General features: G+C 41.0%; 2 protein-coding genes and 1 non-coding gene across 14 annotated transcripts; all 3 read right to left on the bottom strand.

The window, feature by feature from the left end:
• Positions 1-13442: 13442 nt before the first annotated feature.
• SNRPE (small nuclear ribonucleoprotein polypeptide E) lies at positions 13443-19038 on the bottom strand. 2 transcript variants are annotated; one of them, XM_042925998.1, is made up of 5 exons: positions 18927-19038; positions 18393-18419; positions 16885-16947; positions 15920-15998; positions 13443-13661 (listed from the first exon to the last, which is right to left on the bottom strand). In XM_042925998.1, exons 1-5 carry the CDS (start codon positions 18978-18980, stop codon positions 13606-13608), a joined length of 279 nt encoding a protein of 92 aa, XP_042781932.1. In that variant the 5' UTR covers positions 18981-19038; the 3' UTR covers positions 13443-13605. The 2 variants fall into 2 exon arrangements, with proteins under 2 accessions (XP_042781932.1, XP_042781933.1); XM_042925999.1 differs by lacking the exon at positions 18393-18419 and having other exon boundaries at positions 18945-19031.
• A 7107-nt stretch (positions 19039-26145) lies between these two features.
• Positions 26146-70568, bottom strand: ZC3H11A (zinc finger CCCH-type containing 11A). Of its 11 annotated transcripts, none has more exons than XM_042924482.1 (21): positions 70477-70567; positions 69393-69754; positions 68837-68898; positions 63477-63541; positions 62013-62072; positions 54849-55047; positions 53607-53726; positions 45495-45618; positions 44323-44526; positions 44089-44205; positions 43737-43817; positions 42817-42927; positions 41405-41467; positions 40200-40298; positions 38166-38234; positions 33259-33762; positions 32839-32918; positions 30385-30715; positions 29005-29171; positions 28573-28640; positions 26146-28132 (listed from the first exon to the last, which is right to left on the bottom strand). In XM_042924482.1, exons 6-21 carry the CDS (start codon positions 54900-54902, stop codon positions 27874-27876), a joined length of 2451 nt encoding a protein of 816 aa, XP_042780416.1. In that variant the 5' UTR covers positions 54903-55047; positions 62013-62072; positions 63477-63541; positions 68837-68898; positions 69393-69754; positions 70477-70567; the 3' UTR covers positions 26146-27873. The 11 variants fall into 11 exon arrangements, with proteins under 11 accessions (XP_042780416.1, XP_042780413.1, XP_042780414.1 ...); XM_042924479.1 differs by having other exon boundaries at positions 63488-63541; XM_042924480.1 differs by lacking the exon at positions 68837-68898.
• Positions 29897-30001, bottom strand: LOC122212495. The gene has a single exon (XR_006199174.1). It is a non-coding gene; the product is annotated as a U6 spliceosomal RNA (small nuclear RNA).
• Positions 70569-71669: the final 1101 nt, after the last annotated feature.

The raw sequence follows: 71669 nt of genomic DNA, 5'->3' as shown, positions 1-71669 counted from the left end.
GGTTCAGGTCTCGATCTCAGGGTCGTGAGTTTAAGTCCTGTGTTGGGCTCTGCACTGGGCACGAAGCCTACTTAAAACAAAACAAACAAACAACAAAAAAAAACAATTACCAAAAAATCAAGATAAGAGACGTTGGTGAGGGCATGGAAAAAGTGGAAATCCTTGTACACTGTTGGTAAGAATGTAAAATGGTACAGCTGCTGTGGAAAACAGTATGGTGGTTCCTCAAAAAATCAAAAATTGAGGGGCACCTGACTGGCTCAGTCAGAAGAGCATGCGATTCTTGATCTTAGGGTTGTGAATTTGAGACCTACACTGGGTGTAGACATTACTAAAAATAAAAAAATAATAATAAACTTAAAAAAATTAAAAATAGAATTACCATGTAACTCAGTAATTCCACTTCTGGGTATATGCTCAAAAGAACTGAAAATAGGGTCTTGAGATATTTGTACATCCATGTTCAGAACATTATTCACAACAGATAAAACACCCAATTGCCTATTGACAGATGAATGAACAAGCAAAATGTGGTATAATACATACAATGGAATATTCAGCCTCAAGAAGGAAGGAAATTTTAACATGGATCAACCTCGAGGACATTACCCTAATCGAAATAAGCCAGTCAGAAAAAGACAAATACAGTATGAATCCACTTATATGAGATACTTAACGTAGTCAAAATCAGAGACAAAAAGTGGAACTATGATTGCCAGGGGCTGGGGGGAATGAATTATTGTTCAATGGGTATAGTTTTACTTTAACATGATGAAAAGTTATGTATGATGATGATGACTGTACAACATTCTAAACATACTTAATATCACCAAATTGTACACTTAAAAAAAAAAATGGTTAGGAGCGCCTGGCTGGCTCAGTTGGAGAGCATGTGACTCTAGATCTCAGGGTGGTGAGCTTGAGCCCCACACTGAGGGTAGAGATTACTTTAAAAAATAAAAATAAAAAAATTTTTAGTAAAAAAATTAAAGGAGGGGTGCCTGGATGGCTCAGTCGGTTGAGTGTCTGATGGGCTCAGGTCATGATCTCGGGGTTCATGGGTTCAAGTCCCATGTTGGGCTTTGCGCTACAGTGTGGAGCCTCTTCGAATTGTCTCTCTCTCTCTCTCTCCTCTCCCCTGCTTGCACTCTCTCTCTCAAAAATAAACATTAAAAAGAAAAATAAATAAATAAATAAATAAATAAATAAAGGGCCTGGGTGGCTCAGTTGAGCATCGACTTTTCATTTAGGCTCAGGTCATGATCCCAGGGTCATGGGATCAAGCCCAAATTCAGGCTTAGTGCTGAGTGTGGAGCCTGCTTGGGATTCTCTCCCTTTGACCCTCTCCCCTGCTCACGCATGCTCACTCTCTCTCTCTCAAATAAAAAAATAGAATAAAAATAGTTAATATGGTAAATTTTATGCTATATGTATTAAACCACAATAAAACTTAAAAAAAAAAATCTGGGGGTGCCTGCCTGGCTCACTCAGGGGAGTGTGAGACTCTTGATCTCGGGGTCATGAGTTTGAGCCCCATGTTGAATGAAATTACTTAAATAAATAATTTTTTTAAAAAATCTAGAGGTTAAACTGAAGCACTAATCTCTGGAGAAAGAGTAAGTATAAATCCATAACCAAAGTTTTGAAAATTTCCTTGCCATAGCCAGTCTCTCAACAAACCTAAAACCAATTTGACTCACCTTCTTTTCTTTAGGCAAAGTTGTAAGATCTTCCCCCACAAAGTATCTATGTTCCAAATGTCCTCCTCTTCCTTACTTTAACAACATATAATAAGAACTACAAAAATGCAGATAGTTTCAAAATACAGAAGCCCACTCATGGAAATATATCCTTATGAGAGACAAAAGAGATAACGATGTTCACTGTGGCATAATTTATTAAGGTGAAAAATATGAAACTACATAAGAAAATACTTCATAAATTATGATTTGTTAAATCAATGGAATATTATGCACAAAGCCTAAAGTAAAGGACAGCAGGAAATGGCTATTATAGGAAGCAAGATTATGGGTGATATTTTAGAACCCCCAAATGTCATAAGAAACTGTTTTTAACAATAGAATCTGGAAAAAAGGAACACTCTAGAGTTGAAGCAAGGTATAAAGACTGTAGCAGAAAGTATTTCTTCTTCTTTAGCTGTCTGAAGGAAATTAACAATAAGAGGGGAAAAGGAAATGCCCTTATTGACCTTTCCTCCAGCCTTTCCTGCTAATTCCCTGACACGAAACCCTCGCCAACACTTTAAAAGGCAGTCTATACAGAAATGGAATCAGCACTCAGGTTTCCTCTAAGAGGACATAGGAAGGTTATGTATGGAAAGATACCAAGTAAAAGCGAAGAAAAGATTTGTTCAGTACAAAGCTCACTACCTCTTTCAGAAAGAATAACCTGGAAAATTATTTCCAATTCAAGTTTACATTATGTTTTTAAAAATTCCTAAAAAAGATGGGACTTCTTGATAGTCACAGAATGAGTCTTGATAACTGACATTAATAATGTGCTATAGGATTTATAACACATCTAAAAGTGTGACAAAAAGAGCACAAAAGAGGGAGGAACTAGAGGTATAAGGTTCTTATGCCATACATGAAGCAATAAGATAGTTCTGATGATAATCTATAAGAAATTAAAGATGTATATTGTAATCAATAGGGAATCATATACATGACACTGATATAAGTAATGGGTTGTGTTATTGCAGAAAAGCCTGGTATCTGAGGAAGTAAACTCTTTTATTTTCTTTATTCTAAAGGGGGATATTATCTATCTTCCAAGGTAGTTTGCTAAATAAACATCTGTGTAAAGGTAGTCAGAAACAAAGGACAGTCAGTACCTTGCTTGTAAGACATAGAGAAATGCAAGAGACTTATGAAGAATTGCCTCCCACCAGATGGCAGATTTAAACAAACCATACGAATAATTGCTATAATGGTAAGTGATTTAAACACCCAAATTAAAAAGCAGAGATTGTCAGATTGGACCTCAACTATATGATATCTATAATAAACCTACTTTGCTCAGTAATGGAGAATGAGTAGACAAATAATGACATAAAAGACTTGAACAACACTAACAAGTCTGACCTGATAATTTATAGAATATTTTCCCCAACAACAGCAATACATTCTTTTTTTTTTTTTTTTTTTAAGTAAGCTCCACACTCAACAAGGGGCTTAAACTCTTGACCGGGAGATCAAGAGTTGCATGCTCTACCAAGTGAGCCAGCCAAGCACCCCAGCAATACACACATTCTTTTTTTTTTTTTTTTAATTTTTTTTTTTTTTAACATTTATTTATTTTTGAGACTGAGAGAGACAGAGCATGAATGGGGGAGGGTCAGAGAGAGGGAGACACAGAATCTGAAACAGGCTCCAGGCTCTGAGCTGTCAGCACAGAGCCCGACGCGGGGCTCGAACTCACGGACCGCGAGATCATGACCTGAGCCAAAGTCGGCCGCTTAACCGACTGAGCCACCCAGGCGCCCCAATACACACATTCTTTAAGTGGATGTGGAATAGTCACCAAGATAGATCATGTTGTGGGCTATCAAAGAAACCTAACAAGTTGAAAATAACTGAAATCATATAAATTATCTGAACCTAGGGGACACGTGGACAATCCCCAAGTATTTGGAAATTAACACACTTCTATTTTTAAAATTTGTTTTAATGTTTTAAAATTTTTTTTAAATGTTTTATTTATTTTTGAGAGAAAGAGCGCAAGCAGGGGAGGGGCACAGAGAGGGAAACACAGAATCTGAAGCACGCTCCAGGCTCTGAGCTTTCAGCACAGACCCAGACATGGGGCTCAAACTCACGAACCCTGAGATCATGACCCGAACTGAAATCGGACACTCAACTGACTGAGCCCGTTTTTATTTATTTCTGAGAGAAAGAGACAGAGTGTGAGTGGGGGGATCGGCAGAGAAAGAGAGGGAGACACAGAATCTGAAGCAGGGTCCAGGCTCTGAACTGTCAGCACAGAGCCTGATGTGGGGTTCAGACTCATGAAACATGAGATCATGACCTGAGCCGAAGCTGGACGCCCAACCAAATGAGCCACCTAGGCGTCCCAGAAATTAATACACTTCTAAGTAACTCATGTATCAAACAGCATTTAAAAAAGGATACTGAAAATATTTTGAGCTTAACAAAAATCAAAACGCAACATTACTGAAATTTCTAACACATGGCAAAACGCTTACATTAAAAAACAGGAAATGTTTTGAATCAATAATCTAAGCTTCAACCTTAAAAACTATATAAAGATCAGGGGTGCCTGCGTGGCTCAGTCGGTTAAGTCGGACTTCGGCTCAGGTCATGATCTCGCGGTTTGTGGGTTCCAGTCCCGCATTGGGCTCTGTGTTGACAGCTCGGAGCCTGGAGCCTGCTTTGGATTCCATGTCTCCCTCTCTCTCTGCCCCTCCCCTGTTCACACTCTGTCTTTCTCTGTCTCTCAAAAATAAATAAATGTAAAAAAAAGTTAAAAAAAAAAAAACTACATAAAGATCAAACTAAACTCAAAGCAAGTCGATGGAAGAAAATAACAGGAGAAATTGAAAATAATAAAACATTAGAGAAAAATTAATGAAATGAAAAGCTGGTTGAGAAGTTCAATAAATGATACATTTCTAACCAGACTGATTAAGGAAAAAAGTAGAGAAGCGACAAATTACCGATATTAGGAATGAGAGAGAAGGCATCTCTACAGATCCTACAGGCATTAGAAGAATAAGGAAATATGTACAACTTTAAGCCAATAAATTTGATAGCTTACAGGAAATGGGAAAATTACTTAAAAAAAAAAAAAAAAAAAAACAAACAGAACTCCCAAAGCTCACTCAATAAATGTAGATAACTTGAATAATCCTAGATCTATTTAAGTAATTGAATTAGGAGTAAAAACAACACAAGCTACCACAACAAGCTACAGAGATAGGTGAACTTGAGGGATAGTAAGTTAACTGTAATACAGAGAAGTATTCTTACAGGGGAATCCTGAGAGATAAGGTTGGTCTAAAAATAAGCACTGAAAGGCTACAATTACCAACTTCTATCATACAATGTCTTTTTCACATTGTGCTCCAGACCATTCTCTGCATTTTTTAAAGTAAACTCTACCCCCAACATGGGCCTTGAACTCATGACCCTAAGATCAAGAGTTGCATGCCCTACCAAACGAACCAGCCAAGTACCCCATACCTTCTGCATTTTTTATGTCACTTGCTCATTAGTATTTATATATGCCTCATAGTATTTTCTCTCTTGGATTTATGTGTAATACAGTGCCCTTAGTAAGTGTGTAAATTCCTTAAGATAAAGATTTCAAAAAAAAAAAAAATTTCCAAACTGGGGGATAAAGTATAGAAACCTTCCAGATCAAAGGGCTTCACAGGTGAAAACATACCAAACATTTAAGAAAGGAAATAGGTCATCAATCCTATAAAACTCTTACAGAAAATAAAAGATGAGGGAACACTTCCTTATATGAAACTACTACACTGATATTAAAACCAGACAAAGGGCATCTGGACGGCTCACTCGGTTAAGTGTCTGACTCTTGATTTCAGCTCAGGTCACCATGATCTTACAGTTTGTGAGATGGAGCCCGGCATTGGGGTTTCACCCCATGTGCTCTCTCTCAAAATCAATAACCTTAAAAAAAAAAAAAAGACAAAAACATTGTCAAGAGAGCTACAGACCAACATCCCTAATGACCATATTAAATAAGTGAATTTAGCAATATATAAAATAGATAACAAACCATGACTAAACAGTGTTTATTTCAGAAATGCAAGGTCAGTTTATCACTGAAAATCAATTAATGCAATTTACCTTATCAGGCTTCAATAGAAAAACCGTATGATCACCTCAGTAGAGAAAAAGTCTAAGCAAATTAGACTTGTACAAAACCTTGTATGTATGTACAAAAACCTTGTAACTATATCACACTTACTAGTATGTTTTTTCCCTAGGATCCCCCTAATATCAGGAACAAGACAAAGATGTCTCCTTTCACCACTCCACTAGAGTGGTCCTGGCCACTGAAATAAGGCAAGAAAAAGAAATAAAAGGCTTCGTCTGGAAAGGAAGAAATAAAACTATTTTTATTTGCATTTTTAAAATTTCTTGCATCTTCATTTTCTGCAGACAAAATGATCATCTATGTAAAAGATGCAATGACCCTGGGATCACAACCTGAGCCGAAATCAAGCACTGGACTCTCAACTGAGCCACCTAGTCACCCCTGGCAAAGAATTCTTAGACACAAAAAGTATGTACCATAAAAGAAAAATTTGATAAATGAAAACTTGAAAATTGAAAAAAAAAAAAAGGAAAATTCTGTGTTGTTTAAAAACACCGTACAGAAATGAAAGACAAGCCACAGACTGGGAGAAAAGTATTCACAAAAGACCTATCTGGTAAGGATTTTTTTTTAAATGCAGAAGACATAAAGAACTCTCCCAACAACAAAGAAAAAAACGACAACCCAATTCTTTTTATTATTTTTTAATGCTTATTTATTTTTGAGAGAGAGAGAGCACAGCAGGGGAGGGGCAGAGACAGAGAGGGAGACACAGAATCTGAAACAGGATCCAGGCTCTGAGCTGTCAGCACACAGCTCAACGCAGGGCTTGAACCCACAAAGTGTGAGATCCAAAGTTGGGACACTTACCAACTGAGGCACCCATGCACCACATCCCAATTTTTAAAATGGGCCTACACATGAACTTTATAGGAATCAATGCAGAAGTGCCAAAAACCGGAAAATAACCCCCAACTCCACTAAGTAGTTTACAGATAAACAAACTGTGGTATATCCCTACAATGGAATACTACTCAGCAATAAAAAGGAACAGAATACTGATTCATGGAACATGAATGAAACTCAAAAGCATATTCCATGAAAAAAACCACACATAAATGGTTACACACTGTAAAATTCCATTTGTAGGACATTCTCAGGGAAACAGAAATCAGACCATTAGTTACCAGGAGCTAGGGTGAGTGAGGTAGATTGACTATGAAGGGGCCCAGGCAACATTTTGGATCATGGAAATACTTTTTGACTGTTGGTGGTTACAGGGCTGTATACATTTATCAAATGTCATCAAAGTATATAGGTGTTAACGTGTGATTTTAGTATCTGTAAATTATACCTCCATAAACTTGACTGAAAAAGCAAAAACAAAAAATTCCCCAAATTTTAATATCTTGGGTTTATGTGGAATGAGTTTACCTCTTATCCACACATATTCCTCAACGAATCTTTTGAACTATAAGGTATCCTCATTTGGAACTAGACAAGTAATAGTTCCTGTGCATTCCTGAGACCTGAAATGGCATATGTATTATCTTATTAAATCATTCCACCACCACCATGAAACTGAGGTTGAGAGGTTTGGGTAATTCTAAAGTTGTGATTGTGGACCCCCAAGATCTTTGGATCTTTTTGAGTGTATTTCACTGCTTCCCTAAATCTCCAAGGTAAGGACACCCTTTTATATCCTTCACTGTTTAGCAAAGAACACCCAAAGAAAGTGGACACTGGTGAAAAATGAGAAACACCTTCCAAACTGAATATCTTACAGTATAGGATCTAAAAAAGGCTGTTTTGGGCAAAACACTCTCCTCACTCTATCTACCTTCTCTCCGGTTTAGCAACAAAGTCCACCAGGAAGAGGCATTCATTTGTTTATTTTCCCCACGTCTCCTCTGCAATTTCCCAGCCCAGCAAAACATCTCTAACTCAGCATGGCCCTAGGGATGAGGCTAATCTGTTAATACTCCAGAGACAGCAGTTTCTATGGACATGGAATGATGATCCAGGATCATCTTTCTCAGGAATTATTTTCATAACTAGGGAAGGAAATAAAGTCTGCTGTTTAACAGAATAAAACCAGTCACATCACTTCATTTGCATTCCCGCATATAGTCCAAGATCATCACTTCAATTGCCAACTCAACTATGGCATTTAAAAATTCTTCACTGAACAACTCATCCCCTTCCAAATACAGGTGGCCCTGTTCTGACATTGTTCTCATTCACAATGCTTCAGTTTTACCTAACAGAAAATCAACCAGGAAATTTATTCTCTCACATAACAAGTTTGGTGTTAGGCAAGTTCCAGAGCTGATTAATTCAGCGGCTCAAAAGTCATCAAAGACCAAGTTTTTTTTCCGTTGTTCTACTCTGACATCCTTAGGATGCTGGCAATTACTATTTCAGTGTCATCTCACAATAAGCCTGTGAATTTCATTCAAACTGTTGCTTGAATTTCAAACTGTTGCTTGATGGTTGTTTAGAATGAAGAAGACAATTTTCTCATTTGTACTGTGGAAGGCAATTTAGAAGTACCTACAGAATTATTTTTAATATGCATATCCTTTGATCTTGTAATTCCACTTCTAAGAATTCAACTCACAGGAATATGTAAATGGACAGAAACTCTTTAACAGCAAAAATCTGGAAGCAGCCTAAAATAGCCACTAATACAGGTGATTACTTAACCTGAGAGACCCATACAATAGAATACAGCTGTTTAACATGGCAATATATCCACGTTTTGTTGATAAGGGTCAAGCTGCAGGGAGTATGCATATATAAGTAAAACTACCTATGACATCAAAAGCACAGGCAACAAAATCTTAAAAAATAAACTAGATTCCATCAAAATTATCTGTGCATCAAAAGACATAAAAGAGTGAAGACAACCCACACAATGGGTGAAAATATATTTTTTTAAATTTTTAATGTTTATTTTTATTTTATTTTATTTTTTTTAATAATTTTTTTTAATTTTTTTAATAATTTTTGAGACAGAGAGAGACAGAGCATGAATGGGGAAGGGTCAGAGAGAGGGAGACACAGAATCGGAAACAGGCTCCAGGCTCTGAGCTGTCAGCACAGAGCCCGACGCGGGGCTCGAACTCACGGACCGCGAGATCATGACCTGAGCTAAAGTCGGCCACTTAACCGACTGAGCCACCCAGGCGCCCCTAATGTTTATTTTTGAGAGAGCGAGCGAGCACGAGAGGGTGAGGGGAAGAGAGGGAGACACAGAATCCAAAACAGGCTCTAGGCTCTGAGCTGTCAGCAGAGTCTGATGTGGGGCTCAAACTCACAGATTGTGAGATCACAACCTGAGCTGAAGTCCAGTGCTTAACTATCATATTTGTGAAGTGTGTATCTGATACGGGGTTAATATCCAGAATATGTAAAGGACTCCTTCAGTTCAACAACAACAAAATAATCTGTTTAAAAATGGGCCCAGGACTTAACAGCAGACATTTCTCTGAAGATATACAAATGACCAATAAACATATGAAGAAATGATCACTAACCATTAAGGAAATGCAAATCAAAACCACAATATCACCTCACAACCATTAAAACATTTACTATCAAAAGTAGAAAATAGCGGGGCGCCTGGGTGGCTCAGTCAGTTGAGCGTCCGACTTCGGCTCAGGTCACGATCTCGCGGTCCGTGAGTTCGAGCCCCGCGTCGGGCTCTGGGCTGATGGCTCGGAGCCTGGAGCCTACTTCCGATTCTGTGTCTCCCTCTCTCTCTGCCCCTCCCCCGTTCATGCTCTGTCTCTCTCTGTCTCAAAAATAAATAAACGTTAAAAAAATAAATAAATAAATAAATAAAAAGTAGAAAATAGGGTTTGCCAAGGATGTAAAGAAACAGGAGCCCTTGTGCCCTACTGATCAGAATGTAAAACGGTGTAGCTGCTGTGGAAAACAATATGATGATGATTCCTCAAAAAGACCTTGGGTACATACTCTCAAAAAAATTGAAAGCAGGGTCTTAAAGAGATCTTTGTACACCCATGTTTACTGCAATAGTAAGATGGTTCCTCGAAAACTTTCTAGGTATATCTCAACAGAATTGAAAACAGGACGTTGGAGAACAGTATTATTCACAATAGCGAAAAGGTGAAAGTAACTTAAATGTCTACTGACAGTTCAACGCATAAACAGAACATGGTGTGTAAACATACAGTATTATTCGGCCTTAAAGAGAAGAAATTAGGGCACATTCTGTAACATGGGTGAACCATGAGAACATTATGCTAAATGAAATAAATAAGTCAGTTGTAAAACAAGTATTATTATGACTCCATATATATGAGGTATCTAGGAGTCAAACTCCTGGAAACTCCTGCCAGGGGCTAGGAGGGCCAAGGGATGGGAAGTTGTTGACAGGGTAGTTTCACTCTTGCAAGATAAAGTTCTAGGGAATGTTTGCACAATGTAATGTACTTAACGTTACTGAGCTGCACAATTTTACCAAAATTAAAAAAACTTTTAGTGGTGCCTGGGTGGCTCAGTTAGTTGGATGTCTGGCTCTTGATTTCAGCTCAGGGCACGATCTCACAGTTCTTGGGACCTGAGCCCCATGTTGGACACCATGTTGTCAGCAGAACCTGCTTGGGATTTTTCTTTTTCCCTTTCTGTCCATCCCCCCAAATAAATAAACTTAAAAAAAAAAAAAAAAAAAAAAAGCTTTTAAATACAAATACCAAATTGAGAAAAAACCCAAATTGTACATATTTGCAGAGTTTAGAAGGATAAACCCCTAACTCCTAATAGTAGTTATGTATCGAGAATACTGATGGGAAAAGGAAGGACTTTTGTTATTTACTTCCTATCTTCCTATTCTACTGGCATTTTAATTATAAACATGCACTATGCTAGGATTTTTAAATTCAATTTTTTAAAAAGGTGTTTTGGATATAACTTAAAATTAAACTCTAGGTACAATAGACTTAAGTTCTAACGCCACTTTAAAAGTTTTACCAAGCACATCTCCTCACAAAAAGCATGGCCTGAGTAGGTTATTATGGTTAGCTCTAAAAGGAATAATTAAGGAAAACCTCCTGTGTCATCCAGTTAATAGGCGATGTGCCTATTAGGCTTACCCCAGGAATTGTCCATGGCACTTCCTAGCCAATAATGCCTAAAACCAGATTAGACAAAGATCCACTCTCTCATCTTGAAACTGACAAATCTGATACAATAGCTGGTGCCTGCAAATACAAAATCCCAGGGTTTTCAAACTATTCTTATCGCGTTCTCTCCCTACCTACTTAGACTAATAAAACACCAGGCCTGCACCAGCACTTAACTTTTTCAGAGCCTTATTTTCCTCCCACCCCCACTTCAAGAATGTTACAAGAGAGTTAGTGGGTGGTTAGCAAGACCCCCTCAGAAACCAACAGCCATTCCAGAAAAATAATTGCTCACATACCAAGGGCTGCCAACAAGAGCAGCTTCCCAGCAGCATGTTTTAATAACCTTAATGAAGCAGAGAGCAACGCCTCCTATAATACAAATTCTGGTTGGAAAAAAGATCTACAGATTGTGGAAAAGTACAACTTAAAAAGCAAACACCACAGGCTCCAGTAAGGCAGGAAAGCAAGCAGAGATTTCTAAATACAGAGCTCAATTGTAAGAGTTCACTGTACCTTATTTCTATCATCGTTTGCTCTGTCAAAAATAGAACTTTCCAGGTCTTGATCCATTCAGAATAAGCCACAGCAGGCACAGCTTTGCTTACACAGGGCAGCCAGGTCAGAAAGGCCACACAGGGAAATGGAAAAGCAGCCAGCAGGTTTTCTTAGGGATTATACTGCTCCGGCTTTTATCCTTCTTCCTAGCTATTTTGGTGCCAAGAAAGCTGCAGGGAGGTCTTTGCTCTGCTCTGAAAAAGCTTTTACTAGAAAGGCTGAAGCAGTCCCAGGGCTGCAACTCCCTCTGCTGCCCAAGGATTTCTTTGCACGCTGTAGCAGGTTCAATGCATTTCAAACTCAACTATGTTAAAAGAGCTAAAGTAAAGTGGCCCTTTACTTCAAAACGTGACCAAAAAGGCACAGGTTCAAATAGGAGAGGAACAGCTAGAATGCCAACTTCTAAGCTGGACAAATTTCTACACTTGCCTACAAACCTCCTCTATCTCGAAAGATTTCTTTTGCTCAGTTTAAAGCAAAGTTCGCCATCTCCCTCACAGGCACTTGGAAAAGCAGGAACTAGTCTTGCTCCTTCGTCACTAACCTTTAATAATGCCCACTACAAGAACTTAAGGTAGGCCTTATTCAAGATCCAATTTAAATAGCACTTAGCGTGTGGCACTGAAGCTATTTGTTTGCCAGTCTGTTTCACTGCATTTATTCAACCTTGTGCCCGTGTAACAGCAGATGCTCAATAATCACTGAACGGAATTCTAACTAGAACCACCCTGGGGTCATCTTTCACTTATTTAAGTAATCCCTATACCCAGTGTGGGGGTAGAACTCATGACCCTGAGATCTAGAGTCACATGTTCTACCGACTAAGCCAGCCTGGTGCCCCTAACTACAACCGCCCTGAGAAATTGGGGGAGGAAAGATCTATCCACATAATTCAGTTGGGAACTAAGAAATTACTGAGGGAGGCACCAAAATCTTTAGAGAGAAGGGTAAGAGATACGTGTTGCTCCAACGAACATACTATTATTATGCCTACCAACTTACCAGCACTGCTTGTGGTCTTTTTCAGGTTACCAATCTCACAAAGTGTCCCTCCTGTTAACTTTTTTTTTTTAAGTTTATTTATTTATTTTGAGGAAGAAAGAGAGAATCTCAAGCAGGCTCATGCTGTCAGCACTGAGTCCGACGTGGAGCTTGATGCCATGAACCAGGAGATCATGGCCTGAGCAAAAGCCCTGAAACCAAGAGTAGGATGCTTAATCAACTGAGCCACCCAGGCACCCCTCCCTCCTGTTAACTCTTAACAGAGCTCATTTTATTTATTTATTAAGTTTATTTATTTTGAGAGAGAAAGAGAGCACAAGTGGGGCAGAGACAGAGAATCCCAAGCAAGCTCCACACTGCCAGCGCAGAGCCCAACACAGGGCTGAAACCCACGAGCTGCGAGATCATGACCTGAGCTCAAGTCGGAAACCTACCCGACTGAACCACCCAGGTGGTGCCCCAACAGATCTCATTTTAAATGTACGTTTAGGGCACTTTACTCTTTGCTTATACCCAGATACTTCTCACATTCTGATCTTAGTAATACAAAATTCACAAAGACCTCAGAGAGTGATCGGAGAGTGCTAATAAGCAAATACTGAAACTATTACAGCACCTCCAACCTACTGTGGTTAGAAATTCTAGTGTTCCAGCATCTACTACTAGAACTGATAATGAAGACATGTATTAGTTTAAAAACCTTTGTTTCTGCAAACCCTCCTCTTCTCCATGACCCACTATCAGAAGCTTACCTGTCAGGTAGAATTCCTACTCTTTGCCTTAAGAATCTACAGATCCAGGCCCTATAAAAGACAAATGCCCAGGGGCAACTGCCGCCCTTCAGAAAACTTAGGGGCCACCGTGTAAAAGGTCTCTAACACTGGATAGAAAGAAACAATGTAAATGTTTAAATAAAAACAATCCCACAGCATTTATTGTCATCTGGTAATAACATAAAGGTAATCAGAACAATAGGAACAAATGTTTTAGAACTAGACTCCCAACAAAGGACCTCTAAAAAAACAAACTACATGGCCTTCTCAAGCATTTCTCACTTCATTGATCATTTCTAGTTGGAGACACTTTGGAGCAGGGTAATATTATCTCCTTTTAGCATGATCCGACCTGCAACAGAAAATTAAAAAAAAAAAAAAAAAAAAGCTATTAATAGCCACTCAGACAAGTGTGCAACACCTTTTAGCCTCAGAATTTCAGATCACACTTGAGCAATTTTGAAATGCTTTCTTCCTTGAGAAGGTATGTGAAAAATTTGAAATATCCACATATTGAAAAGCTCTGCATATTAGAGTGTATGAGCTTTTTCAACAATAAACTAATGAATGTAGAGAAATATTATTTTATGAAACCTACAATTTCTACAGACTAAGTCAACTGACTAGGTCTACCCCAACATTTCCCACTGCTCTGAGTTTGTAGAAGTTGAAGAACGAGTTGTGTTCCAAGTTTAAAACATTTGACAGCATCCCATATCATTCTTGTTTTCAATAAATTAAAGAGTCTACCCTACAATAAATAAAATTCTTCAAATTTTATCCACCATTTCCTAAACTTATTTGAGCAGGGAATACTTTTTTCCTGAGAAATAGCTACAAATATCTTCAGTGTTGAGTAAAATCATTTTGAGAAATACTAATCAACCCCAATTGTGATTGATTTTTAAGTTTCTCAGACTTCTACAACAGGTAATATTAATCTATTCTATAGGATAAATACTATTATAGGAATTCAACACCCTCCAAATAATTCATATATACTGATGTCAATAAAGCTAGCTTACCCTTCCTGGCAAGACATGTTTAAATTCGAAAATCCAGACTTTCACAAAAATAGCCTCAACAGAAAGAAGCATAGCAAAACACCATACCACTTCTCAGATTCTACCTTCCACATATCTCCTACAGGCTCAAGAGAATCCTCAGGGTCCGGAAAAAAGAGACACCTGAAGGCCACCACTGATTAAGGTACTAGTGAGCTGTGAACTAGGCATTAAACAATTAAAAACCAAGTACCTAAATAACTTCAAATGAACAGGATTTTGAAAGAAATGACTGCTTGTCTTGAAGTCATGATTCCTAAAGACCCTTCATTAACTGGGTTCAGGAACTGCATTCATTATTCAAATATTTTTTTGTTTCTATTGTATGACAGGCACTGAATTAGGCGCTAGGCCTATTAGGGAGCAAAAAAGAGAGGACTTATGGAGCACGAGGCCCAGTGAGAGAGACATTAATCGAACAATCCCACTAATGAGTGTTTTACTATAAACTCAGCACAGCCTGTCTCCCCCCGCCCCCATCCTCACCCCTGTAAGACAAAAAGAAAACCTGATATCTGACATTTGATTGGAGTCCTAAACACATAGGAAACCACATATACAAAGATTTATGGTGGAGCAAGTGTGCAGGTTCAAACAGCTGAAAGAGCACACGTGTGGATGAAGCTCAGAAAATGAAGCAGTGATACAAAACGAGCAGAGAGAGAAAAGATCACGAAGAACTTTGCAGAATACATTAAAGATTTTCTTATCCCACTAGCAACAGGAAGTCACGGAAGGTTTCACGCAGAGGGATGACAAGGTCAAATTGGTGCTTTTCAAAGATAACTGCAGCCTGCAGAGCAAAGTGGAGGGGGCTGAGGCAGTTGCAAAGAAATCAACCAGTAAACTGAATGGGGGTTGGTGCCATTCAGTAAGGCAGGAACACTAAAATAGGTCTAAAAGAGTGTACAGGGAGTGGGAAGCGATTTGATTTCTGACATGCTCACTTTGAAGAGCCTTTGACACATCCAGGTAGACATGGTGAATAGGCTCAGAGAGGCCTACCGCCACAGAGGTGAATCTGAGGTCAATATAGAGATGGCAACTGAAGGTATAGTCTAGAGGGCCTGGGTAAATAACACCAAATGACAGGAGGGCCTAGAACCCAGCCTTGAGCAACTCAAAACATTTAATGGCGGGGTCTGAAAGGATGAATATACAAAAGTCTGAAAAGGAGTAACTAGAAATGAAAAATAAAACCGAGTACAGTATCACGGAGCCAAAGGAACAAAGCGTTTTAAGGTGGGAGTGGCCCGCAGCGCCAAACGCTGTTCGGAGTTCTATAAAATGAGAACTAGGATTGACGATTCGATTTGACACCGTTAGTCTTTGGTGACCTTCATGAGAGGGGTCTGAGTGGAGAAACAAAAGCAGAAATGGAGCGGGGTAAGCAGCAAGTGGCTGAGGAGGATTTCAAAAGCATATACTCCTCCACACAGTGAATTCTCAACTGCACACTAAATTTAAACATGAATAGAGTTACAACTCGTTCAATTCTGCAAGCGAATAAATATTTCTCCAAGTCCAAGAGGCCAGCTATTCTTACCCAGTTGTTTTCTTGACTTTGTTTTAGAATGAATCTCTTCTGCATCATCTAATACGAGGTTCATGTACTCATCAAAACCCTAGAAAGATAAGCCAACCGAATGTCATCTTCAAGCAAAATCGCACGCACGCCATTTCAGATGACTACACCAACCTCAATATAGAAATGCCAACTAACTTCAGAAATTCACCTTTCTACTGATCTTTCAGCTGAAACACCATCTCCCTCCTAAGCCTTTTTTTAAATAACAAAAGAAAGGCAGAACGTACTCCAAATTACCTTTAGAGCCTTTTGGACTTAAGATCTGATTAGCTGCGCCTAAGAGCCACTGTCCCTGTCTTTTACAACCTGTCCCATACAGAATTGTGTGTGACTTGCGCTGGCACCACTCCTCCCGTGTTCCTCACAAAACGCTATCACCACTACCCAGAACGTTTGTTTTTCTACTAGTAATCACAGAAGGGGAGATTACTGACGGAATCTACAATGTCTAAAGGGAATACCAAAGTGTCCTAACATACAACTTTTCAGCCACGTTTTATCTTTCTTTACGATTTTAGTGTATGTGCTGCTGAAGCGAGCACTGTTTTGTCTTTCTTTAAAACATTATTTAGCGTACTCTGCCATCCTTAAAGTCCTACTGAACTAACCCCACCCAGCTATATTCAGGTTATCACCTAAGACAGAACTAATGCACCACTGACTTTCACCCCATTGTAATTTCATTTCTTTCGCCCCGTCCTTCAAATACTAACACTGTTGTTCAAATAATTTTTAAAGATTAATTGTCCCTCTCTTATGAATGACCCAAGCCCTATTAAGTACAACAGTGAGACAAGAACAGTGGTCCTGAAGAACCTTCCTTGGGTTGGGTCACTGTCTTTTTGTACACTGTCCTGGCTGGGCATTTTTGCAAAATCGTTTTCTATGAACACCGACTGAGAGAAAACATCCTGGTTACTCACAATGATACAGCCCTCTATCCGCATGTTCACTTGCTCATAAAGCCACACCTGAATCCGAGATCTCTGAAATAATCGTAAAAATAGGTATGTTAAAAAAATAAGCAAAACACAATCACTCTGGTCAAACAATACAGAAATCTGGCTCCTAAAGAAAACCTTCAAAAATAAAAGCCAAGAATTTAACTACTCAAATCATATGTAAGAATTAGTAACCAAGAGTAGTTACTTGCCAAGCAACAGTCTCAATAAATGCTATATTGGGACCAAGTTAATTTTCCTGTGATGCTGGGACTCAATTGTATTTCTTACAGCTTCTCGTCTCGATACATATTGAGTGCTAATTGACAGTATAGCATAAAGCAGCAATTCCCAAATCATCAGGGCTTCTTTCTTATCTGCAATAGCAAAATCCAGCTTCAAAACGGCTTTCTCTAGGTTCCCAGTTTTCCACATCTCACATTTAACAACCAGGGGAAGGACCCTCAAGCCTGGTGATTAAAAATTACAATAGCTTGGGGGCACCTGGGTGGCTTACTGGCTTAAGCACCCCCGCTTTTGACCTCAGCTCAGGTCTCGATCTCAGGGTCAGGAGTTTAAGCCCCACTTTGGGCTCTGCGCTGGGCATGAAGCCTGCTTAGAAAAAAAAAAAAGTTACAATGGCTTGGGGTGCCTGGCTGGCTCAGTTGGGTGAAGCATGTGACTCTTGATCGTGGGGTCATGGGTTTGAGCCCCACGTTGGGTGGAGATTACTTAAAAAAAAATTATCATGGCTTGAAATTAGTCTGTCTGCAACTGTGTTACACATGCTACAACTGTCAGAGCAACAGAAAATGCATTTTCTTTCCAAAATAACTTAAATACTCGGCCCTACTACCTCACAATGTGAATTGCTAAAAATTCCCCTAAAGGAAAGCTGCCTGCCACTATATCCTCTGAAGGTATCCCTCCTCTCTTCCTTTTCGGGCATCTTTTTTATATCTCAGTTTTCTCCCAAGTGCTAAACACACCACCTTATTATGTGGCTTAAAGTCGACAGGATTTCTTTCCTTCAATGTTTCACCCCAGACGAAAGGAAAGGGGAAACGTTCCAATAATGAGTACCAACAAAAGTACCCAAATACCAGTCATGCCTGCCAAGAACTGCTTTTTGAAGTACTTTTGGTCTTGCAAAAGTAATGACACTATTCTTTCACTGCTTGGAGTGGGCATTTCATTACATCCCGGAGCCCCTTCCCCGCAAATACTCCTCCAATCTCCGGTTTCACCTACTTTTTTTTTTTTTCCTTAAGGAAACTCTAGCCCCACGGTGGGGCTGGAACACTCCACTCCAAGATCAAGAGTCGCACATTCGACCGACCGAGCCAGCCAGGCGCCCGTTTCACCTATTTTTAACTCTAGAACACGCTGATTAGGCAGGATGATGCAAACAAGCCAAATAAATTCACCTTTTACTTAAAAAAAAAAAAAAAAAAAATGACACAACAACAAAGCGCAAACAACTTACGTACATTTTGCAAGTATCTGAAGATGAGGTTCTGCACCAGGGGTTAAGGAAAAAAAAAATACAGGCAGAGGGTAGACCGTGCTCCCCGAAACGGGTCAATCCCACCCCCATCTCGCCTTTGTTTTCTGAACACGAGGTCTGGTGTCCAGGCAACGGCCGGAGCCCAGCCAGGCACTCTTTAGGGGCTCCCGAACGCTCCGAAGGAATCCCTCCCACTCCTTTGCTCTCCAGGGGCTTCTTGGCGCCGACATCTTCCTCCTCCCTGAGCCTGAGGACTCCCACCTCCACTCGGTACCTAACTAAAGCCGTCTTCCTTCGCTCATCCGCGCCACTCCTGCACTGCTCACTGCAGGGGGCTGCCCAAGCCCACCTCTCACCGGGTCTTCAACTACCCCGCGCTTTCTCCCGGCCTCGGTCGCCCCGGGTGCTCATGGGATGTGGGTCCACACTCCGCTCCCTCAGGCCTGCTCTCGGTCTGCGCTTTCGCCCCCCGTTTTCTGGCCCGAACCTCCCAGTCCTGACATCCTACGTAGGATACGATGGGCTGCACCATCACCTTCTGCACTTTTTGGCCCTGGCCGCGGTACGCCATGGTGGAAGCTGACAAAGACCGCACGCTAGTTCTGAGAGCAACTTCCGGCAAAAGAGGCGGAAGCGGAAGTGTGTGGCGCGCGCGAGGCGACCGGGGCGGCTCCTGGGAAATGCCTCTCTAGCCGTGGAGGTTGCTTTTCTCGGTGCTCCATAGCCCCTGCGGGGAGGCCCTCCGGAGGCGACCGCACCTTGGACCGTGAGTCGGTCCTACAGCGCCTCCTGGAGGGAGCCGGGAGGAGGCGCCGAGCGGCCTCGCCTGTAAGGCGGCCGCGGCGGAAAGCGGTGCAGACGCTGGCGCCTGGCGCCGGAGCGGCTCCATTTTCTATGTGGGCTTTAGGAGCCGAGTGGTTACCCTGCGTACCTCTAGGGTCTAGGGCTTTTTCTGAGGCCTATTTCCTTGAAATTTAGGCATGAGGGGCCGCATCGTGATACAGAGGGTAGGGCGGCAGGAAGCCCAACTCGGAGGACCACCCCCCCTGACACTAGCCAGGCCCCGCCCCGCCTGACACTAGCAGCCACAGATGATCTGAAACCCGGAGAGCCCCCTCCACCCACACCCACACCCACACCCACCCACACACACACACACACACGCACACACACCTGCCACTAGCAGCCACAGATGATCTGAATGCAAAAATCAGGCCCTGTGGTTCGCTCTGATCCCACTCTCGTCCCCTTTGTTTTCTGAACACTGTGAGTAAGGGGTTACTGCAAGGTGGCCGCAGGGCCCGGCTGGCGGGGAAGCCCTGAAACCTGAGGACTAGGCCCAAATAAGGGTCAGTTCCTCAGCCTTGCCCTGTCTCGGCGGTGGCATCACCAGGATGGAGATGAAAACGTCCTTCCTCGCCGGGTTGAAGATGCAGTGAAGCGGTGCCTTGTGTGTGTGCTCAGCAAGGCCTCCGTGTTGAAACACACTGTCGCCCGGGGGACAGAGCTGGAAGGAGAGGAGCTGGAATTTGTAAAGTTTTGTCTGGGGCTTGTGGCCTGGCAGAAATGTTATTTGATCGGGATACCCATTTCACAGATGAAGAAACTGAAGCTCAGAGTTGCGGGGACTCCTCTAAGGGGACACCCCTTAGGCAAGTGGCAGAATCATAACTTGCCTGAGATCTTCTGCTGAGTAGAATATCGATGCTTGTCCTTATAAAATGTTGTGATTAAAGGATGTGAAAATGAGCTTTACACTATAAAGAGCTGGAAAACGCACAAGATAATTATTTGTTTAAAAAAAAAAAAGGTGTCCCACCCAATCCCAGTAGAGGGTTAGATTGTCCGGAGAGTAAACAGGAGATTTGTTGAATTCAAAGATAGCATGGGTGGAATAGACTATCATACCTATCTCATCTCAGAAAACAAAGATGCTTAACTACTTTTGCAACTTCCCGGCTCTGACGTCATGATGCCTAGGCTTTTGGAGATCGATCCCTATAACCTATTATCACACAGTTCGTGAGAAGCGATTTAAAAAAAAAATGAGTTTGCTTGGACACCTGGTGGCTCAGTTTGTTGAGAGTCCCACTTCAGCTCAGGTCACATCAGGGTCACTGCTGTCAGTGGGGAGCCAGCTTTGGAGCCTCTGCCCCTCCCCTGCTTGCGCTTCCTCACTGTCTCTCTCGCTCTCTCTCTCTCACAAAAATAAACATTAAAAAAAAGTAAAAATGATTTTGCTTTTTTACATTTAAATTTTCGAACCATCTAGAATGTATCCCAGTATATCCTGGAACGGATACAACTTTATAATATCTAGATGGCTACCCAGTTTTCCATTACTATTACAAAAAAATAACCCATTGTTCCCCATTTAATTTAAAATGCCACATTTAGGGGCACCTCGGTGGCTCAGTTGGTTGAGCGTCGGACTCTTGATTTCTGCTCAGGTCATGATCCCACCAGGGGCCTGTGATCAAAGCCCAAGTCAGGCTCTGCACTTGGGATTCTTTTTCTCCCTCTGCCCCTCTCCCCCACTTGCACTCTGTCAACCTCTCAAAATAAATAAGCATTAGAAATAAAATGCCACATTTATAATATACCGTGTGTGTGTGTGTGTGTGTGTGTGCGCGCGCGTGTGTGTAGTTTATATTTTGCTCAATTGATCTTTGTGTCTATTTATGGGCCAGTGTCACTGTTGCAAGTATTGTATGATGTTTATTTGCTAGGACTAAAAGTCAGTAGAACTTTGTTACCTATTCTTGTTTGTTTCTTATAAACTTTAGAATTAGCTTATCTGATTAAAAGAATCCTTTTACAATAAACTTGAGAACAACTTAGAATCAGTTTTTTAAAACTAAGTACCTGATGGCTATTCGTTTAAATTTTCCTTTTGAGTTTTTGAGAATTTTCCAGTAAACTTTTTAGTTCCTTCTTGCTAGCTTGTCTGGTGTAATCATAGATATTTCCTCTTTCTTGTACTTAACAATTGCCTTTTCCTTGCTTGTATGCTCTAGCAGGGTTTTAGAAGAAAAAGTGATAGATTCAATTACATAAAAATTACATAAAGTTTTGGGTGACTAAAAAGCCACCGTAATAAGCAAAGTCAAAAGATCTGGGAAAAGTATGTTTGCACCACATCAAACTAATGGCTAGTTTTATTAGTATATAAAGAACTTTTTAAAAATGCTCTTCTGGTTCTCTATTGCTGTGAAAGAAATATTTCAAATAGTACCTTAAAACAACAAGTATTGTTACAATTCATGATTTTGTGAGTTAAGAATTTGGGCATTGCTCAGCTGGGCAACTTTTTTGCTTCAGAAGACAGACATATTCAAGGGCTTGGCGTGTGTATTTGGAAAGCTGGCCTCACTTGGGTCCCCCTCCATGTCTGTGTAGCCTCGGGGCCTCATCCATGGTCTCTCTAGCAGACTAGATGCTTTCTTTTCTTTTCTTTTTCTTTCCTTTTCTTTTTTTAAATAAAATTTAATTCCCGGGTTTCGGCACAAAAAAAAAAAAAAAAAAAAAAAATTTATTTGGGGCGCCTGGGTGGCTCAGTCGGTTAAGCGTCTGACTTTGGCTCAGGTCATGATCTCACAGTCCATGAGTTTGAGCCCCACGTCGGGCTCTGTGCTGACAGCTCAGAGCCTGGAGCCTGCTTCGGAATCTGTGTCTCCCTCTCTCTCTGCCCCTTCCCTGCTCATGCTCTGTCTCTCTTGGTCTCAAAAGTAAACATACATTAAAAAAAATTTAAATAAAGTTTATTTATTGATTTTGAGAGAGGGAGAGAGAGAAAGCATGAGTGGGGGAGGGACAGAGGGAGAGAGAGAGAACCCCAAGCAGGCTTCATGCTCAGTGCAGAGCCTGACAAGGGCTCACAGTCTCAAAAACTGTGAGATCACGAACTAAGCCAAAATCAAGTCAGATGCCTAACCAACTAAGCCAGGCACCCCTAGCAGAGTAGGATGCTTGCTCACATGAGGATTCAGGCCTCTAAAAAAAGCAAGGCTGAAGCCAACAGTATCTTTTAAAGGTCAGACTCGGAACGAGTTTATGGTCCACACCCCCGGTCAGGTTCAAGGGCTGGAAAAATAGAACCCACTTCTGTTAAAGGCTAAAGACTTTGCAGCCCCAATCTGACCCAAAGATCCAAAATACAAATTGGCAGAAGTGAACAATTAGTTTATAGTAAAGGAAATACAGATGATCTTCCCACATATGAAAAGATGCCCAACTTCACTCATTATGAGATATGCACACTAATTTCCCCTGAGAAGCATAGACAAAGATCAAAGAGTGGTGGTAATGGCAATCATTAAGCTGCACTATTAGGTATTTAATCCTATAGATAAACTTACATGTGTGATATAATGTAATCACAGCAGCATCATGTCTATCAACAGGGAGTATCTCAATCACTGCATATTCATATAGTATGATACTGTGCAACTGTAATTAAGATCAAAGAAGCTCCTTGTGTCCTGATATGAAATGGTACCCCATATACAGTAAAGAGAAAAATCAGGCTATGGTATATCTGAGATTTATTTCAAAATGATTCCATGGGGGCTCCTGGGTGGCTCAGTTGGTTCGGCGTCTGCCTCTTGGTTTCGGCTCAGGTCACGATCTTGCGGTTCGTGGGTTTGAGCCCTGCGTCCGGCTCTGGGTTGACAGGACAGAGCCTGCTTGGGATTCTCTCGCTCCCTCTCTCTCTGCCCCTTCTGCACTCGCTCTCTCACTCCCTCTCAAAAATAAACATTAAAGAAAAATGATAATCCCATGGAGCGAGCAGAGCTGAATCTCAGATGGGGTAAGCCTAAGGAGCAAAAGTAATCAATTTATTATTATTTTGTAAACACTGCCCTCAATGTGGGGCTCAAACAACCCCAAGATCAAGAGTCACATGCTCTACCAACCGAGGGAGCCAGGTGCCCCTAAGGAGAAACATTTAAGGATTCACACTCACACGTGCAAATATAACCCTGGGAGCGAGCACCTCCTTAAATTGCGCCCAGGCACCTTACCTGCCTCATCTTAGTCTCAGCCCTGGGGCCCAGAATAAGGGGTGGATAGTGGGTATGGGCGTAGATGAAACAGGATTTGTCACGAATTTGTAATTCATAATTTAAAACTTCATAGGAAAAAATATAAGCAAGGTGCAGATCATGGATTTAAACATGATACTGTATGTAAATGTATTTGCATATATATTTGCATATATGCATATACATGCATATATGTATATATATGCATATATATATATATATATATATATATATATATATATATATATATATACCTAAGATCTCTCTGGAAGAATACCAACTGATAACATTGGTTTTGGAGGAGAACTGGGTAGCTGGGGCAGGAGTAGGAAGGAGAATTTTTTTTTTTTTTTTCAACATTTTTTTTTTTTTTTTTAATTTATTTTTGGGACAGAGAGAGACAGAGCATGAACGGGGGAGGGGCAGAGAGAGAGGGAGACACAGAATCGGAAACAGGCTCCAGGCTCCGAGCCATCAGCCCAGAGCCTGACGCGGGGCTCGAACTCACGGACCGCGAGATCGTGACCTGGCTGAAGTCGGACGCTTAACCGACTGCGCCACCCAGGCGCCCCGGAAGGAGAATTTTTTATTGTATACCCTTAATACGTTTTCAATTTTGGTAATTGTAAATGAATATACAGTTGATCCTTGAACAATGTCAGAGTTAGAGGTGCCAACACCTCAGCCCCACCGTGCAGTGAAAACTCTGTGTATAACTTTTTACTCCCCTGAAGCTTAACTACTAATAGCCTGCTGTCGACGGGAAGCTTTGCTAATAACGTGAATAGTCTATTTATGTATTATATACTGAATTCTTAAAATAAGCTGGAGAAAAGGAGATGTTAAGCAAGTTGTAAGAAAGAAAAAAAAAGAAGAAAGTCACCAGAAAGAGAAAATACACTTACAGTACTGTGCATACATTCACTGAAAACACCCAGAGTATAGGCTGGCTAGGCTAGGAGGGGATAGGGTGGTGGCAGGCTGGCCCCGGCATAGTGATATTCTGCAGCCTGGTGGCCTTGGTTTAGCAGGGGTAGCCACCGGTGGTGGTGGTTGCGGGGGGCGGGGGCCTGTGGGTGGCCACAAGGGCCTGAGTGCACAATACATCTGCCCCAACCACCTGGAGGTGTACCACGGGCCCGTGGCCACCAGCAGCTGCCTCCCCGAGCCCAGTGCACAGAGGACTCTGTGGCCAGGGCTCCCTCTGCAGTAACGTCCTTGCCCTTTGGGCCTCTGCCTCAGCCCAGCCTCCTGCCTGCTAGCGGCCCCCTGCTCAACCTGACTACCTTGTAGGGACACAGGGCGACCAGCCACCCTGCCCAGTCCTGGGGCTCCCCGAGGCCACGGAGGGCCCCGGAGGCCTCCCCAGGAAGGGCAGCAGGTTCAATCTCTGCATCAGTGGCCTTCTCATGGGTCCATTGAAGACTGGGGTGGGCATCTGTAAATAAATGCCACGTAGCTTTCGCTGTCAACTCAAAAAAAAAAAAAAAAAAAAAAAAATGCACGTGTAAGTGGGCCTGTGCAGTTCAAACCAGTGTTGTCCAAGGGTCAGCTGTATCACCAACTCCATCAATTCATTAAATAGTGGAAAGTACTATGAAACCTGTTTCCCTTTTTAAATTACAACTAATGTTTTCAATTACAGCTAATCGTAATGTTGTTGGAAAACGCTGAGATTTTCACAACGCTCCCCAAGTGTCTGCAAAGTGGGCTTGAGAAACACTGGTCCAGAGAAACACACCCTGAGTGAAGAGTCAGCTCCAGGCCTCAATAGTCAACAGCATCCTTCCTCTCAGCTCAACTTCCCTGCGTCTCCACCAGAAGCCTCACAGCTTGCTGAATGACTAGGACGAATGAGCATTCCTAAGAGTGGGGTTGCAAAGCCAGGGGCAGTCTAGCAAAGATCAGCAGCCCCTGATACGGCTCAAGAGCTTTTTCATTCATCTGGCCACTTATTTTATGCCTTTTGTCATGGGCTGAAGTGTGTCCCCTGAAACTCCTATGTTGAAACTCTACCCATTCCCCAACGGCAGCTCAGAATGTGACCGTAGTTGGAGACAGGCCCTTAACAGGGTAATTAAGATTAAATGAAGTCAGATGGCTAGGGCCTATCTTGAAATTTCTGGCTGTGGCCAAACTCTGCAACATTTGGGCCCTCTTCTGTTAAAACTGCAAACCATCATCACTCGAACCTCAACACACAATCTGTTTGCTATTTGTGAAAAGTTGATTGGACTTGTTGGAACTACTTTTAGACTATTAGAAAAAATCTATGTTCTCTGGTAACAAACTTATGTGTATTCCCTTGACCAAAAAATTGGCATATTACATGAAAAAACTTGTCTGAAATTTTTAGGACCTCATGCTTGAAAAAAAAATTTTTTTCATGCTCGAAAATTCTTAATGGAACCCATTTAAGATCATTTCTAAACCCTCTCTAAAAAAAACAAACGGCATTATTTGAGTTACAATGATAATGGAACTCAATTCAATTAATGTTGGGCAACCCTATGCAGCTAAAACTGAGCATACTTGTAAGTTTGGCAATACGTCCTTGTGAGAGTTTTCTAAAGCAACACAGTCATCTGTGAAATTGGAGCATTTAAACAAGAGGCCAACGACGTTCTGACTGGGGCCCCTATCGAGACAGACCCTAGGCCGAAGTGACGTATGACCGCTTGACTCACAAGGTCCAGACTTTCCTACACCGGCTTTATTTAAAACACAAATAAGTATTTCTCTTTCTTGTAATGGCAAATGGTTCAAATAATGCTGAACATGAATCATTGACTAATACAAGGACTTTAAATATGAAACAAAATTATTTTTAAAAAAGCAAAAGAATAAAGGTTATATACAAAAGGGACCTGGAATCTTTAAGCTGATTCCAAAAATGAAATGAGTAGAAAATCTGTGGTGAAACCAGAACATTCCACCCCTGCTTTGGAGAAGGGCTATTATACAACATTCAGTCAGCTGAAGAAGGATTGGTAGAGAGGTGTCTATACATAAGTTTCAAGTCATTTTTGCTTGTGCAGAATCATCCAGATCTTCCCAAGACTGAATGGGCAGTCCTGTGGCTTTCTTCCTTTTCCATATTCCCAACAAGGCTACATGAAGTTCAACTCTTGATGAGCCGCTTACAACAGCAGTTCCTTAGGAGCCAACACGACAGGTGGGTCAGATTTCCCTATGAGAAACAAACTGGCCACCCACAGCAAAGTATCAAAATGGACAAGTCCTCCTTTCCTCTTCCTTCCGATTATGTACAACATGTCTCCTTTTAAGACTCTTCTCCCCATCACGCTTGTTCCTTCACACGTCTAAACCTTGAGGTGATACGAAGGAGACCGACATCAAGAAAAGAAAATTCAATTCCGAAATGAAGAGAACTGGAAGGTATACAATACACCCCCAGAGCATCTCAATAATCCCTGCTACAGTACGGTTCGGCGTACTGCTACAGTTCGTAGATAAATATTGGCAGCTTGGAGGAGATCCATTTTTTTTCCCCCTGGCGGTTAACGAGTACCAAATAAATACTGGGCGAGACGAGTTTGCTGGGAGAGTTAGAAATAAAAAATTAACCAATTTTTATCCCTGTGATAATTCAATGCCAGTAGGAGGCAAGTACTGAAGAAGAGAAGGGACAACTTTCATGCTAAAAAAAGAATTTCTCTAATCATTCTGTCACCATCTCTTGTTAAGAATCCAGGGAATCCCAGAAATAGAAAATTAGTTTCAGAGGACCCCTGAGGCACTTTAAAGCCTTAAAAAATTACAGTAATAATAAATTAGCTATTGCTCTTTAGAGGCTTACAGAGCAGCAGAAGCATGAAAATCAGGTTGAAAAAGTTATGTCCAGATTACAAGCTTTCTGAGCTGCTCAGCCCTCTCTAAAGCTTAGTTGGATCTCCAAATACCTTTAAAAAGACATACGATTTAACACAGACTGAGTGGATTTTTTGTTTAGTGGTAGTGTGAAATTTGGTCCTTAATGGCAGCAGCTGTCTTCATCCTTTTCAAACTCAGGTAACATTAAGTACATTAAGACAAGACATAAAAGAAATATACAGCAAAGGGGAAAAAAGCCCAAACTGACAAACACCTCAAGGAGTCACTAAGTTCTCTCGCACCCTTCGACTTGGATCTCCCTCTCAGTTTTTTTTGTGGAGAGGTGTAAGACAAGACATTTTTCTTATAGATGCTAGACAATGGCATCGAATGGACAATGGTTATCAAGGGACTTTAAAAATCTGACCCCAAGGAATCCAGGACAGGTAATTCGGAGGTATACTTCTGATACGGGGCAAATTCTAGACTAAAGAAATGATCATCTTGGGTAAATGTTATAATAGATGAAACTAAGTCCAGTTTTTTGTTTTTCGTGTTTTTTTTTTTTTAAGTGTTCTACCGCCTTCAGCTATCAATCATCTCTGACAGCTCAAGCAGAAGGTCATCTTCATCTTTCCCAGGATCCAAGTCGATCTCAGCTTCTAATTTGCCTCCTGAAATCTCCCATATTAGTTTCTCAAAATCATCCTCCACTGAAAGCGGGGGCTTTCCTGTTGAGGCAGAGCTGAGTCGGCGAGTTTTGGTAGCCACCTGGGATGAAGAAGGGCCAGATACTTCCGGTGGGGAGGGATCAGAAGAGGACTGGACCGGAGGCAGCGCAAGACTGTAAGAAAAAACCCCAAAAGATTATTAGAAAACTGCCTTGTCAGTGGTTGGCTGAATGGTCCCACCATTCAATGGTCCCGCCCACTGAATGTCTCAGGAACACGAAGAGTTAGCAAAGAGCTGTTTCTGATAAAAAACGTAACACAGAACTGTTTTACTGATTAGGGACAAAGCATTTTCATCCTTTAAAGAAGCGGAATTCAAACAGATATTTAAAACATCAAAAAAAAAAAATAATATAGTCAATATATGAACAATGGCACCAAAGGAGAACAGCAACCCTGAGTATCATGTTTTCTTGCGATTAACTGGAAGCTTACATTTACTTAGACGTGGCTAAATCGGCAATGTTCAAATGTTTATTAAGCAGTGTTATTCTCCAGAGCATAAATAAGAAGAGTGGCCTAAAGTCTGCTTAGGAAGAATCGCAAGCATTACCTGTCTCTGGGTTTTTCTGTCTCAGGCAGAGCGACTGACTTGTCCTCAGAGAGGAGTGGGACGACAGCCTACAAAAGGAAAAGTAAGGCGATTCAGTGGGAGGCAGGCTTTTTTTATTTGAACATACTCATGTTCTTTTGCCACTTTCTCAGAATCTTGGTTATTATTCTGGAAATCCAAGAATAAATAGTCCCAAGGTTGAGTGCCGAAACAGGCAAAATATCTTGCTGCCCAAGAATTCGCTTTAAAAAAAAAATCCCATTCGGCCACCCCACAAAGGTGTGCTTATAGATGGGAGACTACGGTCACAACCTAAACTACCAAGATGCGGAGGCAACGGCAGAAGCGGCAGAGGCAGGGAGCTGGCAGAGCTCCTCTCCCGGCTTTCCTCCCACACCGCTCACAGCAGCATCTAGTTGGATCCACGCTTACCACAGCTGCTTTCCTGGTGGGGCTTTCCTGTAGGACGCTGCTGGAGCCGAGTGGCTTCACAGCTGCAATGACAGCAGGGTGCACCTCCGCCGCCTTGCGCTTGGGGGCCAACTTGGGGGATGAGACCACTTTAACGACAGATGGCTTCACGTTGACTTTGGGTTTAGCTACAAGGGACAGAAAATATGTGATTAAGAACTAGAATAATTCCTCTTTTACGTGGAGAATAATTTAGAATATCGACCTTCCTTCACAATACTGGAAATAACACACACACCCCAAAATGAAAATAATCCATGAACGATCTGCACTATACATGTGGGCATAATGTAGATGTATACTCAAATAATCCCTTCCAGTGGCTCTTGAATTTGCTGTTCTTCCATTCCCTGGTGTTTTCCTTCTTCGAAACCAGAGGAAAGATACACCACAGAAAGCTTTTTCCCCCACGGAGATGTAACTGACATATTAACATTATATTAGCTTAAGGCATACAACATAATGATTCAATATACTGTGATCCTATGACGGCCACGGTAAGTCTACTTAGCACATACACAGTTACAATTTTTTGTGTGTGAGAACTTTTAGGATCTACTCTCCTGGCAACTTTCAAATATGCAATACGGTTTTTTTTTTTTTTTTAATTTTGTTTTCTAACGTTTATTCATTTTTTAAGAGAGAGAGTAAAAGTGGGGGAGGGGCGGAGAGAGACGGAGACACAGAACCTGAAGCGGGCTCCAGGCTGTCAGCAGGGAGCCCTTTGCGGGGCTCGAACCCATGAATCGTGAGATCATGACCTGAGCTGAAGTTGGACGCTTAACCACCTGAGCCACCCAGGTGCCCCTGCAACACAGTAGTAGTTAACTATGGTACGTCCCATGACTTGTTTAAAAATATGCAATCCTTCACGAATCTGCATGCCAGCCTTGCCTGGGGGCCATGCTAGTCTTCTCTGCAGCGTCCCAATTTTAGTTACGTGCTGCCGAAGTGAGCTTTAGATAAAGCTCTTTCTCTCCTTTTTTTTTTTTTTCCAGTTTATTAACTGATTTTGAGAGAGAGAGAATCTCAAGCAGACTCTGCGCTGTCAGCACGGAGCCCAATGTGGGGCTCGAACCCACAGCCCGTGAGATCACGGCCTGAGTCGAAGTCGACGGCTCAACCGACGGAGTCAGGCACCTCTAACAGCAACTTTAAATTCTGAGAAAGGAACTCCTCTAGTTTTGTCTTTATTTTAAATAGAATTATCAAAAATCCTACTCTCCACCTGTGTGACCAGCATACAACACAACCGGAATCTGATTCAACTGTTGCCAGGAGTTACTAGAAACTCGGTAATTGTGAAATCCTAAAGCAACACACTTTAGCAAAACCACTCACCTTTACCCCTTTTTTCCAAGGTCTGTGCTGCACATTTCACATTCAATATTGAGTCCCCAATTCCTGAGGTTTCTACCTCTGCTTTTTGGGACGACTTTGTGGGCAGCCGCTTTGTCAGGTGCCGTGTGATGCCTGGCGCAGCCGCGAGCAGGGCCTTCTCTGCTATCTGAGTGTTGCAGGAGTCTACATCTCCCCGAAGGGGTGTCAAAACTGATTTTTCCTTCTGCGTCGTTCCCCTCTCCAATTGTTTCTGCATGTGCTTCTCTCTCATGGTCTCACATCTCTTGGCTTGAATTTTAGGGATGCCAACTCCTGTGGTCTCTTCTGAAGCCTGTGGATAAATTTAAATGACAGATTTGAAAACTTAGTACCCCCAACAATCTGCATGATAATTATTATTTGTAAGTTACCAGGCTTTCTTTAGATCTCAAAAACAAAAACCAAAACCAAAAAACAAAAAACAAAAAACTTAGGGCACCTGGCTGGCTCAGCTAGTAGAACATGCAACTCTTGATCTCAGGGCTGTGAGTTTGAGCCCCACATTGGTATACACGTTACTTAAAAATAAAATCTTTATCTATCTATCTATCTATGTATCTAAAAGTAGGCTTCACACCCAGCACAGAGCCCAACGTGGGGCTTGAACTCATGCCCAAGAGTCAGATCCAACTGAGCCACCCAGGCACCCCAAAATTTAAATCTTTAAAAAAAACAAAACAAAAAACTTGTTTCAAAGAAAAAAAACTAAAGCTGAAACTAATATAATACTATGCCAATTTTATTTCAATTAAGAAAATCTTATTTATAAGTTACTAGGCTGACCTCTAAGTCTAGCAGAGTTTGACGTGATCTAGAACACAAGAGCTGATATTAAATGGAAAATGCCAAGCTGAAGATGAACGTTAAAGATACATCGAACAAGGGGCACCTGGGTGGCTCAGTCAGTTAAGCGACCGACTCTTGATTTCCACTCAGGTCATGATTTCCTGATTGGTGGGACTAGGCCCTGCATCGGACTCTGCTGACAGCACGGAACCTGATTGGGATTCTCTCTCTCCCCCCTCTCTGTCCCTCCCCCGTGCATGTGTCTGCATGCTCTTTCTCAAAATAAACAAACATTAAAAAAAAAAAATGTGTGGAACAACAAAAACCCCAATGTTATAGGATAGATGATCTTGACCCTAAGTCAACTACAAACGCCTCCTAATCAGACACTGGCACAAAGATTTATGTTCAATGATATTCATCCTCTTAACTGTATAAAACTACATCTACATGTCCAGAAACAGACTATATTGACATAATAGAACATTATGTGGCCAGCTAATGTCTTGAAGAATTATGAATACAGCATAATTAAAGCAGGCTGCAAAATGATACACTGTAGAGTTCTCAATTACTTTATTTTTTTAATGTTTATTTTTGAGAAATAGAGAGAGTGGGGGAGGGGCAAGAGAGACAGAGAGAGACAGAGACAGAGACAGAGAGAGAGACAGAGAATTCCAAGCAAGTTCTGTGCTGTCAGTCCAATGCGGGGCTCAAACCCATAAACTGTGAGATCATGTGACATGAGCCAAAATCTTAACCAACTGAGCCACCCAGGAGCCCCCTCAACCATTTTCTAAACATGAGTTAAACACTGAACAAGTTCACATATACATGTGTATATAAACAAAAGGCTTGCAAGAAATCCATGAAGACACCTAATGGTTACTACATCTGAGTTGTGGAATTATAAGCATCATTCTTTATTAAAAAAATAAAAGTTCCCAAGTTTTGTACAATGGGTGACATTATGCTTAATTTAAAAAATATTAAATGGGTGGCTCAGTCAGTTAGGCGCCCGACTTCGGTTCAGGTCATGATCTCATGGTTTGTGGGTTCGAGCCCTGCACCGGGCTCTGTGCTGACAGCTCAGAGCTGGAGTCTGCTTCAGATTCTGTTTCTCTCTCTCTCTGCCCCTCCCCGGATCACACTCTCTCTCTCTCAAAAATAAACATTAAAAACAATTTTTTTTAAATATTAAATGGGGGTGCCTGTGGCTCGGTTGGTCAAGCATCCGACTTTGGCTCAGGTCGTGATCTTGCAGTTCATGAGTGAGAGCCCCTCATTAGGCTCTCTGCTGTCAACATGGAGCCAGCGTCAGATCCTCTACCGGCCCCACCTCCCCCGCTTGTGTGAGCTCTCCCACACTCTCTCTCTCAAAATAAACATTAAAAAAATATTAAGCGGCCAATTAAAAACAACTTTAAAGGGGTAGAGAACACGGATATACACAGAAGTACAGAAAACTCTCACAGAAAATTATAAGCACAGTGAAAGCTTGTTTCCCTAACTTATCAGTGAAACGTTACATAGAAATTTATTATGCTAAAACTAAAAGGCACATTTTACCATTCATTTGGCCTTTGCTTGCCATGAACAAAACTATACAATGATCTAAAATAAACTCACCTCTTTAGCCTCTGTTCTAGTACCAGTGCTCTGAGAAACCACTTCACTTCCTTCTTGAAGTTTCTTCTCTTCTTTTATACCTATATTCACATTAAACACATCATCAATTCTCTCAGGCTGCAACTTCAGTAACAGATTAAAGCAAAACTTTTCTTCATAAAAATAAAGATAAGATAGGACGACTAAAATTGTAGATAAAGCCCATCTTCCTCATAAAGCTTAGAAATGCGTTAAAATATCAAAGGTCTACAGAGCGCTCCTGTAAAGGAACAGCTTAACTTCATGGGATCCAGTGGTCTTCGGTTATCGGAGTACAGTTCTGGCAGAACTCCTACGAACACGGCGCGCACCACCGCCCTCGGACACACGACTTGGGGAAATGGGGAAATGGCACCACAGACCGAACTGCGCAGTTCTTACCTGGTTTCTTTGTGATTCGGAGAAGCCGCCTTGCCCCGGGGGCGGCCTCGGGTTGCTGCTGGGAAGCGATGCTGCTCTCTGAGCTCTGCTGCCCCCGCAGCGCCTTCTCCTGCTTAATCTCCTCCAGCGTCTTGATGTGCACTTCCTGCATAGACTTGCTTCTCCCCAAGGGCTCCTCCGAGGGCACTTTGCTGAGGACTAGAGGCGGCAAAACCACCGTTTTTTTCATTTCGCTGTCGGCCTTCAGCTTGATGCAAGTTACATCCTTTTTGTTCTTTTGTCTCTCTGCTTCCTGCTGCCGATGTTTCTTTTCTGCCAAGACCTCAGAGAAGGTTTTGATTCGGATAGTGGAGGGGCTTCTTGTTCCTAAAGTAGAATCATCGGCTTTTGAGGGTCCGTCTGTCTTGAGTTTAGGTTGTAATTCTCCACGTTTCTGACTAGCTTTTTCAAGAAGAATTTCTTCTAATGTCTTCACGTGAATCTCACCAACTTTAGTAACTCTCTCTGTTTTCATGGGGGAAAAACAAGTCACTGTATTTGGAGTTTATCTCTTAACAACTTACGATCTTTCTGTTCTTGGATCAGGACAGAGTCCTAATAGAGTAGTTATCATTTAGGCAGGTAATTAAAATGATCAAAGTATTATTAGTCTCATTTTCATTTTCAGAATACTCCAAGTTTCAGGAAGTGGCCCTCAAGGAAAACTCTTAGGTGGCAAAAATTACTGATTTGTTAGAGTTCTATTCAGAAGCTTATTCCCGAAGAACCTCAAAGCCACTTACTAGCTGGAGAAATCTGTCATTGTAAATCTCACCAAACTAGTAATGAACTAATTCTTCCATTCATTTATAGATCTAAACATGTGCTGGACACCGTGCCAGAAAAAGAACGGTAAGCAAAACACAGTATCTACCCACATGTAATTTAAAGTCTGAGAGACCAAACAGGCAACAACAAAGTGTGATAATAACGTTGTGGTATGTTGTTGTTTTTTAAGTAATAAGCTCTACACCTAACACGGGGGCTTGAACTCATGACCCTGAGATCAAGAGTCACACTCCCTCCCCTAAGGACTTAGCCAGCCAGGCGCCCCTACAATGACAATCTGATACAGGAAGTGTGATGCTAATACATAGGAGCAGACAGCAAGAACCCCAACCTCTGCCCAGGAACTGGTGAAGGGAAGCTTTTCAGAGGAAGTAATATTTAAGTGATATGTGAAGGATGAAAAGGAGGTGAGACGGGTCCAAGACAGAAGAGAAATGGGAAAGGCTCAGAGAGTGGCATGCTCCCAAAGAGCTATTTTTAATGACACATTCATCATTCTACATCCGTTTGAAGAGCAAATTCACACTGACAGATACGCCTGTCCTCACTACTGAAGGGCTAAAATAAAGAAAGAATGATGTAATGTGGGAAAATTTGGAGGCTGTACACACACATTTGATAAGTGAATGACAGCTCTTCATGCAAGATCAAAACCCAAAAATATCCTTTAACAACCTTAAACATATCACACTTGGTTTCACCTTTTGAACCTTTGAATGTGCCGTCCCTTCTACACAGAATATTCCCTACTGGTCTCATTCTCCTGCTGCCTAGTTAGTTTTAACTGAGTTCAGTTTAGAACCTGACACCCTCCAATCTAGCTGATTTCTCTGATCACAGCACTGCTCACACAGTACTTCAAGTGTGTGTATTTCCAACCACACCAGATAGATACTTCATGAAAAGGGGCTATAGTTATCTGAAATATGTCAGTACAGTAGCTGTACACAGACAGCACTCAAACAGATACTGAATCATTTCCTTAGGTTTCTCGAATACAAATTCTTCCATTTGAAGACAGTGGGCTGATCTCAGAATTACCACTCCAAGGGAGCGTGTAAACGGGGACACGAAGACCTTGTTTCCCCACTCTACCAACATTTTATCAAAACAACAGAGAAGATAATAAAAGTAGAAGAAATCCACAGTGCTGGAAAACAAGGCTACCACTGGCAGAGCATAAATCTTGAGGGATTTCTGAGATAAGACAGCAGCTGTCTGAATTTACAGAAAAACAGAAAAAGAACAAAAAAAAAAACTGTAGGAGTGAGATCTGTTCTTCCCAGCAGAGCCAAAGAAAACCCGCCAAACTAGCAGGAAAAGCAACAGTGGGTAGAAACGTAAGGATGGGAGGCACCTGGATGGCTTAGTCAGTTAAGCATCCGACTCTTGGTTTCAGCTCAGGTCATCATCTCAAGGCTTGTGAGATTGAGCCCCACATTGGGCTCTGTGCTGACAGTGTGAAGTCTACTTGGGATTCTGTCTCTCCCTCTCTCTCTAACCCTCCTGCTTTCACGCTCACACGCTCTCTCTCTCAAAATAAATAAACTTAAAAAAAAAAAAAGGCACTTTCATGATGAAACTTAAAAAAAAAAAAGGAAAAAAGAAATTTAAGGATGACTTATAGAACAGCTGGACCAGTCATGACCTTCTCCTGAGAACTGCTCCCTAAAACGAGGAGAATCCGCTGGGGCGGGGAGCATATTAGGAGGTCGGGGCTGAAGGGAGAAGATGAAACAAATGACAAGCAGAAAAAGAACAGGGGACAAGAAGAAAAAGTACAGCTAGGGAAGGAAAGAAAGTGGCTGTGCTCTGAAAGTAAAGAAACTTCTTCCTGCGGCAATGGTATGAGCCCCCAGTCTTCTAGCCTGCAACCCACACAACTGCCTTTCAGTACACCTTCCCCACTTAGGCGGACCTTACTTGTGTCTCCCAGTCAGGAGGGAGGATCACCTGAGGACAAGTTGGTTAGAACCCACACAGGAAACCCAGGCTAGGAACTTACAGCTATGAAAAAGCAGTAACATTAAAAGTGAACCAGAGACGCCTGGGTGGATGGCTCAGTTGGTTGAGTGTCTGACTCTTGATTTGGGCTTAGGTCATGATCCCAGCGTTGGGGGACAGAGCCCTATGTCTGGCTCTGCACTGAGCGTGGAGCCTGCTTAAGATTCTCTCTTCCTCTCCCCTCTCTCTGCTTGTACACTCTCTAAAATTAAAAGAATAAATTAAAAAAAACAGTGAACCAAAATAGAGAGAAGCGACGAAGATGACCAAATAATATACTCACACATTTTTTAAAAGGTTCAAATTAGAAACTCCAGAGCAGCCTGAAATCAGGCTGTAAAGGACGGAGAAATCAGAGAACCAAAAAAGGGTGTTGGAAAACAAAAACCCAAGTGCAAAAATAAATCCAACAGAAGGAACTAATAAAAAAAAAACCTATCAACCTGGTCAAAAATCAGCCATCTAGAACAGGTTTAACAAACTATAGTTGCTGGGCCCAATGTGGCCATGATCTCAATTTTATAAATACAACTTTATTAGAACATAGCTGCACGGACGCATTTACATATTGTACAAGGCTGCTTTCACACCACAACGGCAGGGTGGAGTAGTTGCAATGGAGACCACAAACCTTTGCAAAGCCTAAAATATTTACTATATTCCTGACCTAGAAAATAAAGCCAAGCAAAGACCATAGAAGGTGAGGCAAAACCCCAAAACCCAAAGGAATGGAGAATATGAAGACAAGATTAAAAGACATGAGAGGCCTATGTCCAAAAGTTCCAACCTCTGTCTAGTAAGAATTCCACAAAGAGAAAACTAAAAAGAAGGGTGGGAAAGGCATACTCAAAGAAACTGGAAGAATGTTTTCTAGAACTAAAAAAAGGTAAGTCCTTAGATTTGAAGGGCCCACCTGAATACTGGTCTGAATGAACAAAAAGTTCCACGTTTAGAGCCACCGTACTAAAGTCACAGCATAGTAGGGAAGGGTAAAGAAAATCCCAACTAAAAGTTTCTGAAGAACAAATTCAGGTTCTTTACGAGGGTAATAATGTTTGACATCAGACTCCCTTTTTATGATGCTGGCAAAATCTTAACACACAAACCAGATGAAGACAGTATGAAAAAAGAGCACAGGCCAACACGATTCATAAACAGATATAAAAACTAAAAAGCATCAAAGTGAGGAGCGCCTGGCTGACTCAATCAGTAGAGTGTGCAACTCCTGCTCTCTGGGTTGAGAGTTTGAGCCCGACTTTGGGTACAGAGAGTACTTAAAAAACAAAACAAAACAAAAACAACCAAACATCAAACTGAATCTAGCAATGTATAAAAAAGCTGAAGGGCTAGAGTACATATTCATTTTACTATTCATTAAACTGTATACATGTATATGCTAAGTAGTTAGACTTTCAAATTTAAAAGGTTTAAAAATTATGGGTGGCTCAGCTAGTGAAGCATGTGTCTCTTGATCTCAGGGTTGTGGGTTTGAGTCCCATGTTGGGTGTAGAGATTACTTAAAAATTAAAATCTCAATATAAGGAAGAAAATTAAAATACTTAAAACCTCAACACCCAAATAAAACAAATGTTAATATTTTGGTGTATTTTTTGCAGTGTTCTTTGTAGGCATATACTTTTATCTTTACAAAACTGGAGTCATCTCATATATATGGATGCTACTCCCGAGAATAAGTTTCTAGAATAAGAAAATAAATTTCATCACTCCCATAAAATAAGGTTCCTACCCTACATCAAAAAGTCAAAAGCACTATGTGTTCTTTTGTAACCTTTCTTCATTCAATATAATGTGAGAAATTTTCCACATCATTATTGTTAAAGCATGACTTATGACAATAATTACGTTAGTACATAACTAACTACCTTAATTGAACTGGATTTCTTTTTGTTGGCTATTTAGGTGGTTTCCAGTTTCCTACTACTAATGCTATGGTGAACTAATGATTTTGCCATCTTTTAAGAAGAGGATTCATACCAGTGAGTAATTAATTACTTAGATTTGTTACGGCAAGGAAAAAAAAAAAACAACAGAAGCTGGTTTTAGAGTTCACTTACCTGCTGCCTCCTCACTGTTTGGACCAGCTGACATGCCTAATCGCTCCTTCAGAGACTTGGAAACGTGAACTGTAAAGAAAAGAGAAAAAAAAAAAGTTGAACCCAGACTTTTTTCTTCATTATTATTATTACTATTATTTTTTAATTTAGAGAGAGAGCATGTGCACGTGAGTGGGCAAGAGGGAGAGAGAATCTTAAGCAGGCTCCATTCTCCATGCAGAGCCTGACACAGGGCTTGATCCCATGATGTTGGGATCATTACCAGAGCTGAAATCAAGAGTTGGACACTTGACTGAGCCACCCAGGCGCCCCAGAACTTTTCCCCCCAAAGTTTACAAATTGGGCTTATGCTTCTCTTTTAATGCAAATTCTTAAAAAACAAACAAACAAAAAACCCTCTTAAGATCTTAAAATTTTTCTTTTCCACAAAACAGACCTATGTGAATCACGAATTCCCTAGAGTATTCCAGAAAGCTTAAAAAATTTTTTTTCTTAGATCTGAAAAGCAAAAACTACTGAATTCAGGGAAATAATTTTGTTATTGTACAGCCTTCTAAAGTCTTAGTGGCATCAAAAGGCTCCCATCCCTCAAATCTATTTTACTTATTTAAAAAAAAAAAGTTTTTTTTAATGTTTATTTATTTCTGACAGAGGGTGGGGGAGGGGGAGAGAGGGAGAGAGAGAGAGAGAGAGAGAGAGAGAGAGAGAGAGAGAGAGAGAGGGCATGAGTGGGGGAGGGGCAGAGAGAGAGGGAGACACAGAATCCGAAGCAGGCTCCAGGCTCTGAGCTGTCAGCACAGAGCCCGGCGGGGGTCTCGAACTCATGGATAGTGAGATTATGACCTGAGCTGAAGTTGGATACTCAAATGACTGAGCCACCCAGGTGCCCCTCAAATCTATTTTAAAATAGGCTTCTTAGTTATGAAAATTTTCAATATGATCAATAGGCCAGGAGAAAAAGGGTATAGCTGCATAGAAAAAGAATAACTTCTACTCGCTCTGAGAATGCAAGGAAGACTCTAAATAAGAACAGCTACCCATCAAAGCCTCTTGGAGGGTGCCTCAGTTGGTTAAGCGTCCAACTTTGGCTCAGCTCATGGTCTTGCGGTTCGTTGAGTTCAAGCCCCGCATCAGGCTCTGTGCTGTCATTGCAGAGCCCACTACAGATTTCCTGTCCCTTTTTCTCTCTGCCCCTCCCTGCTCATGCTCTCTCTCTCTCAAAAATAAACATTAAAAAAAGAGAGAGAAGTTAAAACTAAACACAATAAAAAAAAGATTTTTTTCTTTAGTAATTAACACCAATGTTTCATTGCTAAGTCATAAAAGGAAAAAAAAATTCCAACCTTGATTTCTTTCCATAAACAGAACTTCAACTAGGTAATCACTCTAACTCCCAAACATCCTCAAGTTAGTCCATATCTCTCCATACCAACTTCCAGGACCACTACATCTATGCCACTAACTCCTCTCCTCCAGATTATTTTAACATCCTGCTAACTAATATTCTGGACAGCATTCTTGTCTCCTTCTAATCTTACTCCGTATTTTAGGCAGGGTGATGGTTCTAAAATGCGTATCTGAGCTTTTGATTCTCCTTCATAACCTTCCCATGGATTGCTACTAAGCCCAAAGGCTCTACAATGGCTTAAAAAGCTTTATATGGGGGTGTGTGGGAGGCAGGAGTCGGACACATAACCGATTGAGGCACCCAGGTGCCCAACACCGTGTGCTTTTTCTGTCACAGAATTTATCACAATATATAGAAATATTCCCATCTGCCATTATACTATAAACTTCTGAGGACTGTGATGGTATTTATTTTATCCAGTGGCATCTACCTAGAATCTAGCAGAGTAAACACTCAAATGTTTGTTGTTGAATACAGACACAAGATAATCTGATTTACCTGAACAACCACCACAAAAAATACAAACCATCCTTGATAACATTACAAGAGAGAAGTGTCATGATTACACACACATGCACACACACACACGCACGCACACACGCACACGTGTATTAGAATGAAGGTACCTTTCTTTGGTGCTTTGTCAGTGTTTGTTTCTGTAGCTTCAACTTTCTTCCCTAACCTCTGTGCAAGGCTACGCTTTAATGGAGGATCGCTGTCACCACCTACAAACAGACAGAACTTAGTTTAAGAGTTTAAATCCATCTTCAACAAGGTAAAGAACTATAAGCAAACAGACAAAACAGAATAATTGTTAAGTTTTCTGCGTTTATATGGTGTGTTCATTCACTAGCTTCCTTAGAATTCAGTGTTAGAGAATACAAAGGTAGCAGAAAGAAAAAATAAGGAACAAAAAATTAGAACACACAAATCAACACCTACCAAATAATAGACTAAAACTACAAATGGCCCTGAATGATAAGCCCTGATTAAGGCCAAAATTCAGAATTAGGAATATGTGGGAAAAAAAACAAAAACAAAAACACGTACAAACAAAAATCTTATTTGGCCAACTGCTGAATTCTAGGCCTATCTGGGGTTAAATGCACCTGTGATGATTAGGTGACGAGCAAAGCAATCATTACATTTTCCTGTGACATGAAGACTCTGAAGACTAAATAGCCCTCTCTTCTAGATAAGAAATCTAAGGTTATGGAAGATTCTGTAGGTTACTGAAGTCGCCAGTTAGTGATGGAGCCAAGACCTGAACCAGGTTTCCCGCCCCCTGGTTTGCTGTCTTGTACTGCTCTACACAAGGTGTCTACGTGTCACCAGCTGAAAGTTGTTTTTCAGGTTGCCCGACTGAAGGTATCATCTTTGCAGGGTCCCATTAGAAACTGGAGAGACGAGACACAAGGTAGGATTTTTCTCTCCATTCTCATTTGTAATTTAAATGTGAAACCATAAAATCACAAAGTTTACATGTACGCTGACATTTAAATAAAAAGTCGTATTTTTTAGCTAAAAAACCCAAGTTCCAATCTGTCCATAGAAACAAAGAGATATCTTCTTTACTGTTTTTTCAACACAGTACCTTCTAAAAAGCTGGTTATAGTCTAAATTGTAACACTACAGATTTCTGTAATCAATAAAAGGTATTAACGCATACGTGAAAAACATCAAGAAATTCTGTAAGTTCTTGCAGCCAAGAATTCAGAAGCACCAGCAAATCAGTATCGACAGGACATTCATGCAAAGGGAGATCTGGAGGACATATCATGTTAATGCACAAACAGAAAACCACAAAGGATCTGCCCCAAATTTATCTCACCTACTGAAAATTTTCGTTTTCCCAGTCTCTCGGTTAGACTCAATCTTACCAAGGGTTCTTCTCCTGAAATGGCAAAAACAGGATTTCTCTACCATTAGTCAATTTTTCTGTATTCAGTAACTAATAATGGGTTACAACGTATGCTCTGATAAGTCCACCCAGGAAGTCTCTTGAAAGTCAGGTCTCAGTATTAAGACTATATCTCACCGGAATTAAAAAATAAATTAATTATTTTTTAAAAAAAAGACTATATCTCATTGGGAAAAAAAGATTTAACCTGTTAAATTTTTTTTTTTTTTTTAAACGTTTTATTTATTTTTGAGACAGGGAGAGACAGAGCATGAACAGGGAAGGGTCAGAGAGAGGGAGACACAGAATCTGAAACAGGCTCCAGGCTCTGAGCTGTCAGCACAGAGCCCGACGCGGGGCTCGAACTCACAGAGTGGGAGATCATGACCTGAGCTGAAGTCGGCCGCTTAACCGACTGAGCCACCCAGGCGCCCCTATTAAATAATTTTTTAAAAAGTTTATTTATTTGAGAGTGAGAGCAGGGGAAGGGCAGAGAGAGAGGGAGAGAGAGAGGATCCCAAGCAGACTGTGCTGTCAACATAGCGCCTGACGAGGGGCTCGAACTCATGCATCATGGGATCATGACCTCTAAGTCAAAACAAAGAGTCGGGTGCTTAGCTGACTGAGCCATCCAGGTGCCCTATTAAATAATAATTTAAATAGCCAAATGCGCAGCCCAAAGGGAATTAATAACACAGTCCTAATTCTAACAGTAGCCAAGCATATGAACACAGGCTGTGTTCTGACCAACTGATTATAAAACCCAAGCTCTTCTTTTTGCTTGCGCACCTCGATACGCTCAATGAAACCACAGTCTACTCCATTGCTAACCGTTGTCCAGAACTTTGATTACCAGCAAGAAGTGAGCTCTCTTTCTTCTAATTCTTTGTTGTTTCAACAGCACATTTAAATGTATCTACGCTACACTTACTTAGGTCATTATTTCTTACCACATTTAAAACTATTAAGAGAAAAGACTTCCATTTTTCTACAGCTTAAAGACTTTATTATAGTTCTTTACTCACAATGGGCAGTCAATAAATTTGTTGAATGGATACAGATAAATGGTAAATGTAAAAATGAAACATACATAAATGTGAGAGCTGCTTGAATAAGAATTTTAACCTTTAAAAAAAAAAAAAAAAAAAAAAAAAAAAGAATTTTAACCTTTTATAAGTAAGAGTCAAAGGCACTGATTTTTCTTCTCATCCTTATATGTGACCAACATACTAAAGTCTTCCTGCAAATCCATCGAAGGTACACTACACCCTAGGACTTAGCTCTTTCAGTTATACGGTAGTAGTAGCCTGACAACTCTCAACCCAGACCGACCTATATCTCACCTTGTTTGCTGGAAAGAGTTACTGTCCTCACTACTGTCCGGACATTCTCTTTTTCAGGACCAGGAATGGGCTGAGGTTCGAGTAAAAGACTGGAAACTCCGGAAGAACCTTCTGAATAAAGCAAGTCAGAGAGCAGCAAATAATTTAGGAAAAAATAAAGCCATTACAAGCCAAGAAATTTTGTTTTTGTGACCAGTTAAGTTCAACACAGACCACTGGAGGACTATGGGCCAGTCTTGTATAGGCAAACCCAGTTGCCTTTGGTGAATTAGGGTGGGGCAAGAGAGGGGAGAGAATCCCTATTTCTTCTCTGCCTTGGTCACAATGTAAAAATAAAATATAAAATTGTTTCCAGCGACTCAGGCACTGAATCTACTTTTATTTACCAAGAAGGCTAGCTCCTAAAGTTAACCTCAGAAGCACGCCAGCCACCAAGTGTGTCAACTCAACCTTTTAAAATCTGTCTTTTAATCATCTGCAAAACACAACTCCAAGAACAAGCCTTAGCAACGGAGTACTTAGAACCAACCATTTGATCCTCTCTAAATACTACTTTTCACACTGGATCTGTAGTTTTTAGGGTTGGAAATATAGGCCAACCAGGCTGAGGCAAGCTCTAGAAGACAACAGCTCCTGAGAAGAATTCAAACAACTCAAAATAAAGTTTTTCCTCGCCTTAGTGTGATTTATATGCCATTCTTTGGAGTTGTCTTTCTCAAGACAGAGCAGTTCTTCCCAGTACACTGTTGTCCACGTCTAGCTCTGAGTTAAAAAAGCCGCCCTGATTTCAAGAAGTCTGTGCTTAACTTCAAACAGACCACATGTGCTCATTCTGGCTGCTGCCAAGTGTCCTCATCAGAAGGTTCTTGTTATTCTCCTGTAGTAAAATCCGACCACCCGTGTCAAAACTGATGACTTACCACCTTGCTTCTTGGATTTTTCCTTCATTTTCTTTGATTTAATTTCCTCAAGGGTTTTTATTCCAAAATTCAAACATTCACCTGAGAAACCCAAACAGAAACCACATGAGGAAAGAACACCTCACGCCCTCTGTGTTTTATTTGAGCACAGCAAGCAGGCAAATGTTTTCTGGACAAATAAGAGAAAGTATGTGTAAATCCGCTTGTGCGTACAGTGGGGGTGGAGGAGAGAGAGGTGGCGGTGATCGTGATCCATTCCCAAGTTATTTAAAAGAGTTCGGGCATATTCAACAGCGCTGCAAGACTCAGCGCTGCAAGAGCAGGCACCAGCAACAAGACGGCCTCTTCTTACCTTGCTTCAAACTGACCCCAGGTTTGCGGGCAGAAGCTGCTCGTAATCCATTGTGAACTTCGGGAGTTGGTTGCAGGATGGGCGTTTTGCTTTCATCGCCTTCCTCCGAAAACTGATCTATGTATCAACATGTAAGGCAAATGTACAATTAACAACAGGCTCTAATTCTGACTTCTAACTCACTAAATGACCCCCAGTCACTTATTTGCCTTAAAGGAAGAGCTGAAAACTCACCATCATCATCTTCATCATCATCTGCAGCATTGATTACAACTGGTGGATGGGTGGGGCTGGGAACATTTTCCGAACTTTCTACTTTCATGACACTTCGAAGCTGGGGGGAGGGATTAGACTGGACAGACAGTTTGTTCTGTTGAACTGTGAGCTGGTTAGCCTTCACTTCCTCTTCTGGTGACTCAGGCACACTGGGGAGCACAGCTAGATACACAACATCAGTCAGAAGTTAAAAATAGAAGATAAAGTCCCACTTCATCAAAAAATCTCCAACCGCATAGAAGTTTGGTGCACTTTCCTTATGAGCACTTATGTCCTTTTATACCCGATTTCCCCATTTTCACACTTAAGTTGCACACTCCCAGGGAGGGAAAACAGGGCTTTTAGCTAGTAACTCCTCACTGTACATAAACACACTCAAAGTAGGTGTTCAAAACACAGATTAATCTGGAGGCTAGACGTATAAAACTGGTTGCAAATTCTAGACATTTAATACTGAAATTTGAGGCTTTTTGCTCAGCAAATAAGAGACAGTAGATATAACACTTCTGAACCAAACCAGAGAGGAGCAAAGCCACTTTTTTCTCTTAAACGGGGGCCAAAATGTGTAGCCATCAAATTTTAATCACCTAAGCAGGGTTGGCAAACCCTTTCTGTAAACAGTTGGACAGTAAGTATTTCAGGCTTTGCAGACGGCTGTGTCTCAACTATTCAACTCTGCAGCAGGAGCATAAAATCTGGCCATAGAAAATATGTGAATGAATGGGCATGGCTTCCTTCCAATAGAAGGTTATTTTATAAAACAGGTGGGGGGCCAGTTCTGTCGAACCCTGGCCTGGAGAATCAAGTTTCTTTTGGAAAACTCATTGGGTCTGATAAGAAAATGGGAAATGAAGCTATCGTAATCTAAACTGTCATGCCGAGAAACATTTGTGAGGCAGCATGGCTTTTGGCGACAAAAGCTTATGATACTTACTGGTTTATGAGCAGGGCTATCTAGGTATAAGTCATTTAACCTTAAAGAAGAGTTCAGCTCCCTCATCTATAAGGTGGAAATAAAACTGTTCTCTTGCAGGACTAAAAGGCCACGTATGTAAAATACTCTATATACTGCACACAGCAGGTGTTCATTAAATAGTAACTATTCTTTTAAAACTAAAAACACATCTCACTTTTGCTTGGAGGTAGGAAAAGGCCATCAACGTAACGTCCTCTGTTGTGATGGAAAGCGCAGTTCAGCTTCTGACATCCCATTGGCTGATTTTCCCAGTAACACGGAATCTCACTACGTTTTTTCTAGAGGAAAAAACACAGTGTTTTCAAATAAAAAATGTTGTGACCTGTGTTACTTTGGTCATTTGTTTTCTGAATAATAAAGTTCATCACAGGCTTCAAAACTCTGAGGTATGTGAGCTGACTGTGAGCATGAGGGTTGCTGAAAGTGACGCTCTTCATGCTTGATGGGGAGAGGAAGTGGGTAGGGAAGTAGTTCCTTTGCTGTTGTCTCATCCTAGAACCTCTAATGCCTACACTTAACTTACAGATGCAGGATAATATATTAGTTAAGATTATGGAATCAAAGACACTATTATGCTACATACTGGCCATGTGATGGTGGACAGGTAATTTAATGCCTCTAAGTCTTAGTATCCTCAGCTGTAAAATGGCAAGAAGAGTAGCTATTTAAGTTTCGTGTAAGGATTAAATGAAATAATGTATACGAAACACTTAGCACATAGAAAGGACTCACTAAACTGCAGTTATTATTTGAAGCTGCGAGTTCATAGCTTTGAGATCGATTTTCCCTTTTGTGACTTCTCCAAGGAAGGCACATGTAACACACTAAGGATCGGTATTTTCCTTCGCAAGCTACCGCACCCTTTTGAAGGGGAATGAGAAAAGAAATACCCTCACATCAAGAATAAACTGCTGGGTCACAGGATATATGCTCGGCAGAAATACATACGTTACTGCTAATGCATACACTAGATGTGTACATGTACACGTGTGTACGTGTGTTCAAAACAATACTGTTTGTTAATAGCTCCAAAATGGAAAACCAAATGTACACAAACACCAGAATGGATAAATACACTGTAGTTTTTTCATACAAGAGCACTCTACCCAGTACACAGAAGGAATAAACCAGTGCTACACTTAACATGACAGTGCAAAAGGAAAGAAGCCAGACACAAGAAGAGTACACACTGTGTGGTCGCACTGATGTAGAGATCAAAACAGGTAAAATTTCTCCGTGGTAGATCAGTCAGGTTAGTGAGAAGTTTCGAGGGCACAGTTGGCGACAGTCAAGAGATAAAGGGGGAACACAGAACTGCATCTGTTGGTTTATGCTGGATCACTCATCATAATAAGCAACCTAAGGTTTAAAACTGTAGGAAGAGTGGGGCTCCTGGATGGCTCAGCTGGGTCAGCATCTGACTCTTGATTTCGGCTCAGGTCATGATCTCACGGTTGTGAGGTGGAGCCTTGCATCGGGCTCTGTGCTGGGCAGGGAGGCTACTTAAGACTCTTTCTCTCTCTCCCTCCACCCCTCTCCCCCTCGAGCATGCACACAGGTGCGCTCACTCTCTCTCAAAAATAAATTTAAAAAAATTCTAGGAAAGAATAGCAGCATTGCTTCAGAAAGCTAAAAATATGGGAGAGAGAAACAAAAACAATTACCATTATAAAAAGATCCTTAAATGTAGCAAAAAGGGCAAAGATAAAAATTGACGATTTTGAGAAATTATTTGATAATACACTGTGTCAGTGGGAATGTGGAAGAATCATACAGCCCTGTGTACTGATAATGGAAATGAAAATTAGCTCAACATCTCTCAAAGGCAGTTCGGTTAGAAAAAAAAAAGTACTTACAAAACTTATGTCCTGAGTTTACTGCCACATGTATAATTACCTATTTTTGTTTTATTTATTTATTTATTTATTATTTTTACATTTATTTTTTGAGAGGGAGAGACGGAGCTCAAGGGCAGGGAGGGGCGGAGAGCGAATGACACACAGAATCTGAAGTGGGCTCCAAGCTCTGAGCTGTCAGCACAGAGCCCCATGCAGGGCTCAAACTCACGAACCATGAGATCATGACCTGAGGCGAAGTTGGACACCCAACTGACTGAGCCACCCAGACGCCCCTATAATTACCTATTTTTAAACAGTACAGCAAAGGGGCGCCTGGGTGGCTCAGTCGGTTAAGCGTCCGACTTCCAGCTCAGGTCACGATCTCACGGTCCGTGAGTTCGAGCCCCGCGTCGGGCTCTGGGCTGATGGCTCAGAGCCTGGAGCCTGCTTCCGATTCTGTGTCTCCCTCTCTCTTTCTGCCCCTCCCCCATTCATGCTCTGTGTCTGTCTCAAAAATAAATAAAAACATTAAAAAAAATTAAAAAAAATAAACAGTACAGCAAAAACCTTTACCTTTCAAAGAAATGGACAGAATTTATTAGTCTCCTGGCACACGCAAAAGGGAAGCATAATAGTACTGTTCTCTTTTAGACAGCAGTAACAATTACTCAATTACTCCTTCCTTAAGGCAGAACCTCATGCTCCTGGGTCTGTCTTTGCTTAAGTTTTTACTTCTTTCCTGGAAGCAGTTTTCAAATTACTGGATGACTTCTGTAATGATATCCTCTATACACATGACACATGTATATAGTCACATGACATTTACTTGCTCTGTTTAACACACTTACTGGATTTTGTTTCTTTTTTAAAAAATGTTTATTTATGGGGCGCCTGGGTGGCTCAGTCGGTTAAATGTCTGACTTTGGCTCAGGTCATGATCTCGCAGTTCATGAGTTCAAGCCCCGCGGCGGGCTCCCTGCTGACAGCTCAGAGCCTGGAGCCTGTTTCCGATGCTGTGTCTCTCTCTCTCTGTCCCTCCCCTGCTCGTGCTCTGTCCTTCTCTGTCTCTTAAAAAATAAAATAACACGTTAAAAAAAATTTTTTTTTTTTAAAGTTTATTTATCTTTGAGAGAGAGAGAGAGAGAACACACAAGCGGGAGAGGGATAGAGAGAAAGGGAGACACAGAATGTGAAGAAGGCTCCAGGCTCTGAGCTGTCAGCACAGAGCCCAATGTGGGGATCGAACACATGAATCTTGAGATCAAGAACGGAGCTGAAACCAAGAGTTGGATGTTTAACCAACTAAGCCACCCAAGCACCCCATTGGATTTTGTTTCTAAATGAAAAGTAATACACAATGAAAACCACTTGGAAAATGGTAATAAATGCTTGCTATGCTATTACCCAAAAAGAAATACAGAATTCTCTCTCCAAATATGTATCTATATCTGTATCTATAACTAAAGGTGTGCCTGGCTGACTTAGTTGGTAGAGCAACTCTGGATTCTGGGGTCATGAGTTCAAGCCCCATGTTGGGTCTAGAGTTTATTATTTAAAAATAAAAAAGAAGAAGAAAAATTATAAATGTCTACATGTATACTTAAAAACTTAAAAGTATTCCATAAGTGTACCCACTTTTCACTTAGCAACAGATCCTCCCTAGTAACATTCTCCTACAGAATTTTTTAATATTTAAAAGGTAATACAGCACATCGTCCAAAGACATACAGCTGATTCTCATTATTTGCAGTAGTTATAATCTATGAAGTCACTACGAATACTAAATTAGCTAATAGTGAACCAGACTGCTCCTAAGGGAAATACAGAGTTTAAGTTAGTCAGGTTCCTGCAAGTTTCTGGTCACATTTTTATCAAATAATCAATATAGCACGGTTGAACGGGTGTTTGTGGTTAAAGACACCTTTTTTAGTGTATTCATTAACACAGAACTCAAGGCCAAGGGCACTATACCTCACAACTGAATGAAGCTTATCTAATACAGGTATTTTCTACATAAGGCACTTTAAGAACTTTGTTGCACTTAGTAACACTACACAGCACTTCAGCACCACACTTGGGAACCATTTTAATCAGCAATATCACCAAGAAAAAGGACAAAAATGCAAAACACGTGGCTTTAAACAGACCACAAAAAGGACACTTGCTAATGGTATGAGAACTAAAACAAGCCAGCAGAGTGTCACCTTGTTCCATCTCAGCTGGGAGTGTGTAGGTCACGTGACTCAAGTTTTTCAATGCTTTGCACATGTCTGCAGATGGCCCATGAAACACCACAAGTATTGATTTGGGGGTTACAAATAAATTTTAGCAAGGAGATGAATTTGCAAACATGGAACCCATGAATAATGAAAATCAACTGCATGTAGAGGGGGTTACAGTAAAAACGCTCCTTTCCATTCCTGTCCCCACTCCCTGACGACCCATGTTTTAAGTTTCTCTTTTATACCCCCCGAGATTTTAAAAATACATATGCAAATGAAAAATATAAATTCTTCTCCCTTTTTTTTTTTTTTTTACCAAATGGTAGCATATTATGCACCTTATTCTACCCCCTTGCTTTTTCACTGACAATATATCCCAATCTTTCCTTATCAATAAAGTTTCCTTTTAAAAAATTTTAACAGCTGTCCAGTACTCCACTGTATGAATGTAGCAATTTACTTTATTAACAAAATTTTTTTCATGTTTTATTTATTTTTGAGAGAGAGACAGACAGAGTGCAAATGGGGCAAAAGCAGACAGAGAGGGAGACACGGAATCCGAAGCAGGCTCAGGTTCCGAGCTGTGAGCACAGAGCCTGACGCAGGGCTCAAACCCACAAAACCATGAGACTCATGACCTGAGCCGAAGCCAGACGTTTGACCGACCGAGCCACCCAGACGCTCCTAATTGTAGCAAATTTATTTTAAATGAGGGTTAGATTATTTCACATATCTTATCATTACAAATTATGAGTAATTCTGCATCTATCTCCTTTTGCACATATGAGCACAGATGACACAAAGCTAAAAACACAAAAACAAAACAAAACAAAACCCCAGCATACAGTATTTTTGAAGATACAGCCCAAAGACTGCTATCCTTAGGTAGCCTGCTTGCTAAGTTGGCCCTTGGTTGGCATGTGGGAACTTGGCTCTTGGAATGTTCCTAGTCAGTTAATTGATCACGGTGCCTAGACTGTGCAAATAACATGTCTTAGGCTGCCATCCTTCTGGGAGTCTAGAGTTCTGGAATGTGATAGGTAGAGGGTGCTTACATGATTAGCCCCATTAAAAATCTTGGATGCTGAGTTTCTAATGGGTTTCCCTGGGCAGGAACATCCCACACGTAGTGCTGCACTTTCATTGCCAGGGAAGTGTGTGCTCTGTGTGACCCGTCATGAGAGGGAGATCATAAAAGAAAACCGCACATGGATTCCTCCAGACTCTGCCTGTGTCTTTTTTCATTTATAATCAGTGTACCTCCCCATCACTGTAATAAATCTTAGCCATGAAATACAACTATATGCTGAGTCTCCTGACGAGTTCTAGAGTATATCTAAATGTAAATTCTTTTTTCAGGTTTATTTATTTATTTTGAGAGAGACAGAGAGAGCATGAGCAGGGGACGGGAGAGAGAGAGGCAGAGAGAATCCCAAACAGGCTCCGTGCTGTCAGCATGGATGACAAGTGGGGCTTGAACCCACAAACTGTAAGATCACGACCTGAGCCAAAACCAAGAGTCTGACGCTTAACCAACTGAGCCACCCAGGTTTCCCTCTAAATGTAGATGTTCTTAGAGACTCTGACACACCACGCCTTTTAGGGAGTTGTGCCAATTTATACTTTGCCAGTACTACATTAATTTTCAAAAGCTGCAGAGTATTTCTCTGAATTTATTTAGTGAATTCCCTGCTCTTTGGAAGATAGGCAGCACAGAATGCAGTTAAGAGGCCATAAATCTAGAACCTACCTGGAGTAGCTCTGTAACCCCAGGCATATAAAGTGCATGGTCAGTCTTCCTTCCTTCCCCACCTCCCCTCAAACAATGTAGTCCAAGGGCATTAGGTGAGGCTGAGGGATGAGAGGTAGGCATTCACGTTGGGCATGTGGCCCAGAGCAGGGTGTTGGAGCCTGACTGAATGAGGAAGGCATCACGTGACAAGGTGGAACTGGCCTAAGGTGTCAGAACCCAGAAGGAGTTGGGAGGGTGGCCAGCACAGTGATGGAGCCCAAGCAGGGTGAGCAAGGCTTCCGTGCAGAAGGGATCCCAGGGAAGGATGGGGAATGTATATTTATGGAGGGCCAGCGTAGAATGGGCAATGACCAAGCAGGGTAAGGAAGGTAGGTTCTTCCTAAGTGGGGACCTGCTACAGAGTCCGAATACACGCAGGGTGAGAAAGTAGGCATCTCACATAGGAGGGCTCTCCAACACAGATATCAGAGACCAAAGGTGTGAAAAGGGCATCCGTGGGGAGAGGAGCAGTATGTTGGGGTCCAAGCATGGTGAAGATGAGGTCCTCACAGTGGAGCAAGGAACAAGGCCTGTTACAGGGTTGTCGGAACCAACACAAGGTGAGCAAGATGTCCCTGTGGAAGAGCAGCAGCCTCATGTGTGATGTCAGAGCCTGAGAGGGAGGAGGAGGCTGTGATACGACACTGGCTTACGGAACCAGGGGACTGATAAAATCAGCTGATGTTAAGGACAGTGGGAAGCGACTTTCTTACTTTTGGAAAAGAGAGTTACAAGTATGGAAAAGGAGAGCCTAGACTAAATAAACTCTGCAGTGCTGGTGAACTGAAGGCATCTTTGTGAACTCTTGATTCAATACACAGACATAAAAAATAAATAATGAGGTAAATGTGTCTATGTGAATACACTTATATACTCCCCTGTTCTGACCACTGCAGGCCTGGAAGCAGTGAGACTCCAGGAGCTACCCAAATCTTATTTCTATATACATATAGCATTCTTCACTAATAGGATCCAGGGCTCCTTAGAGAAATGGTTGATTCCAGGGCTGGAGGAGGAAAAATACAGGATGAGCCTAATAAAAAATCTTGTTAGGCTAGAAAGCAAAAAGGTGTTCAAAGAATGATGTAAACATCAAAAGGACACAAAAGTCAGCTTGAAGGGCAAATCTGGGTCAACTTGATAAAAAAAAAAATGATACTAATGGAGTGTAACACATTGAATAAAAGAGAAAACCTTGAGTTCACACAAATATAGGTAACTAAGTGGGAAAAAACGGGTAGTTTGGTAGGAAATGGGGCAATGACAGGGTCTCAAAGTACCTCTCCACAAAATACATATTAGGTACAAAAAGAAAAACTTTATAGTGAAGCAATCCGGTACCACCTTAATGAAGGGATCAGGGTTAATTTAACATCACCAGTAATGGGATAATTAAAGACTATAGGACTGTGTCACTAATGACATGCAATGAGAAGAACTAATACTCCCGTCAAAGATACATAACTCGAAGTTAGTAATGAGGAAATACCAGACAAACCCAAACTGCAGGACATTCTAGAAAATACCTGGCCTATACTTACCAAAATGTCAAGGCAAATGAAAAGTAAAGAAGACTGAACAACTGTTTTAGACTGAGGGAGAGTGAGAGCGAGGACAACTACATACAACACTAGATTCTGGACTTGCTCCTTCTGCGTTAATGGATGTAACTGATACAATGGCGAAACGTGAATGGGGTTTCTGGATTAAATGAAGGTAATATACCAATGTTAATTTTCTCATTTTTAAAAAACATGTATCTACTTATTTTGAGAGAGAGTGAGAGAGCGCATGTGCATGTGTACGTGAGAGCAGGTGAGGGGCAGAGACAGAGAAGGAGAGAGAGAGAATCCCAAGCAGGCTCCACGCTGTCAGCACAGAGCCTGATGCGGGGCTCAGTCTCATGAACCACGAGATCATGACCTGAGCTGAAATCGAGTCAGATGCTTAACTGACTGAGCCACCCAGGTGCCCCAATTTTCTCATTTTGACCGCTGTATTATGGTTATGTAGGAGAACGTCCTTCTTGTTTGTAGGAAATACTCATGAACGTATTTGGAGGTGACAGTTTACTCCCAAGTGGCTCAGAAAAACGTTTTATACTGTACTTGCAGCTTTCCTCTAAGTTTGAGATGGTTTTAAAATAAACATAGAAACAAAAATACTCCCCAGTGACACATACAAAATTTTTACACTTTCGACAGATTACCAAACTGCCTCCTAGAAAATGATACCAATACTCCAAAATATCAAATTAGGTGAGCATTATGACAGAAATTTCACTATCTCATCAAAAAAAAAAAAAAAAAAAAAATGTAACCTGCGTATTACATAAAATGTCATTTCCCCCCTGTATTTTGCATTGGCCCATCACAACACCAGACTACATATTACAGTACAAACTGAAACCTTACATCAATCTCCATGTGCCGAAACCTGCACACCTGTCGAAAACAGCGCCCCTCTTGCCACAGTGTGCAAACAGTTTCATTTCCTAGTGCCGCTTCACAGTGACGGAATGGACAGCTGTCACCCTGTAAACAAAGAGAATACAGAAAAGAACTGTGGTACCAAAACAGAGCCTACGTGAAATGTTCATTGTAACAGTTTCCTGGCATCTAGACAAACACAAAGGAGTAAGGAGACAGGCAAGGTAGAACACAGTGCAGGGGGAAGACAAGAACAATCTGAGGTCAACAAATTTATAATTTCCTTGACAGTATCCTTCATCTGATTTTATAACATAAGTGACATAAGCTGAGAGATGGGGTTCAAAAAGATAAGTGGGAGTATTTAAAGTGGTACACTTTAAAAATACATTTTACAGTTCTTCAAAACTGTTTCAATACATCTTGACTTGTGTAACTAGCTTTTTTGATGGAAAATCAGAAAGTTAATAGATTAGGATTTCAGTTTAAGTCTATGCTTCATTATATACTTTATACAATGGTAATATCTTAAACAGAACACTACTGCTGTGCAACCTGCGATGTGATCAGGGCTTTGCTCAAAACTGATCATTTTAAACACAGCACCAAGATGATTTTAAAAAAGGTTTTTTTTAACAACATACACAATTATAGAATTAGTCATAAAGGCGCAGAAAAGTGGATAGATCTGAATGAAGCCGCAGAAGAATCAAGCAGAAAAACAGGAAGTCTGGACACAGAAAAAGCAAAAAATGCTGCAAAAGCGTATTTAGAAGAATGGCCTGATGACTCAGCAGGAAATCTGAAGAAAAAAAGTCAAATTCAACCCACGATAGTTTCTAGAAGTATAATACAACCCATACATTCATTTAATGCAAAGTAAATAAAATCAAAGTTTGCAAGCTGGGCCAAAGCGCTCCTCATTCCGAAATCGCCCCGAACAGATTAATTATCAATAAGAGAACAGTGAGTGATGCCTATGCGCTGTAAACCTTTCCACTTTTGTAGAACGTGAAGGGCAGTGAAGAGCATACGAGAGGAGAAAAAACAAGGATGAACGATGAAGTCTCCCAGGACTGCTATTCTCTTTTTAAACAATGGTAGCAGGTAGCAGACAATGAACAGTTGAGGAAAACAAAACATAAAAACTTAGTATACCGAGTAAATCTTATCAAATTTTATTAGAGAAACTGTAGAAAGAACTGATTTAGAGATGCCAATTCTTACTTTGGTACATGTAGAATAGAAAAAAAAATAGCAGTCTTCTCCTTGATTAGGCATGCTGGGTAGATCCTCAGATTAGAAGTGGCTTCTTGAAAACAAGCCACTGCTTCCTCAAGGCGAGGACCAGCTCCAAGTCCTCTTGAAATGGGTTTAATCTTCCAAAAGACCACTCAATCACAGAAATCGTCTTTAAAATGCAATCCTAAAATGAGGAGACAATGAATTAAAGTACTTCAGATAAATTCTGCCAACTTCTTCCTCCAAATCACCTTGACTGAGATCACGTTGTTAAAACCAAATTTTAATTGCATGAATATGTCCTTACCTGTGCAGGGCTTAGTGAGCACTGGTTAGTATTTTATTCTTATGTGAATATTATACTTTCTCATTTATAATGTAAAATTTTTGTTAAGGATAGCCATGCCCTTCTTTTGTATTCTCTACGGTGCTCATTACATGACTTCAGCATAAAATAAGCATTGCTAACTCAATAAATAATCTACATTTTATTATTTTATTTTTAATGTTTATTTATTTTGGGGGGGGGGGGAACAGAGCACAAGAGAGGAGGGACAGAGAGAGAGGGAGACATAGAATCCGAAGCAGGCTCCAGGCTCTGAGCTGTCAGCACAGAGCCCGATGAGGGACTCGAACTCACAGACTGCAAGATCATGACCTAAGCCAAAGTTGGACGCTTAACCAACTGAGCCACCCGGGTGGCCCAATAATCTAATTTTAGATTATTGATCGGATTTACGTTATTTTACACAAGATATTTGCTAAATCTACGTATCTGACAAACTAGGTTTTTTTCATCTGACAAAAGTCCCAATATTTTCACAAGCATTTTTAATTCAAAAGTATACAAGTAGGTGGGAAAAGCTGTCTCACTAGAATAACTGATGAAACAATTACCCCTGAATACATCTGTAGAGCTAGCTTATGGAATTAAGATGGCTAAAGAGTTGCACACCAGGGCGCCTGGGTGGCTCAGCAGGTTAAGCATCCAACTTTTGATTTCAACTCAGGTCATGATCTCAGTTTGTGGGATCCAGCACCACATCAGGCTCCACGCTGACGGCGTGGAGCCTGCTTGGGAGTCTCTCTCTTCCCCTTCCCCACTCACACACATGGCCTCTCCCTGTCTCAAAAATACACTTAAAAAAATTAGGCAAAATTAAAAAAAAAAAAGAAATCATGGTTGACAAAAACAGAGTTGCACACCAATTATAACAAGGTGCAAGTCGTCCTTGGGATTCCTTCCATAAAATACACAAAACTACCAACACCCCACCCTCTGCTCTTGCCATACCCTGGCCCTCACAGTGAAGTACTCAAGAAAGCTTCTACAGAAATAAAAACACACGGTAAGAGCACCTGCCAGAATTTGGAAAGGGTTTCTATAAATTCATATATACCAGAAGACCAGGTTTCAGAAACACTGATCTACAACTTGAAATGAAATCAAACTCAATCATATCTCCCACTAATAATCCTAATCCAAGAATAGCAGACCACAATAAAAACCAGCCTTGAAGTCAGCAACCTAGGTTAGGAATTAAGAGTGCCACTAAACATATACTAAAACCTTTAAATGTGCATATGCTGTGATGCACAATTTCATTTCTAGAATTTATCCCGAGGTAAATATTCAATCAAGTTCATCATCACTTTGCTTCTAACAATGGAAAAAACACCCACATGTTCAAAAACTGGAGTCGTTTTAAAAAGTTATAGTACTTCCATGTGACGTGATAATATGTAGCATTATACAGATTTGAGTACTGGGAAATGGGGTGTGGCTGAAAAACCACCTACAAACGTGGAAGAAGCTTTGAAACTGGGTCATGAATAGAGACTAGAAGAGTTTGGAGGCACGCCATAGAAAAGCCTAGAAGAAACTGCTGCTGGAAATATGAATGTTAAAGGTGCTTCTGGTGAGGCTTCTGTGGAAACACTGTTAAGAAAACGGGACACAAGGGGGTGCCTGGGTGGCTCAGTCGGTTAAGTATCTGACTTCGGCTCAAGTCATGATCTTGCAATCCATGGGTTCGAGCCCCTCATCAGGCTCTGTGCTGACAGCTTGAAGCCTGGAGCCTCCTTCAGATTCTGTGTCTCCCTCTCTCTCCCCCTCCCCCACTTGTGTTCTGTCTCTCTCACTCTCAGAAATAAACATAAAAGAAAAGAAAACGGAAGACAAGTGACTGGCAGAAAATCTTTGCAAAACATGTAACTAACTGAGGGGCGCCTGGGTGGCTCAGCTGGTTAGGCGGCCGACTTTTGCCTCAAGTCATGATCTCATTATGAGTTCGAGCCCCACACTGGGCTCTGTGTTGACAGCTCGGAGCCTGGAGTCTGCTTTGGATTCTGTGTCTCCCTCTCTCTCTGCTCCCTAGCCCCTGCTCACACTGTCTCTCTCTCTCAAAAAAAATAAACATTAAAAACAGCAACAATACATAACTCACAATGGACTGGTATCCAAAATATAAAAAGAACACTTAAAACTCACCAATAAGAAAATGAACAAACCAATTATAAACGGGCACAAAGGCGTGCCTGGGTGGCTCAGTCAGTTAAGTGTCAAAGGGGTGCCTGGGTGGCTCAGTCAGTTAAGTGTCAGACTTCTGACTTCGGCTCATGTCATGATCTCACAGCTGGTGGGATTGAGCCCCGTGTCAGGCTCTGTGCTGACAGTGCAGAGCCTGCTTGGGATCCTCTCTCCCTCTCTCTCTGCCCCTCCCCTACTCAAGTACACAGGCTCTGTCTCTCAAAAAAAATACGTTTTTTTAAATGGGCAAAAGATCTAGAAAGACAGTTCACCAAAGATACACAGATGGCAAATAAACACACAAAAAAATGGTCAACATCATCCATCATTAGGGAATTGCAAATTCCTTTTAGAATGGTGAAAATCCAGAACACTGACAGCACTAAATGTCGGTGAAGATGAAGCAACAGGAAGTTTGGAAGAACAGAGACCAAACTATTAACAGTAGTTACCACCAGGGTGATTGGCAGGATTACAGGTGGCTATTTATTATATTTTATGCTCATAAGAACATTAAATTTTCTAATACAATGCAACACAGACATAATAAAAAATTTAAGTCTGTCCTAACCGGCCTGCCCATCACAGATCCACTACAGAATTGGACAAGGATTGGACCCTTCATAGCACCTCACTGATCCACTAGTAGGATTCCCCTGACCCTAAACACGGGGAGTGCATTCTGTAACAGCAGGTACACCAAAAGGTAATTTAAAACACTACCTCAAATGGGATCAAGTCTCTAAGGGATATCCAAATAATTACAATGATACATATACAAAAAGAGAAAGTATTAATGAGACAAGAATAAAAACGTTTTACAAAAGAAAAAAATGTTAGAAAGGAAAATAAAAGGTTCAGGGGTCAACTACATTCCTGAAAACATCCCAAACAAAATGGCACTTAAGAAATAATAGCAAAACAGCATGAATTGTTGCAAATTAGAGTGGTTTTTTGTTTGTTTTAGTTAGGCTCTGCAAAACTCCCTCACAGGGGCACAGAGCACGGAGACTGAACGTTGAGTAGATGGGCACTGCCTTACTAATGTTTCAACAGAACAGTTCCTTCATATATCTGTTTTACACACTGAACTTCTGTAACTTTCACTAGGGGGAAAAAAAAAGAATATAACCGCTATTCAAGAAAACAGCCCAAAACAAAACAAAAGCCATCTCCAGAGATTAAAAAAATAAAACTTGACAGTAATCAGCACTACCCCAACTTTGCAAGGACCTAAAACCAAGATGCACACTGATAAATTTCTTAAGTTTTAAAAGAAAAAAACTTTTCATGATGCCAAGAAAAACCGGATTACTTTTCAATAGTGAAAGGAAGCCAAGAGGAGTAACTCTCCTATCCCACTCCTGAATTAATGTAGGAAAAAGAAATTCTTTTAAAATCTTCATGCTAAGGACACAGCTTGATACAAATGAATATATTGCTATGAAACAGAGGAGATGCAAAAGAAAGTGCAAAAAATAAGAAAACGCAAATTTCTAGCTTCTTCCGCCGAGATTTCAAAAGAAGAACAGGAAGCAGAATAAACATTGATGAAAAACACAACTCAATTGTACAGTATCACCGTCAGGATATCTTCCAGAATGAGGAAAGACATCAACACAAGAAAATGTATATAACATGGAAATAATTCCAGGAGATTCAATTTCTATACAATGGAAAATCTTAAAAAAAAAAAAAAAAAAAAAAAAAAAAAAAAAGAATGGAATTGGTAGAGATAATAAAATACAGTAAAATTTCCCTACACTGAATAAACTTGAGGTTTTTTTTTTTATTTTTTGAACCTGAGTCTGTAAATTAAAAGGTGTTCATCAAATGCCAGGCAGAAAATTCCTTTAAAGACATCTCTACTGGGGCTCCCGGCTAGCTCAGTCAGTGAAGTGTGCGACTCTTGATCTCAGGGTTGTGAGTTCAAGCTCCACGCTGGGTGTACAGATTGCTTAAAAAAAACCTTAAAAGATATCTCTACTGTACCAGAGATAAGCTGAAAATGTCAAATTCCAAGGAGTGAAGATAGAATCACACAGATTTCTAGGAAAAAGCAGACTGACAACAAAGAAAATCAGACTTGACATGACATCATCTGAATCTCTAAATGACGAAAGACAAAATGCTATGCACCAGAATTTAAAAGGAAGATTATGACCTTAGATATGTCCTTTCAAAGTACATTTCAAGATCTCGGGACTTGGAAGTTTTACATCGTAAGTCTCCAAAAGTAAGGAGCCTGCTTGGATTCTCTCTGTCCCTCCCCTACTCGTGCTCTTTCTCTCTCAAAATAAACAAACGTTAAAAAGAAAAGAAAAAACAACAAGACTTATTGCTATTGCAGAGTGAAATAGAACATTTAAATGTGGCATTCCCAAACAAGTGAATGTAAGATCCACAGAATTCAAGCAAGTCCATGGATAAATGTGACTTATGAAAAAAGTGGCATTTGAAATTTAAAAAACTTTGGCCTCCCATTTGAAAAAACAACAACAAAAAAACCTTCTCCTTTATACAAAAAGGTTCCAGGGTAATAAAAGCAAAGAGAGCAAAGAGGCTTTAGCTCGCTAATTAAAGCTCTATACTAATAAAGATTCTAAATTGGTAACTGTGCTCGGCAAAAAGGACAGCTGCCCTGTTTATGGGACGGAGAGGCAATGCCACATTAGTATAATCCCTAGATTACATTTTTGGTTTTTAAGTTCCTATTTAAGTTCCAATTAGTCAATGAACACCGTTTCATGTATACAAAAGTGATTGAACACTTCCATACGTCACCCAGTGCTCATCCCAAGTGCACTCCTTAATTCCCATCACCTATTTCGCCCATTCCCCCACCCATCAGTTTGTTCTCTATAGTTAAGAGTCGGTTTCTTGATTTGTCTCTCTTCCCACCTTTGCTTGTTTTGTTTCTTAAATTCCACGAGTAAAATCACGTGATATTTGTCTTTCTCTAATTTTCCCTAGCATAATACTCTCTAGCTCCATCCATTTTGTTGCAAATGGCCAAGATTTCATTCTTTCTTATGGTTGAATAATATTCCATTGTATACATTTACCACATCTTCTTTATCCATTCATCCATCAATGGACACTTGGGCTGTTTCCATAATTTGGCTATTGCAGATAATGCTGCAATGAACATTAGGGTGCATGTGTCCCTTTCAACTACTATTTTTGTGTTCTCTGGGTAAATATCTAGTAGTCTGATCACTGGATCATAGGGTAGTTCTAGATTACATTACTAATATAAAAAATATAACCAAGCACTGGAAAATAAATGCATGGTATTTTTTAAAAAATGTTTATTTACTTTTGAAAGAGAAAGAAAGCAAGTCCGAGAGAGCAAGGGCAGGGCAGAGAGAGGAGACAGAGGATCTGAAGCAGGCTCTACACTATCAGCATAGAGCCCAGTGTGGGGCTCGAACTCACAGACCATGAGATCATGACCTGAACTGAAGTCAGACGGTTAACCAACCGCCAGGTGCCCCTAAGTGAGTGATATTTTTTTAGTAGGCTCAGGTTGGGCCGGGAGTAGGGGTGGGGGGGAACCTTTCCTAGCATCACCATAGTTAAAAGGATATATCAAGAACTTTTACAAATTCAAAAAACATCTTTACTCACGTAAACTAGTACACCCTCTTTAGAGAATTGTATTAATTCACATCTGAAAACTGTTTTTAGGGAAAGAGTTTACACAGATGTGTGTACAGGGCCGTTAACTGGATGGACGGTTATTATTTTTTTTAATGGCAAAGCCCCAAATGTCTATCAGTGAGAGATATTAAACTACAGCACTTCCATATAAAAGAACACTATCGCGTCATTAAAAAAACAGATGAGGCAGATCTACGTGCAGGGACATGGAACTATGTCATGATAAACTACAGATGGTGTTTTTGAGAGAGAGAGAGAGAGAGAGAGAGAGAGAGAGAGAGAAAGCACTCGCACAAGCTGGGGAAGGGGAGGGGGAGAGAGAGAGAGAATCTCAAGCAGGCTCCATACCCAACGCAGAGCCAGATGAAGGGCTTGATCTCACCATGACATCATGACCTGAGCTGAAATCAAGAGTCCAATGCTTAACTGACTGAGTCACCCAGGCACCCTTTGATAGTGCTTTATTAAAAAAAACAAAAAAAAAACAAAAACAAAATTTAATGTTTATTTTATTTTTGAAAAACAGTGCGTGCATGGGGAAGGGGCAGAGAGGGAGATACAGAATCTGAAACAGGCCCCAAGCTGAGCCATCAGCACAGAGCCCACAGTGGGGCTCGAACTTGGAACGGCGAGATGGGAGACACAGGCCGAAGCCAGACGCTTAACCGACAGAGCCACCCAGGCGCCCCTGATGGTGCTTTTTTAAGAGGACATGGAATCACCTCTTACTATTAGGTGGTATATTGTTTTTACTTTTTTAATAATGTGCATGTATTATCAAAAAAGGAGGTGGGGGGGGGAGTTTTTCCATCCCCAAACCAAAAGCTTGTAAATAATTACAAGAAAAAAATGGCTTGACAATGGCTTTTTAATTTCTTACTGACCCAGGAAAATTATGCCTTAAATTACAAAAATGTTCACTCCCTTAATAAGAAAAACCCCATTCCCACACTTACATTAGCTGCTTGCTCTCAACAGGAACCTCTGTGTCTTCACTGAGTTCCAATCTATTACGCCTGTAGGTCGAACCAACACTCAATCCATGAATTAATAATAATGAGGCAGAAAGAATTTTCCTCCTCACATTGCCAAGGAAACCTCTCAGCCACAATTCAAACACAGGAGGTGTTTTTAAAACATCTCCCAACTACTGGGAGATTAAGTCCATTTGAATAACCTTTGTCAGACTGGAGACAGCTAGGGTTAGTTATCTCCTCAAAAACAAAAACAAAAAACCAACAAAAAGAGAGTTCATTTAAAGATGAACTTGAGATTCAAAAGATTATTGGGAAAAAAAAAAAATCCATCTTCCATAGCCGAACAATATAATTTAAAAAGAAAGAAGAAAAAGAAAAAAGAAAAAGAACACCAAAATTCAATAAGATCCAATTTCTGGTCTTCAAGATTTCTTCACCTATTAAGAAAAAAACAGAAACCTTCCCCCATCTTTATTATCTGTATAATAAAAGCATACTTGTATGAAAAAATATAGTGTTTTATGTATATAATATACATATACATACATACTAACTGGCTTATACACACACACACACATATACACAAATGTGTAGAAATAAAACATTTGGGTAAGTTTTCCCTTTTAAAATACACTATAAAAGCCTTCAGATTTGGGTTCATTATAAAAATAGTGAACTTACTCTTATACCAAAGTATCATGATGTGTACCAGTATGTTACACTAAATTTCGCCCAGCCCACAGAGTAAACATGAAGGGAGATCCTTACACATGTATCAATGTGTATAATACTAATACGGATGTATGTACATCATTATCATCTTTATCATCTTCAGGGAGTGTTTAACCAAAAAAGATAGAAACGTATAGTTATCGAGTAACTACAGAGTGGTGCAGCAAGCTGTAGAAGGCAGAGCAGCATTATAGCCATCCTGAACTGGGACTGTCAAAATACAGAAAGCTTCTATCCAAGGGAGGATTTTCTTTTCTCTTCTTTTACAGCAACACCAGTGTCACTGGTATAACATTCAATATTGGCCCTGCAAAGGCTTGCTTATGCAGCCCGGTTTCATTTTTTTTTCTTTTCTTTTTTTTCTTTTTTTTTTTTTTACAAATGATGGCTACAACTAAAGACTTTGTAATTATTCATTTACTCCAGTTAGTAAAAGGGTAAACTTTGGGAGTTGAAATTTCATTGCACAATGGTACATTTACCATTTAAGAATTTAAAAAACAAAAACAAAAACAAAAAAAAACAAAAAAACCCCAAAAACAAAAAAAGAACAATTTTGATACAGAGAAATGAGTTCTAAATTTTGAAACCAGCCCCGTAACAAAGCAATTTTGATTCTCATGTAATAAGTACTACATAGTTTCTAGGCTAAATCTTGCCAAATACTATCCAAGACAAAACTAAAATCAAAACTTAAAAAAAAGTGGACACCTTTTACTCACACTTAATACTAGTCAATTTTCCAGGAAATTTTTGGGCAGGGAATATCCCCAAATCTAAAATGAAAAAAAGGAAAAATTGGGATCTTACATTAGTTATTCAGTCTGAAACTTGTAATAGACTTTCACTAAAAGTCATCATTCTCTGGCCTCCCACTCAACCACAGAAACATACTTTAAGAGTGGAAAGGGACTTTAAAGGTCACTGAGATCAATTCTCTTATTTTACCAGTGAGGCAGTGATTCCTAACACCTGAAAATACTGAATGCTTATGTTTAGCTAAGATTAAAAGCCAAAGAACAATCTCACAGTTAAGAATACAGTATTATGGATCATTCAGCATATATATCTTAAGACACTTAAGATCACTTACAATGAGAAACATTCTTTGGGACACGGACACTGCATTTGTCAAAAGTATGCTCCTGGGGCTTTTATTCCAATTCCCATTCAATCTTTCTCAATTTCTGTAAACCTATTATGTCATTTGCCCGTATGTGTAAAAAGTACCCATACAGTCTTTATTTTATTGTTTTCCCACTATTTTATAAAGCTTTAAAAAGGCAACTCAAAGACTAAAAGTAATTTTAGTAATTTTTCCCAATTGTTTTCTAATGTTCCCCTTCTACTTAGATCCAATCCCTAAATATAAAGGGTAACTCTATCACACTCAGTAAGTTGAAATTATAAAGCTGACCAGTATGAGGAGGCAATTAGAAATTTCCAAATTTCGTGAGTTTTGGTTTTGCCAACTTGTAAGTATGGATGAGGGTTTTTAAAGGAACAGAAAAATGGGAGAGACGGGGAGGAATACCAGCTTAGTATGTTTTCCCTTCAATTTCATTGGTTTCAGAGAAATCAAATTTCCCACGATGGGAGAAATTTTTTTTTACTTAAAACCAATTACAATTCAATCTACCAGCCAGAAATAGCCTAAAGCCTTTCAATGCTGCACTATATTTTTTAAGTTAAAAAATGCCTTTTCTCTCTTAATTGGTATAAACAAAATTTCAAGTGACAGCTATATTGAGTTACTACTGTGAAATTTTTAATCTTCACTCTGTCAACATTATTACCTCTGAGGAATTTTCAGCACTTTTTGTGTTTTCAGGTTTCCCCAGATGTGTGTATTAAGAATAATTAGTGTAACTATGTTTAACAACTATAGCAATTAGGATACAGTAACATAGCAACAAGTTGCCCATTTCAAATGGAAAAAGGAAAAAGAAATTAAGGTAATATTTCTTTTTCATTGCTTTGAATAACTTCATTCCCAGGATCCCAGCTCAGAACCAATGTAGAATAATCATAGTTAACATTTTTCAAGTTCATTTTCAAAAACATCAGCTGTTCTATATTGTCAAAGTCCAGGCTCATGATCTGTTTTGGATGAAACTGGCTATTTGCAGTAAAGATACATTCAGATTGCCAACTACACATGGGGCAGCTCAGATACTGAATGGCAACTTGGGTCAAAGCTGGCCATATGCTCACCTTCCTCTGCCAGTAAATCAAAGGGTCACCACCTCCTGAGATCTCTGAATACTTCTCTTTGAAGTATTCATCCACTACTGCTATGGCAGAAGGAAACATGAAGCTTTTGCTTCCAATGGCAACATTATCTGCAGCTGAGCTATCAAAAGACCCTGAACTGGAGGTGCCTTCTCTTATAGATGAGGTAAACGAATCAGCTCCTACGATGCCTGAGGGACCAGAAGCATCTGAAGTCGCAATATGGCAGACCTCTGACGATTCCATATAGTTGCAAACTTCTTCTGCAAGGATCTGCTTGTAAGTTTCTAAATCAGCACCTTGAGGGAAAAAGTCTTCCAAGCGGTTTTTAAAGCAAGGGTCTAACAAAGCAGCCAAGATACAAGGCTTGGATTTGAGCATGGCGCTCAGGAGGGAATCAGTTTCAAGTTTCAGAGATAAACTGTCCACCAGATTGAGTGCCTGAGTAATACCTCTTATTTGAAAATCTTCTCTGAGCTTCTGCAGAGAAAGAAGTAGATGATGGATTAGGGGTAGCACCTGATTCAATCCTGTGGTCCTGACACTCACTTTCTGGGTGGCCTCCTCAAATGGTTTCAGAATATCGCAAACGTAAGTCATTAGAGTCCACTGAAGGGAGGTGAGCACAACCCCACTGGCTCTGCCAAGGCTATGGTGAACTGAATAGCAATGCTCCAAGAGCCATTTTAACATATAAAAGGTAGAAATCCAATGGCCAGTTTCATCCTGCTTCAAATTCTTCCACGGGAGCTGGTGATCGTTTTGGAACTCTTGCAGTATCTGACGGGCTTTGACTGAATGACTAAAATGATGACAGGTTTTCCTAGCAGCTACTAACATATTCTCAATGCTTTTGTGCTCACAGAAGAAGTCCTGAATGACTATATTTAAACAATGCAGGAAGCATGGCACATGGGTAAAACCACCATCTTTGATTGCGTGTACCACATTAGAAGAATTGTCAGAAACAATGAAGCTAGGAATGAGGAAATTAGGAGAAAGCCACAGACCAATCTGGTCATTTAATTCCTGTAAAATGTTGGTTATCAAACAGTCTTTGGCCAAACCTGTCACACAAAGTACTGCCCACTTTCTAAAATTGGGGATCCTGCCGTTACTAGAAGGTGCAGTTTCCAAAGAGACCCAGTGTACAGTCACAATGAAATAGTCCGTGGATGGGTCGTGGGTCCAGATGTCCACAGTCAAGTGGATCTTTTGGCTTTGAACGTTCTCCAAAGTTAAGAAAATTTTTTCTCTGACCCAATCATACAATTGAGGTACAGCCTTCGTGAAAAAGTAAGTCTCAGACGGTAATCTATAGTCGGGGGCCACGATCTGCATGAACCTCTGAAAGGCTGGGGTTGAGAAGTAGTTGTAAGGATGCATATCCTCCACAATCATCTGAATAATTGCCTGACTTATTTGGCTTGAGACTGAATTTTCGGAATATGTTGTTTCTCTCTCCTGTGCATGGGTCAGAGTGTCTTGCTCTGCAACAGGATTAGGACTCTCAGATCTTCTACTATTTTCCACCTCTAATACAGGAGGTTCGTCTGAATCAGAGTCACTAAGGTCCTCGGCTGTTAAACTGTGGCTGCCTGTAGACTTCTCTCCATGCAGAGGATCGCTTAGGAGATCACTTCTCTCAGTCTCAGTCTCATCTAATCCATTCCCAGCCGCACCACTGTCTTTGTTGGCAACGGCCCAATGGATGGGATGTGTGGCCTGCAAGTGTCGTTGAAGCGTTGAAGTTCCCAAGTGAGAACCTGGCCTACCCCGGCTCACGCTCCGTTTACATATATTGCACACGGCTCTTGAGATGTGCTGAGGATCAGTATAAAAAAAATTCCAAACCGCAGATGTCTTGGCTCTTGTCCCGGGAATTAAGGCATGCTTGACAATGTTACTTTTGATGAGAAATCTCCCTCTTTCTGCCCTCAGGGCATCAGATACCGATTTATCACGTTTCTTACCCATTCTGTTTTCATCTAATGGATCAGTAGAGATATATTCAAAGCTTCCACTGCTTCCAGCAGAAGAGGGAGATAAAGGCACATCCAAAGGAAAATCCTCCTCCCCACTAGTGACTCCAAATTTGTTGGCCCTGGTCCAGTGAGGCGAATGCCTTGCCTGCAGATGTCGTTGTAGAGTAGATGTCCCCAGATGGCTGCCTGGTTTACCCCTGCTGACACTTTTTTCACAGAGGTTACAAATAGCTCGCCAGGTATACTGGGGGTCAACGTGAAAGAAGTGCCACACAATGGAGGTCTTGGCCCTGGTGCTGGGTAGGTAGATCTGTTTCTCTATATTGCTCTCGAAAAGACTTTCTTCATCCTGCTCATGGGCACTGGAAGCTAATAGAGCAGGCGCATCCGCAACAGGCCTCCCAGATGCCAAATCCTTACTAAACTTTTTTGCAAGGAGCAGTTTTTTTCTTCGCCTTTTCCCCTTAATCCGTAAACCCTTCTTCCTTTTCTTTTTAGCAGGCAATTTTGCCTCTTTATCCATTCCTTCGGCCACCATCTTCCCCTCTACCACATCATCTTCATCTGTGTTAGAATTAATAGGAACACATCCCAGAATCCCAGCACCGCTAAAAGTGCTGCATCTTCGGCCAGGAGCGAGCGAGGAAACTGGTGCGCTTAAGGTACATACACTCATTCTCTTTAGGTCTCCAAAATTCGTCCCAGAATCTCTTAGTGGGTTTATCACTCAAGCAGAAATACAGCTGTTCCTCTCTAAACGCATTACCTTGTCTCCAATTTCTATGGGGAATCAAATTCCCTTTGGAACAATGACTTCCAAGCCAGGTTATTTTTGGAAGAAAAGTGACAGCAATGGAGAACATTCCCAAACTCTTTCTTATAGGGCTTTATGATCCCTTCCAGCTTCTGAGCTCTGAATCTGAATTCAAACAGTCCAATCTCTTCGTGTTATAGAAAAAAGGAACCGAGGGCCACCTTCCCAGAGTCATAGAGTTAGTAGCAGCTAGAAGCCAGGTCTTCCAAATCCCAGGTCCATGTTCTGTCTGGTTCATCAAGAACTATCTCTGCTTGAAATGCCTTCAGCTTTTAAAATGTGTATTTTTAGGATGCGTCATGGTAGCAACATCAATTTCCCTTAGTTCTGAAATTATTTAATTTCAGGAAACCTCACTTAAACAAAAACATAGTGCATCATTCAACATTCATCACTTAGGACTGTGATTTGACAATACAACCCAAAAAGTCAAATCCGGGAAATATAAAGCAAACTCCACATACTGGTCATTAACAGCATACGCTAATTGAGCCCTTTCAGCTCTAAGTAACAATAATTCAATTTTTAAAAATGCAGGTGGCTAAAAAAAAGGAATTTGGGAGTAAAAATGTGTAAGGTTCACAAGCTGCATTTTCAATTTACTGTTTGTATCAAGAGTTAATCCAAATTTCGTTCTGCCACATTTTTAGACTGGGGAAGCTTTACTGCCTGTAAAGGAGTAACTCGCGAGTTGAACTCTATAGGAGCAGCAAGAACTGAAATCTGAGCTGTAAACCACTTTCATTGCTTTTCGGTTGATCCCTCCCCTTCCCCCAATACCTACATACATTTACCCTAAAAAGCATCGCTATCACTAGTTCCACAGCCTCCTTCTCAAGGTCCAGAACCAAGGCCTGCAAGATGTCAACAACATGGGCCTTCCCCATAGGAATCCGCACCGATTATGGGAGCTTAGGGGGTGTTCTTCATTACGGTTTCATCAATCCTACAAGGAGAACGGAAGTGTCCCTGTTGTTCTTGACTCCGATGCGGAGGGCTGGGGTGGGAGTTAATTAAGGTAAGGAAGGGGTGTAGGATACCGGATTAAGGTCGGTGGCTTTCTGTATGTGGAGTTTGAGAGTGTCTCCCAAGTAGTGGGACCCTGGAGAGGAATGAGAGTAGGTAAATTCAGCTCCTGGCACTCAGTTTGATTTAGGCAGTGGGGGACCGCTAAACTGGGGAAACTGTTGTCGCGAAGAAAGCGATCTAGTGTCACTTCTCTCTTCGGGAGTCGGGAACAAGCCGGCTTTCCGGGGCTGCGGCGGGCTCCTACGGTTTCGCCAACACCGGATGTGGGGGAGGGGAGGAAGGTTGTTGGGAAAGGAGCAGGCGCCGTGGGGGTGGGGTGCAGCGGGTGGGGGTGGGGTGGACGGGAACTGTGAGCGGGAGCCCGAGGCTCCCAGCTCGCCCCGGCGAGGGCGGCGGGCCGGAGGTGGGGGAAGGGGGGGGTCGTTACGGCGGGGCCAAAGGACCCGCTCTGACTTCCCGGGCTAGGCCGCAACCCGGGGGCGAGGGGAGGCCGCGGCCACTCCCCTCGCCCTCTCCCCCACCTCCCCTGCCCCGAGCCACCGGGAATCAAAAAACGGGTCTAGTTACCAGAGAACAGAAACTTTACCGAACCGCCGACACTGTCCCCGACTCCCGCTTGCTGCCACGTCTTTCTTCTTTCTTAGCCGCTACCGCCCGCCGTCCTCACAGCAGCAACACCAGCAGAAATCCAAGACTGCCAGCGTCAAAGATGGCGCCTGGCTACAGGCTCAGCTCTAGGACCCGGCCAGTAAAAGTGCCAGCACGACGCAAGGAGAAAGCATTCTGGGAGATGTAGTTTCCTCTGTGAGGCGAGGCTTAAGATGGCTTCCCCGAGTCGCAGGGTCACGTGAGAGGGGAGGAGCTAGGACGCGGGGTTACTTCCCTGGCGAGGAACGCGTTTCAGGAACTTACGGGTTTCTTGAAACCGTCTTTGGTTTAAAAAAAAAAAAAAGTTTTCCTTTTCATTTTTAATTGAGTGAGGTAATAAGCGCGAAAGCCGCGAGAACTGTGTCTATAGACAGTAGGCCCTCAGTGTATTCTTACCAAAGAATTTGCTTCATGAATAAACCGCCTCAACCGTGTAGAGTTTTAATTTAGAAATAAACTACTTTCCCCAAGCAGCGTGGAAGCATCTGTGCATTTATTTTTGTTTGAAGAGGTGAAATTGAGTTTGGATGGGTTTCTGTTATGTTTTTGTATTGAAAAAATAATTCATGCTCATTACAAAGTTCATGACGGTTGGAGTATGGAAAGGGAAAAAACATCTGGCCACTTCATTATTAACATTATCCTTTACTTTCCAATTTGAATGTGTTTACCTTTTTTTTTTTCTCTGATTATAAAAGAAATACATATGAGTCGTTTTTAAAATTTTTAAATAACACAGAACTGTAGAACGTTTAACTCAACATTAATTTCATTCCTGCAAAATCATCTCTCACTAATTTAGCATATATTCTAACGCTTTTGTGTGCAAATCTATCTAAATCCATTACTCTTGATACAGTAGGAGCCCAAGATCCCCTCTGGGTTGGTGGCTCAACAGAACTTCCTTCGATGGCAACATTTTACCAAACTTGGGTAAAGGATACAGTGCTGCTACTAAGAAAGCATACGTTTGACAGTCTAAAGCGGATGGGACTGCAGGCACCTTTTATTTCCTCTTAGGCTTGTTCTGCCAGCTACCGGCTTCGTGTGGGAGCCTCAGCTAGTCCAGGTCAGAGCAGTCCGGGGGCTCCTCACTCTTGGGCGTTTAATCTCCTTTCATAGTGAGAAGGCACATTAGAATCCCAGTCCCATCCCTGCCTTACATGACAATACTCTGATTGCCATGTCAACCAGGCCTGCCAGGCAGGTTCCTGGGAACCAATTCCTGTCTGTGCCACAACACCTAGGGTTTTTCAGCTTAGCAGAAGGCTTGCCACACAGCTGAAGGGTTTTTCAGGCTAGGGCTTTACAAGCTCCAGTCCTGGTCTGATTGGTATAATATATAGAGTTATATCATATTTCATCAAATCTAAGGGATCCTTGATTGTAAGACACATCTTGTTTTACGGAACTCTAAGACAAAAAAAACCCGCCAATTAAACTCTGACCAGCCACTGATCAGAGATATGAACAGCTGAAAGGATGTATGTTTTGGAATGAGTGAAACACAGTATTTTTGAGATATGAACAAGCCAACGCTACGCATATTGTTTTGCAGTTTGCTTTTCTCCCCCCACTTTACAATGTATCTTGAATATGTTTTAATGGTTGTCAGTGCTTAGAGGCCTGGCTTCTTTTTAACAGTTCCCAATGCCTCTGTAAAGCTGTTTTGCAGTAAGTTTCAGCAGGGTATGAATAATGGGAGGCAGACATCACCGGGGTCTATCTTGGACGCCTGCTACTGTAGGTATTAGTGACGACTGAATTTTTCACTTCCAATTTTACACGTGATGACTGAATGTTCCACAGACTAGCTTCTAACTCCATACATTTCAAACCTTGTCTCTCCTCCGCAATCTACATGCTACTTACATCAAGATGGGACCTCAGGCCCTATGGCTTTGGGTCATAATGCCAGATGAGTCCGCATCGTGGGTAATAGGGCTATTGGGTGATGGATCATTTAAGAAAAGACAGACTACTTCTCATTACTATCACCATCCTCATTTACCTTACACCAAACGTACTCCTAAGTTTAAGTTGCTGTGCTAGGCATTGTGGGGCATCCCAAATGGGCCTAAGATGTGGAAAGGCCAATGTGGAACTTTCCTGGAAGACATGATAAATATAAAGGTAAATACCAGGTAGTGCACCCCAAGTGTCCAACCGTGGTTCAGACTTGGGGTTACAAGCGTA

Source organism: Panthera leo, chromosome F3 (assembly GCF_018350215.1).
Source record: "Panthera leo isolate Ple1 chromosome F3, P.leo_Ple1_pat1.1, whole genome shotgun sequence".
Classification (NCBI taxonomy): domain Eukaryota; kingdom Metazoa; phylum Chordata; class Mammalia; order Carnivora; family Felidae; genus Panthera; species Panthera leo.
Note: the sequence above shows the minus strand (reverse complement) of the source record. Positions and strands in the feature narration are given on the sequence as shown.

Excerpts from the sequence above, each read along its gene's own strand:
- SNRPE (XM_042925998.1), bottom strand. The coding sequence starts at position 18,980 with ATGGCGTACCGCGGCCAGGGCCAAAAAGTGCAGAAGGTGATGGTGCAG. Across the intron at positions 18,420-18,926 it reads AGGTGATGGTGCAGCCCATC|AACCTCATCTTCAGATACTT; the intron begins GTATCCTACGTA and ends CCCCTGGTGCAG. Across the intron at positions 13,662-15,919 it reads AAAGTCAAGAAAACAACTGG|GTCGGATCATGCTAAAAGGA; the intron begins GTAAGAATAGCT and ends TTTCTGTTGCAG.
- ZC3H11A (XM_042924483.1), bottom strand. The coding sequence starts at position 54,902 with ATGCCTAATCAAGGAGAAGACTGCTATTTTTTTTTCTATTCTACATGT. Across the intron at positions 38,235-40,199 it reads TGACAAAGCACCAAAGAAAG|TTCACGTTTCCAAGTCTCTG; the intron begins GTACCTTCATTC and ends TTTTCTTTACAG. Across the intron at positions 33,763-38,165 it reads AAACAGTGAGGAGGCAGCAG|AGAGAGTTACTAAAGTTGGT; the intron begins GTAAGTGAACTC and ends CCATGAAAACAG.